The sequence below is a fragment of the Armigeres subalbatus genome, chromosome 3 (genome assembly GCF_024139115.2).
Source record: "Armigeres subalbatus isolate Guangzhou_Male chromosome 3, GZ_Asu_2, whole genome shotgun sequence".
Classification (NCBI taxonomy): domain Eukaryota; kingdom Metazoa; phylum Arthropoda; class Insecta; order Diptera; family Culicidae; genus Armigeres; species Armigeres subalbatus.
Genome location: NC_085141.1, coordinates 158682660 through 158754748, shown reverse-complemented (window position 1 = coordinate 158754748; position 72089 = coordinate 158682660). Strand labels below are relative to the sequence as shown.

General features: G+C 41.1%; 4 protein-coding genes across 5 annotated transcripts; 2 read left to right on the top strand and 2 right to left on the bottom strand.

Annotated features, from left to right (window-relative positions):
- Nucleotides 1–16977: 16977 nt before the first annotated feature.
- LOC134225988 (ubiquitin-conjugating enzyme E2 E1-like) lies at nucleotides 16978–17956 on the bottom strand. The gene has a single exon (XM_062706470.1). It carries the CDS (start codon nucleotides 17841–17843, stop codon nucleotides 17136–17138), a length of 708 nt encoding a protein of 235 aa, XP_062562454.1. The 5' UTR covers nucleotides 17844–17956; the 3' UTR covers nucleotides 16978–17135.
- A 5598-nt stretch (nucleotides 17957–23554) lies between these two features.
- Nucleotides 23555–30205, top strand: LOC134219364 (uncharacterized). 2 transcript variants are annotated; one of them, XM_062698084.1, is made up of 7 exons: nucleotides 23555–23634; nucleotides 23701–23825; nucleotides 23879–25286; nucleotides 28084–28419; nucleotides 28788–28944; nucleotides 29003–29247; nucleotides 29756–30205. In XM_062698084.1, the coding sequence occupies exons 3-7, from the start codon at nucleotides 24141–24143 to the stop codon at nucleotides 29807–29809; spliced, it is 1938 nt and encodes a 645-aa protein (XP_062554068.1). In that variant the 5' UTR covers nucleotides 23555–23634; nucleotides 23701–23825; nucleotides 23879–24140; the 3' UTR covers nucleotides 29810–30205. The 2 variants fall into 2 exon arrangements, with proteins under 2 accessions (XP_062554068.1, XP_062554067.1); XM_062698083.1 differs by having other exon boundaries at nucleotides 29003–29358.
- On the top strand, nucleotides 26178–27250 carry LOC134219365 (uncharacterized). The gene is made up of 2 exons (XM_062698085.1): nucleotides 26178–26511; nucleotides 26584–27250. The coding sequence occupies exons 1-2, from the start codon at nucleotides 26412–26414 to the stop codon at nucleotides 26922–26924; spliced, it is 441 nt and encodes a 146-aa protein (XP_062554069.1). The 5' UTR covers nucleotides 26178–26411; the 3' UTR covers nucleotides 26925–27250.
- Nucleotides 30206–58248: 28043 nt separating the features above from the next.
- LOC134222086 (uncharacterized) lies at nucleotides 58249–61204 on the bottom strand. Its single transcript, XM_062701234.1, has 2 exons — nucleotides 60708–61204; nucleotides 58249–60226 (listed from the first exon to the last, which is right to left on the bottom strand). The coding sequence occupies exons 1-2, from the start codon at nucleotides 61202–61204 to the stop codon at nucleotides 58249–58251; spliced, it is 2475 nt and encodes an 824-aa protein (XP_062557218.1).
- Nucleotides 61205–72089: the final 10885 nt, after the last annotated feature.

Genomic DNA, 72089 nt, shown 5'->3' with positions numbered 1-72089 from the left:
AACTAATACGAGATTGCAATAAAATGTTGCAATCTCTGGTTTTGTGTACCAATCTGTATAACCCTAGAAGAGGATGTGCTACCAACAGAGAGATACCAGAAATGTGAGGAAGACGGTGAAACTGGACTCTATGGTGAAGTGGCAGCCGGAGTGGGACTATGCGGATAATGGAAGGTGGCCCCATCGGCTCATCCCCAATGTGTCGACGTAGGTGAACACCGAGCATGATGGAGGGGTGAACTTTTACCTCACGCAGTACCTGTGCGAACACGGCTGTTTCCGCCAATATCTGCACCGGTGTGGCCATGCGTCATCGCCATTCTGTCCGGCGTGTATCAACGTAGAGGAAACTCCAGAGCACGTGTTATTCAATTACCCGAGGTTTGCGAAAGCACTTTGAGGAATGCCTGCCTCAAGGACGGACAACATCGCAGAGCAAATGTGTCACGATGAAGTTACGTGGAATGCGGTAAGCAGAGTCGTGACGCAAATACTGGCAGAGCTGCAGCGTAGATGGAGAGGAACCAACAAATAAGCGCTGGTTCGGAGGAAAGTCTAGTGCAGTAAGCAGTGTTTGGCCTCGAGTCGTCAGGTGCCAGCGAACCGAAATTCTTCTTCCAACCGGAATCGTCGGACCGACCTCGCCACTCGATCAGCCAACCTGTTGAAGAAAGAAGAAAAAAGACATGAACACCGTCTTCGACCAGAGGTCATACATACTGAACAATTAACACTTAACATGAGACAATAGACAGGGGGCAGCAGGGACTATGTCCAAGGGCTTGACGATCCCTCCCCAGGCCATCTGCGAGTTGTGGCGCCTGCCTAGGATGTGGTGGGGTTTGATAGTGTGCCCTGTTAAACCTCTATAAAAAGCTGCATGTATCCGCAAGTAGGCTCCGCCAAAGCGACCGTGTGCCGCTCAAAGCGCACAAGCCCAAGTCCTGGTGTTAGGTGGGACGCTAAACAGCCCTAACACGACGGCCCTCCGACGAGACAGGAGGTTTGCGCAGGCCCAATAAGCCGCCTTTAAAAACAACTATTACGAACGACATAGAAGATAATACGACTCGATACAATCGGCAACGACCTAGGCGACGAATAAAGGATCACGATTGGAAGCTTGGAACATGGAACTGCAAGTCGCTAGGCTTCGCAGGTTGCGACAGGATAATCTACGATGAATTACATCCCCGCAACTTCGATGTCGTAGCGCTGCAGGAAATCTGCTGGAAAGGACAGAAAGTGTGGAAAAGCGGGCATCGAGCAGCTACCTTCTACCAAAGCTGTGGCACCACCAACGAGCTGGGAACCGGCTTCATAGTGCTGGGAAAGATGCGCCAACGCGTGATTGGGTGGCAGCCAATCAACGCAAGGATGTGCAAGCTGAGGATAAAAGGCCGTTTCTTCAACTATAGCATCATCAACGTGCACTGCCCACACGAAGGGAGATCCGACGACGAGAAAGAAGCGTTCTATGCGCAGCTGGAGCAGACATACGATGGATGCCCACTGCGGGACGTCAAAATCGTCATCGGTGACATGAACGCTCAGGTAGGAAGGGTGGAAATGTATAGACCGGTCATCGGACCGGATAGTCTGCATACCGTATCGAACGACAACGGCCAACGATGCATAAACTTTGCCGCCTCCCGCGGAATGGTAGTCCGAAGCACTTTCTTCTCCGCAAGAATATCCACAAGGCCACATGGAAATCACCTAATCAAGTAACGGAAAACCAAATCGACCACGTTCTAATCGACGGTAAATTCTTCTCCGACATCACGAACGTTCGCACTTACCGCAGTGCGAATATTGAATCCGACCACTACCTCGTCGCAGTATGTCTGCGCTCAAAACTCTCGACGGTGATCAACACGCGTCGGAGTCGTCCGCCGCGGCTTAACATTGGGCGGCTACAAGACGGTAGACTAGCCCAAGACTACGCGCAGCAGCTGGAAGTGGCACTCCCAACGGAAGAGCAGCTAGGCGCAGCATCTCTTGAAGATGGCTGGAGAGATATTCGATCCGCCATTGGAAGCACCGCAACCGCTGCACTAGGCACGATGGCTCCGGATCAGCGAAACGACTGGTATGACGGCGAATGTGAGCAGTTAGTTGAGGAAAAGAATGCATCATGGGCGAGATTGCTGCAACACCGCACGAGGGCGAACGAGGCACGATACAAACGGGCGCGGAACAGACAAAACTCGATTTTCCGGAGGAAAAAGCGCCAGCAGGAAGATCGAGACCGTGAAGAGACGGAGGAACTGTACCGCGCTAATAACGCACGAAAGTTCTATGAGAAGTTGAACCGTTCACGTAAGGGCCACGTGCCACAGCACGATATGTGTAAGGACATAAACGGGAACCTTCTTACGAACGAGCGTGAGGTGATCCAAAGGTTGCGGCAGCACTACGAAGAGCACCTGAATGGCGATATGGCAGACAACGGTGGCGGTATGGTAATGAACCTAGGAGCACGCGCGCAGGACATGCGACTTCCGGCTCCGAATCTCCAGGAAATCCAGGAGGAGATCGGCCGGCTGAAAAAAAAACAAAGCCCCTGGAAATGACCAACTACCAGGAGAGCTGTTTAAACACGGTGGTGAAGCACTGGCTAGAGCGCTGCACTGGGTGATTACCAAGGTTTGGGAGGATGAGGTTCTGCCGCAGAAGTGGATGGAAGGTGTCGTGTGTCCCATCTACAAAAAGGGCGATAAGCTGGATTGTAGCAACTACCGCGCAATCACATTGCTGAACGCCGCCTACAAGGTACTCTCCCAAATTTTATGCCGTCGACTAACACCAATTGCAAGAGAGTTCGTGGGGCAGTACCAGGCGGGATTTATGGGTGAACGCTCTACCACAGACCAGGTGTTCGCCATACGTCAGGTATTGCAGAAATGCCGCGAATACAACGTGCCCACACATCATCTATTTATCGACTTCAAAGCCGCATATGATACAATCGATCGGGACCAGCTATGGCAGCTAATGCACGAAAACGGATTTCCGGATAAACTGATACGGTTGATCAAGGCGACGATGGATCGGGTGATGTGCGTAGTTCGAGTTTCAGGCGCATTCTTGAGTCCCTTCGAAACCCGTAGAGGGTTACGGCAAGGTGATGGTCTCTCGTGTCTGCTATTCAACATCGCTTTGGAGGGAGTAATACGAAGGGCAGGGATTGACACGAGTGGTACGATTTTCACAAAGTTCGTCCAGTTATTTGGTTTCGCCGACGACATTGATATCATGGCACGTAACTCTGAGAGGATGGAGGAAGCCTACATCAGACTGAAAAGCGAAGCTAAACGGATTGGACTAGTCATCAACACGTCGAAAACGAAGTACATGATAGGAAGAGGCTCAAGAGAGGTCAATGTAAGCCACCCACCACGAGTTTCTATCGGTGGTGACGAAATCGAGGTGGTTGAAGAATTCGTGTACTTGGGCTCACTGGTGACCGCCGATAACGATATCAGCAGAGAAATTCGGAGACGCATAGTGGCTAGAAATCGTACGTACTTTGGACTCCGCAAGACGCTACGATCGAATAGAGTTCGCCGCCGTACCAAACTGACTATCTACAAAACGCTTATAAGACCGGTAGTTCTCTACGGACACGAGACCTGGACGATGCTCGTGGAGGACCAACGCGCACTGGGAGTTTTCGAAAGGAAAGTGTTGCGTACCATCTATGGTGGAGTGCAGATGGCGGACGGTACGTGGAGGAGGCGAATGATCAACGAGTTGCATCAGCTGTTGGGAGAACCATCCATCGTTCACACCGCGAAAATCGGAAGACTGCGGTGGGCCGGGCACGTCGCCAGAATGTCGGACAGTAATCCGGTGAAAATGGTTCTCGACAACGATCCGACGGGAACAAGAAGGCGAGGTGCACAGCGGGCAAGGTGGATCGATCAGGTGCAGGACGACTTGCGGACCCTCCGCAGACTGCGTGGTTGGCGAAGTGCAGCCATGGACCGAGCTGAATGGAGAAGTCTTTTATGTGCAGCACAGGCCACTCCGGCCTTAGTCTGATGATAAATAAATAAAAATCAAATCTCGAAATACCTCTGTTTTATTAGACTCATCATTCGCATAATATAATTCAAGTATTGGACAACAAGGCGCCGGGAAATATAACTTAATCATAGACTGATTACATACCTCATTTTCCGTGACAATAGGTCTATGGGGTAATATTGAGTCATCAAGGAATATCTGCAGATCGGATAACAATAGCGCCCAAAGAAGAATCGTATTTTTAGGCTTATTTTGCTCTTAAAGCTATGTCCATTTAGAATCCGGAATCATTCCCAGTCATACGCTCGAACCAGCCGGATCTTTTTGCCTGTGCTCTGCAAAGTAATTTTCCCAAGTGTTTTTCCGCTGTTATACGGTTTTACACCGGGTTTTTTTCACGCGCGTATACCTCCCGACCGGGAAGCACCGTGTCCTGGCCGAGTCCTCGACACGGCTGTATAGATCCTGCTCCAAATCCAGGACAAGATTTGGCATCGTGGTTGGATTTCGGCATCAATACAAACCAACAACAACAACCTTGCTGTGGGCCACGCTTTGTTCGACGGTCCCATTGAGTCAGCAGAGAGCAAAGGCGAACCGCATTGACGCTACAACGGTGAAGCCGAGTAGAAGCCGTACCTACAGTGCAGTTGATAGCCGCCTGCCGTAGCAAAGGAATAGGTAAAACGAGCACATTTTTTGGTAACTATTCTGCTGCTGTCTGTCGTAGGGGCTACCCGACAATAGTTGTACAGTCACTTTATTTTGTTGTTTTCGCTTCTGCATCATTTCCACTTTCGGTTTGGATAAAATTCTTCTTTGTTTTTTCTCGTATTATTATTAGTATTAGAATTTAATATCGTAAATTCAAACCATCAATATTTTTTTTCTTTTTTTTCGCTATTTTTTTTATTAATATTTTTTTATTCTGTTATTTTTTTTCTCGACATATTACCTTTTTCGCTGTTACTCTTTTGCATTTATATCCTTTTTTTTCTTTTTCGTTATTATTAATTTCAAATCATTTTCTTCTTTCACATTACATTTAATAGAAGATTCATTCTTCTGAGTGAAATATTGTTTCCACCCATAACACGACCGTATGGAAGAAAATGACACAGGCGGGGGAGATACCCAATTTGTGATCTCCGACAATGAGTCCATAGATTCTCCATCCTATGAGAATTTGATCGAACATCTTTTCACATCATCGGAGACCAATCTAGATCAACAAACAGCATCTCCGCTATCCTCAGTGGTGCAGCGAAACGGTATCCAACCTAATATTGTCCCAAAACTCTCAACTGGCACCCCTACAACTGTTTTCCCTGAACTCATGGATACCAGTTCCACTATGACACGAAATGAAAGCACCTTCTCTCTCTACTTCTGTTACCCCCGCCTGAAAGCATACCCATACGGATCGAGAAGCCCCTTTCTAGTTCTTCGGCCCAAAGGCAAAACGCTGAACAAATTGCAAATCGCAGAAGACCTGGCAAAGTCGTTTCGGGGCATAGAAGAGGTGAATGCACCGAGCCGTAATAAGTTGCGGATCACAGTTAGTGATCGGGAACAGGCAAATAAGATTGCTGCCTGCGAGCTCTTTTTGAGGGAATACCACGTATACATTCCGAGTCGAGAAGTCGAAGTAGCCGGAGTGGTTACCGAGCCGTATCTGTCCTGTGCTGACATCAAGTCTCTTGGCGCTGGTGGGTTCAAGAATAGGGCCGTCCCAGCTGTCCAAGTGATTGATGTAAGACAAATGAACCGCGTGTCATCTGATGGCACTAAAAAAACATCAGATTCGTATCGAGTAACCTTCTCCGGATCGGCTTTGCCGGACTATCTCGTGATCGGGAAACTTCGATTACCTGTGCGACTCTATGTACCGAGTGTAATGCACTGCACCAAATGCCAGCAGATTGGACACACCGAAACTTACTGCTGCAACAAACCGCGCTGCAGTAAGTGCGGTGAACAACATCAAGAGGGTCCCTGCAGCACGGAGCAGAAATGTACCTGCTGCGGTGAAGCTCCACATGATCTGTCCACCTGCCCTCGGTTCATAGAGCGGGGAAAACATCAGCTGCGATCCATTCAACAGCGATCACGGCGATCTTATGCAGAAATGCTGAAAAAATCGCCGCGCCAGCTGTACCATCAACCCAACCTATTGTTAACGACAATCTCTACTCTTCCCTGCCCCTCGATGATCAAGGTTCTGACTCTGGGGACGGTGAGGATTACACTGTGATTGAAACAGGTACAAAGAGGAAGAGAATGAGAACTAAACCTCAAACACATAAAACTACTCTAAAAGTCCCAGTCAATCAACATGGAATCCTATCTTCCCCTGGAAAATCAGTAAGTGGTGAAAAACCCCGAAAATTTCATCATTGGGGTTCAAGTTTGTGGCTGGCGAATTTCCATCACTTCCAGGAACATCTAAAACCCCAGCTGTTCCAGTTTTTCGCCCAGAAAGTTCACAGCAGCAAAAAGTCAGCGAGTACCTCAGCACAAGCAAGTTGAGGTCTCAGATAAAATGACTATCTCTGGGATTGTGGACTTCATCTTCAATACTTAAGAAATCTCTCCGCAGTGAGAAACATCATCAATATGATAATCTCACTGGTGAAACCTTTATTGAAGCAACTAATGTCAAAATGGCTCTGTTCTTGATTCGATCTTATCCCTTGATGGCTAATTTAACCAACGAGGTCGGGGATAAGATCGTAGTCCTACAGTGGAACTGTAGAAGCATCATCAAAAATTTACCTGCGTTTGAATATTTAGTTCACACTTCGTGTTGTGATGCATTTGCTCTCAGTGAAACATGGCTTACTTCAGATAAAAACCTTACTTTCCACGATTTCAATATTATTCGCCGAGATCGGGGCGATGGATATGGAGGGGTGCTCTTGGGGATCAACAAGCTCCACTCCTTTTATAGAATTGATCTTCCCCGATGATAGGCACTGAAGTAGTCGCTTGCCATGTCACCATACGAGGTAAAAGCTTAAGCATAGCCTCTGTGTACATACCGCCGAATGCTTCTGTTCGACACAGAGACCTTACGGCTATTTGCTCAGCAATGCCTGAGCCACGGTTGATCCTAGGAGATTTTAACTCACACGGTACAGCCTGGGGGGAACTTACCGATGACAACCGTTCATCTTTGATTTATGACATGTGTGACTACTTCAATTTGACATATTTGAATAATGGGGAAGCAACACGTATAGCATCTTCAGGACTCGAAAGTAGAATTGACCTCTCAATCTGTTCGATTTCACTAACATTGGATTGTACGTGGAAAGTGATTCAGGATCCCCATGGTAATGATCACTTGCCTATCGAAATCTCAATTACCAATGGATCGCGTCAGACCCATCAGATTTGCAATGCATACGACCTCACAAAGCACATTGACTGGGGAAAATATGCAGAAGCGATCATCGATGGTGAACAATTAGTCGAGGTACTTCCTCCGTTGGAAGAATACCGATATATCGCCGGTTTGATTCATAACAGCGCGCTACATGCGCAGCGTAGACCTATACCGGGATCGCAAGCGCGTCGACGTCCTCCATCTCCTCTCTGGTGGGATGCCGAGTGTACTAGAGTATATCGTGAAAAATCCGACGCGTTCAAGGATTATCGGAAGCGGGGTTCGCGGGATAATTATGATAGGTATATCTCTCTTGAACGAAAATTCAAGAGCCTCGTAAATGCCAAGAAACGAGGGTACTGGCGTCATTTTGTTGATGGCCTTTCGCGAGAAACGTCGATGACAACTCTCTGGACCGTCGGTAGAAGAATGCGAAACGCGTCGGCGGTTAACGAAGATAGAGAAAGCTCATCCAGGTGGATAATTGCATTCGCCAAAAAGGTGTGCCCGGATTCCGTTCCTATACAAGGATTCGTGCGTGACGTAACACGCGGTCGAAGCGAAATGGATAGTCCGTTTTTGATGGTCGAGTTCTCGCTTGCTCTCCTTTCTTGTAACAATTCTGCCCCTGGAATGGATGGTATTAAGTTCAACCTACTTAGAAACCTCCCAGACGTCGCGAAGAGGCGATTGTTGAACTTATACAATCGATTCCTGGAAAGCAACATCGTTCCAGATGAATGGAGACAGGTAAGAGTGATCGCCATAAAGAAACCGGAGAAACCTGTGTCGGATCACAATTCGTACCGGCCAATCGCGATGTTGTCGTGTATACGGAAGCTGTTTGAGAAGATGATTCTTAATCGGCTCGACAAATGGGTTGAATCGAACGGCTTTCTATCAGATACTCAATTTGGATTCCGCAGAGGCAAGGGAACGAACGACTGTCTTGCGCTGCTTACTACAGAGATCCAACTGACCTATTCTCAAAAAGCGCAAATGGGTTCAGTTTTCTTGGACATTAAGGGGGCTTTTGACTCAGTTTGCGTTGACGTCCTTTCAGACAAACTCCACGAGTGTGGACTTTCACCAATATTGAACAACTATTTGTATAACTTGTTGTCTGAGAAACATATGAGCTTTTCTCATGGAAACTCGACAATTACAAGAATTAGTTACATGGATCTCCCCCAGGGCTCATGCTTAAGCCCTCTTCTTTATAATTTTTACGTTAGAGATATTGATGGATGTCTCATGGAAAATTGCACGCTTAGACAGCTTGCGGATGACGCTGTTGTCTCCTTTACAGAAACAAGGGTGGGAAATTCGCAAGGACCATTGCAAGATACTTTACACAATTTGTCTACTTGGGCTATTCGGCTAGGTATCGAATTCTCCCCGAAGAAAACTGAGTTGATTGTCTTTTCTAATAAGCATAAGCCAGCAGAACTAGAGCTTCACCGTGAGGGTAAGAAAGTCGCTCAAGGCCATTCACGTAAATATTTAGAGGTCTGGTTCGACTCGAAAGGCACGTGGGGCAAGCACCTTAAACATCTGTATCAGAAATGCCAACAACGAATCAACTTCATGCGGACTGTAACCGGAACATGGTGGGGAGCCCACCCGGAAGATCTGATAAAGCTTTATCGTACAACGATTCTGTCGGTTATCGAATATGGTAGTTTTTGTTTCCAATCCGTCGCGCAAACGCACCTGTTAAAACTCCAACGTATCCAGTATCGTTGTCTCCGTATCGCGTTGGGTTGTATGAACTCGACTCATACAATGAGTCTAGAGGTACTGGCGGGAGTACTTCCTTTATCAGATCGTTTCGTGGAATTGTCGTTTAGGTTCCTCATCCGGTGTGAGGTTTTAAACCCATTGGTTATTGAGAATTTTGAGAAGCTAATCGAACGAAACTTCCAATCAAAATTTATGACAGTGTACTACTCCTACATGAGCCTGGAGATTGGTCCTTCTTTGAATGTTCCCAATCGTGGTTGCTTCCTGGACTCCTCCAGTTCTACTAGATCCTTGGAATATCAGATCCACACCGATCGGAGTGCATACCACCAATTTTTGCAAGCAAGTACGGCCATGTTAGTTGTGATAAAAGGTTTTTCACCGACGGGTCAAAATCAAATGAATCCACTGGTTTCGGTGTCTTTAACAATCTTCATAGCGCCGCTCATAAACTTCAAAACCCTTGTTCCGTATATATCGCAGAATTAGCGGCTATACACTATGCATTAGAGCGAATCGCCTCTCTTCCCTCTGATAAATATTTCATTTTTACGGATAGTCTCAGTTCTTTAGAGGCTATCCGTTCAATGAGGCCGGTGCAGCACTCACCGTATTTCCTGAGTGAAATACGAACCATATTGAGTGCTCTCTCGAATCGCTTTTACACTATCACCTTAGTATGGGTCCCTTCACATTGCTCGATTCCGGGTAACGAGAAAGCGGACTCACTTGCCAAGGTGGGCGCTATGGAAGGCGATATTTATGAGCGCAAAATCGCCTTTAACGAATTTTTCACAATTGCTCGTCATCACGCTTTGGTCAGTTGGCAACGAAAATGGGATGAAGGAGATTTGGGTAGATGGTTACATTCTATTCTCCCACATGTTTCGAAGAAACCTTGGTTCAAGGGATTGGCAATTAGTCGAGACTTTATCAAGGTAATGTGTCGCCTAATGTCCAATCACTACTCTTTAAACGCACACTCCTATCGAATAGGCCTCGCCGACAGCAATCGATGCGACTGCGGTGCAGGTTACCAAGACATCAACCACGTTGTCTGGAGCTGTCCTAAATACGATGTTGCCAGGTCCGATTTATGTGCATCCCTCCGGGCCCGAGGGAAACCAGAAAAGGAAGACCTCAGAGATGTGTTGGGTAAGCTTGACCTAGACTACATGGTCCTTGTGTATAATTTCTTAAAACAAATCAATGTCTTTGTCTGAACCCCTGTCTCTTGTAAGGCCATGTCCACCTTGTTCCCACCCGCTTCGCTCGAAAAATCGTTTGTTTGTATCATTACAGTTTATCCCTGTCTACACCTCGTCAATCAGCAATGAATGTGCCACAACATCGCCACCTAGGCCCCATCCCATCCATATTTTTTTTTTCTTGTACTCCTTAACCTCGACCAAGCCGCGAGTCTTTCGGCTCCCCAAGACTAATATTATACATTAAGACGACAATCATGATTGTAAAATCAATAAAATAACGGCTCCGTAATGCCTGCTGGCGCTTGAGCCTTAAAATAAAAAAAAAAAAAAAAGAATCCGGAATCATTTATTGTATTGCAGCGGCACGGAAAGTGACCGCTGCAAGAATTCTTTTACAGCGGTTTGTCTACCTAGGCGCCCACTTGCTGTGGTATAAATTTCACGAAGCTTCGTGCAGCGTGTCAAAAATTATTCCAGATGGAAGTCGAAAGGAGAGAAAAAAGTCTGCACACCCACGTTGATAATCCTGCTCATCGACGATGGAACCTACGTCAAAATGGATTTCGGACAGCTTCCTAGCCAAAAATTCTACACGGTGATGGCACAAGGAGTAGTTCCTGCGAAGTTTAAGATTTTTGGACAAACTTACAAAAAAACTGATGATTTTGGCAAGGGATATGCAGCTGTGGAACAAAGACCTAAGTGTTTGTGACGAATAAGACGATGGTCTCGAAGCTGTACAAGGAGGAATGTCTCAAAAACCGCGGTCGACCTTCCATAAAGCTCATAAAGCTCCCGTGAAGTTTTGGCCAGATTTGGCGAGGTTCCACTACAGCCGGGAGGTCATCCAGTGGTATCGCGATAATAACGAAAATTTCATCGATAAAAACATAAATCCACGCAACTCCCCACAGCTCCGACATCGAGACATTTTGGGCAGTAATGAAGCGGAAGCTTGAGAAAAGTGGAAAAAGTGGAAAAACAGCTCGAGACGCGACTCAGATGACCAAAATGTGGAACAAATGCGCCAAGGAAGTTGACTGCGGAGGTGTGCAACTTTTGATGAGAGGAATAAAGAAGAAGGTGCGAATTTCACTAGAAACAAGAAGAAATTATTTGTATCAATATTTTTTCCTTAAAGTACAGTGAATTACTCTTGTTTTGATGTATTAACCTTCTTTGTACGTCAACCCGTTACCGAGATACAGATGATTTTATTATTCCGGATTCTAAATGGACATATATTCAATCCGTTCTCTAGTGTTGTTTTTTCGTGATCCATTCTCACCCCTGTAAACATGTAGCTTCTCACCTATGGAACTAGCATTTCATTTCTTGTCATAACTGCACCATACGCATTTATTTTAAATCGCCATTATAAACAACTTTATAAAATAAGTGAAATATAAATGTAGGTCAATATTTACAGTAGCTAGTAGAGTTAATACTAACATTCTTATACTCTATATATGTTTCACTCGACCCACCAAAGAAACTAAATAAAATATGATATGTGGTGATGATTTTAAATATATAAAATTTTGCTCAACCATCGTTTATGAGTGACCCCTAAACAAAAATTTCATACACAAATATCAAAATGAATGTTGTTAAACATTTTCAATTATGTTGTAACATCATTTAGAATTGTTCTGATGTTCGATTCCATAATGACTTGATGTGTCGGTTTTACCCTCACGTGGTGTCGATCTTACCCGCACCCCAGCTGGTTGGGCTGGATGATGGACCGTTCGCGTTTTCATCATAAATCAAATTCTACCAATAAATATTGACCTGAGAAGTCATGGACTAATGCATGAAGAGCCAAAGTATGCTTGTATGATATTTCTAGACCGGAAAATTGCTTCATAGATTGGGGAACTTTAAAGTTGCTTAAGGTGTTGGTATTACCCACTTTTCCCCTACGGCTTTCGCAGGTGCACCCCGGTTGACGTATATCACAAATAGGACTTCTGTATTCGCACGCGCTGGAACATAATGTTATAGGCTAGATGTACCAGTTGTGGCTATAGCACCAGTTGTCGCACTAGTGCTTTATATGCCAAATGGCCAATCAAATCACCGCAAACCAAGTTCATATCGATAAAGCATATTCATATGATACGATAAAACCTTTGATCTCCTCCAAAACAAGCAAAGCATAATTGTAAAAATTGATTTTGCTTTATTTTTGACGTCCTTTGCACCAGTTGTCGCGCTAGTGGTCCCTATTTGGCCAGTCCCATAAGAAAACAATGGGATTTGCCAAATAAGGAACAAAAATTAAGAATAGTGCCACAACTGGTGCATGCGATCCTATTATGGATTAATCAATTTTGATGATTATAAAAAAAATTATTGTAATTTTCACAGCTGTTTTAAGGAGCAGGAAGTAAAACCTTTCGCTTGATATATTAAGTCCACCCACATGCCTTTTACTTATTTTTTAAAAAATAGTTGTTCTTATGTATGGCGACAATTGGTACACCCACCCTACTGCTGTTTTCATAATATGATCATTTTTGGGCAAGGACGAAGGACGTAGCCTTCACATTCGAACATGTTGGTTGAGTGACGGAGTAGCTGACGTTAGACATAGACAAAGCACTGAAAAGAATAAATTTAGGCTGTTACGTTCTTTCCAGATGTTGGTCTAGAAATAATTACATACAGCTAAGTAGTTCAACGTCACTTTTGCTCTCAACCCGATTTGCCTGGCCCTTTGAGTTTTTTGGTGTTTGTTTCCATGTTAAACTGGTCCCCTCTCCGAGCAGTTAACTCCACTTGTTATAGTCACCTGTTATGATCCCATGGGTGCCTTTTAAAACAGTTAGGTCTATGCCGGATCGGCGTAAATTAGGAATGGTGTATCTGAACCTGCTACCCACCACTATAGGTGACAGGTTTTAAGCGTTAACGTAGGCCTGCCAGATTGTTTGCCATTGTAGGCAGTCGAACCATTAGCCTGCTTGCCATTTCAAAAAGAGGTCAGTCTTGTTTACTCAGGAAACAGAATAGCTCGACTGTCAGCCCATATGCGCCTAATCCTATCCATGAACCGAGAATCATCAAATGTCGTTTGTCGTGACCAGTATACCATAATCAGGATCTTACTGGTATTAATCCGGATGAGCCCGTTGGCACTCCTACTTGGTTTGTGCGCTTTGAGTGGCCCACTGTCGCTTTCATATGGCCTGCTTGCGGACACATGCAGCTTTTCATATAGTTTCAACAGAGCCCACTATCAAATCCCACCACATTCTAGGCAGAACCTCCAACAGCACAGAAAAAGTACGTTTTTCATTCATACCGAAAGTGAAAAATAAGGACAAATCTATTCGAATTCAATCAACTTATTAAACATTCTACATAAAATTGAGAAATAATCATTTGAGTAGTTGAAATTCATCAAAATTGAAAAATTAAAAACACATCCAATTTGCATATAAGGATGGCATCAGTTAGTAACAGTGCTTTGCAAGTTTGTTATAAAGTAGGTCGTCGAAACAAAACAATCCCAGGCATCGTTCCTCGGAAAGCAGCATTCGATAGCACATCCCACATTTCAATGGAAAATGGCACGATAAAACACGCTTTTTCGACGCGTGTAGGTACTGGACTTGATTGGGGGAAAAAATATCAGCAATCCTTGGAAGCTCATCAATTAGTGCAGGAGCGAACAAAAAGTGTCCCCAAGCAATTGTGAAATTACCTTGGTTTCTATCGTTAATCGTTGTTGATTTTCTACCTACAACTGGAGGCTCGAGGCTGCCGAATAATTGGTTCCGTGAAAACTCTTTTTGTTGTATCAATCAAGTTTAATTGTGTTATGAAATGAAGAAGAAATAGTTCATGTATCAAACATGAAATGAATTTACCCAGGCCAATACGTTAGTAGAAACAATATGAAGAATCCTTTACTATTTACATTGGAATTCGAAGATTCAAAAGGATAATCTTGAGGCACACATGTGGAAAAATCAAAAGGGCTCTATTAACTGCTAGAAAACCCTTTGCAAACAATCATACAAAAATGATGCCCTTTACCATGATGATTATTAAAACATTTGAAGTAAATCAAAATGTGCTTATTACGTAAGGGATTTTCCTTTTTTTTTAACTAATTTTATTTGCTAATTATCTAATACATGCATTCATCTCTTAGACTAGGTGTTCCGTGTTTTTATAACACTATCATCCTTATTTGTTATGTTACGCTTTTAGATATTATTAATACATTTCAATTGCCTCTGGCAGTTAAGATATTTCCTCTGGTTGAATTGAACCATGTAGGAATTACTTAAACTAAACTTAACCTAATTTATACTAAGTGTACAAGGAGTTAATCGTTGCAATAGAAGATTGCAACGATTTTTGTCTAAAATTGGAAATTATTTTGTTGGACATTTGTTGCAATGTCTCAATATTAGAAATTCTATGAAGTTCATTGGTACTATACCACGGAGGCAACTTCAGAATCATTTTCAAAATTTTATTTTGAATCCTCTGAAGTTCCTTCTTTCTGGTATTGCAGCAACTAGTCCATATTGGCACAGCATACAACATGGCTGGTCTAAAAATTTGTTTGTAAATCAAAAGTTTGTTCTTAAGACAAAGTTTTGATTTTCTGTTTATAAGTGGATAAAGACACTTAATATATTTGTTACATTTGGCTTGAATGCCTTCAATGTGACTTTTAAAAGTTAATTTTTGATCTAGCAGAAGTCCTAAATATTTAGCTTCGCTAGACCAATTAATTGGAACCCCATTCATAGTGACAATATGTCTGCTAGAAGGTTTCAAATAAGAAGCTCTCGGCTTATGTGGGAAAATTATAAGCTGAGTTTTGGAAGCATTCGGGGAAATTTTCCATTTTCGCAAGTAAGTGGAGAAAATATCCAAACTTTTTGCAATCTACTACAAATGACACGAAGGCTTCGCCCTTTGGCTGAGAGACCTGTGTCATCTGCGAACAAAGACTTTTGACACCCTGGTGGTAAATCAGGTAAGTCAGAAGTAAAAATGTTATACAATATGGGCCCCAGTATGCTGCCTTGGGGGACACCAGCCCTTACAGGTAATCTATCAGATTTAGAATTCTGATAGTTTACCTGCAGTGAGCGATCTGATAAATAATTTTGGATCAGTTTAATGATGTACAGAGGAAAATTAAAATTCATCAATTTTACAATCAAACCTTCATGCCAAACACTGTCAAATGCTTTCTCTATATCAAGAAGAGCAACTCCAGTCGAATATCCTTCAGATTTGTTGAGCCGAATTAAATTCGTTACTCTTAATAACTGATGGGTGGTTGAATGCCCATGGCGAAAACCAAATTGCTCATCAGCAAAAATAGAATTGTCAATAATATGAACCATCATTCTATTTAAAATAATCTTTTCAGACAGTTTGCTTATTGAAGAAAGCAAACTGATTGGGCGATAACTAGAAGCCTCAGCTGGATTTTTGTCCGGCTTCAAAATAGGAACAACTTTGGCGTTTTTCCATTTATCTGGGAAGTATGCTAATTGAAAACATTTGTTAAATATATTAACCAAAAAGGATAAAGAGCTCTCAGGAAGTTTTTTGATAAGTATGTAGAAAATACCATCATCACCCGGGGCTTTCATATTTTTAAATTTTCTAGTAATAGATCTCACTTCATCCAAATTAGTTCCCAACGAAGGGTCAAAACATTCTCTTGATTGAGAATGTCTTCGAAGCTCCGTGTAACCTGATCCTCAATTGGACTAGTGAGACCTAGACTAAAATTATGGGCACTCTCGAACTGCTGAGCAAGTTTTTGAGCCTTTTCGCCATTTGTTAATAGAATTTTATTTCCCTCTTTAAGCGCTGGAATTGGCTTTTGAGGTTTTTAAGAATTATTGTTAATTTCAAAAGGGTTTCGAACTGGGATCCAACTTCGAGACATTATTCTCAAAGTTGGTATTTCTCAGAATAGCGAAACGTTTTTTAATTTCATTTTGCAAATCTCGCCAAATAACTTTCAACGCGGGATCGCGAGTTCTTTGGTATTGCCTTCTTCTCACATTTTTAGACGGATCAGTAGCTGAAGATCGTCGTCAATAATAATGGAGTTGAATTTAACTTCACATTTCGGAATTGCAATGCCTCTGGCATCGACAATTAAATTTGTCAAAGATACGAGAGCATTATCAATATCACTTTTGGTATCGAGAGGAATATTAACATCAAAATTCCTATCAATATAAGTTTTATATAAATCCCAATCAGCTCTATGATAATTAAAAGTAGAGCTGATTGGATTATATATGGCTTCTTGTGAGATTTCAAATGTCACAGGAAGGTGATCAGAGTCAAAGTCAGCATGAGTTACCAATTGGCCACACAGCTGACTTGAATCCGTTAAAACTAAATCAATTGTAGAAGGATTTCGACTGGAAGAAAAACAAGTTGGTCCATTGGGATATTGAATAGTATAATATCCCGCAGAACAATCTTCAAATAAAATTTTACCATTGGAATTGCTTTGAGCATTATTCCATGAACGGTGTTTGGCATTGAAGTCACCAATTACGAAGAATTTTGATTTGTTGCGAGTCAGAATTTGAAGATCACTTTTTTTTTTTTTTTTTTTTTATTGAGTTGTTGCTATTTTTTATTACTCTTGTTTCAATTTAGTTTATTAGTTTTAGTATGTTTTCCTTCGTTATGGTTAGAATTATAAATATTAGTGATTTTCACATAAAAATATACAGAACGTCAAATTTAGGAAATCACGTTGCATATCTCTTAGTCCACAGGCGAGCAATTCGGTCATGCTCTTCCCGATTTTGCAGATATTGTGTGGCAATACTTCCAACCAATGGATCAGCTGGATTGCAGTCTGTTAGTAGAGAACAAATGGAAAGCAGCACTTTCGAGATGGTGAGCGCAGGTGACCAATTGTCCTTGAGGATGTCGAGGCAGATAACACCTTGGCTGTTGATATTGCAGTGATATATCCTCGTTCTGAATGTGACCTTGGGCGGTTTGAACGGATATTCTGGTGAGAAGTGAATATCCAGGAAGAACACACCTCCCTCGTAGACGGATCCTGGAGGGCCCAAAATGGTAGAAACCCATTCGTACAAGTTATCGCCTTTCGGGCCAGCACTGCAATTCGGAGGCGGATCAAGTGTGATTTCGGCCAACTCCTTTTGGATGCGTTTGGCCGACGTTCCTAGTGCCTTGGAAATTTTCGGGTTGGACTTGGTTTCCTTCGTCTCGGGCTTGGGCACTGCCGGTGTTTCGGGTGTGGTGTTTCCACTGCCATTGCCGTTTCCGTTGCCATTGCGACGTCCACCACCGGAACCAGTACTGCTGCTACCACTGCCGCCGTTGCCAGCAGCGCTGCTGCCTCCTGCGTTACCGGCCGAACCGCCGCCACCGCCACCTGGAGCCGTTGTACCGGCAGTGCTACTAGATCCGGCACTGGTCGACATTTTTGCCCACAAGCTGCAGAATTGCACTCAACTTCCGATCTTATTTATTTTCAAAAATCTACACACTGATTAATCATAAAAAAAATCACTTCAAAAGCCGCTTACACTCGTTTTGCTACTGAATCGACTACTCAATTTGAAGATCAGCTTTCAACAAATTCTTTTGCTGCCCATTGCATTGAAAAGGCAAGTATGCTGCAATGAAGGAAAATTGTCCAAAATTTGTTTCAACAGAAACTCCCAAGGTTTCAAAAACTTTGGTTTCGAACGAAGAAAATAATTTATGTTTGATACGTCTATTAATGACGATGGCGACCCCACCACAGGCGCTGTCAAGACGATCATTTCTGTAGATAAAATAATTTGGATCTCTTTTAATGGAAAGTCCTGGTTTTCAATAAGTTTCTGTTATAATGGCAATATGCACATTATGAACTGTTAGGAAGTTGAATAATTCATCTTCCTTACCCTTTAGAGAGCGGGCATTCCAATTTAGAACTTTCACACAATTATTTGGATCCATTGAAACGGAGTCCGATAACAATTTTTTGTGTGTACTTTATACCAACCTGAACAGCTTCAGGAATGGTATTTGCTTTGAACATTGCATCAATCATGAGATGCAATTGTTCAGTTAAAAAATCAAAAGTCATGCTACTTGAATCGGCAACATGACCGTTATTTTCCGTTGGGACATGGGTATAAACCTCATTTTGAGAAGAGAAATTTTGTCTACCAGCAGCGATGTTTGCATACGTAGGTACATTGGAAAAATTGGAATTTACTGAAGTGCTTGCTACCCGTTGACGAGCGGCAAAATTTGTTTGTGAATTGTGGTGGGTATGAATTGCTCGACCGGTAACCGGTTTCGAAATTTGAGCGTTTGAAAAATGTCTACCCGTCGAATCTGGGATCCGATTGGAATTTCCCGTCATCAATTTTGCACGGGAATTCAAAACTTTTTTGCGTGAAGGGCATTCCCAGAAATTGGATTTATGATTGCCCCCACAATTAGCACATTTAAATTTATTGGAATCTTCTCTCACAGGACATGCGTCCTTGGCGTGAGAGGTTCCACCACAAATCATGCATTTAGCATCCATGTGACAATGCTTGGTTCCATGACCCCACTTTTGGCACTTACGGCACTGGGTGGGGCTTTGGAAATTTCCCCCAGGCCTGCGGAAATGTTCCCATGTAACACGGACATGGGACATAATACAGGCCTTTTCCAAACTTTTCATATTATTTAGTTCATTTTTGTTGAAATGAACTAAATAAAATTCTTGAGAAATGCCCCTCTGGGAAGTACCAGAGTGGGATTTCTTTTTCATCTTAATTACTTGGACTGGTGAAAATCCAAGTAATTGAGAAATTTCAATTTTAATCTCATCCAGTGATTTATCATCACTGGGGAGACCTTTCAAGACGACTTTGAACAATCGCTCAGTTTTGTCGTCGTATGTGACGAATGTATGGCGCTTCTCAGTTAAATACTGAAGAAGACGTTTGCGATCGTCAAAGGATCCCGGCAAAACGCGGGAGTCACCCTTCCTAGCAATCTGAAATGAAACCTTGATCCCCTGAAGGTTACTCAAAATCTCATCCCGGAAGCCAGAAAACTCGGCAACAGATACCACAATTGGCGGAATCCTTTGCTTTTTCGCATGAATCGAATCACCTGGGCTAGAGGTATATTCGATTTGCTCAATTTCATCATTAATCAAATCGAACTGATTGCTCAGTTCGACTGGAGAAGAATTATTTCCGATATTAGAGTTAGAAGGAATATCTGAATTCTCCAGCTTCCTTCTATTTTTTCCGCGCTTTGGCAGGACGGTCTTGAAACCTTGTTTCTTTGAAGGAAGTGGAGAATTCAGAGACTCCCCTTCCTCTTGTTTTTATTAATGCTCATGGCTGAGCGTGGAGACGTGACCTTCTAAGAAGTTTTTTTCCCAGAACGGTGTCCCTGCAGGATTACCACCGCTTGCCGGAATTTTACTTCCGCAAACGAGGTCAACGTAAAACGAAGGCACGGGTCCTTGCAATCGTAACGGGATCAGTGGGTACAAATAGCGCTAAGAAGCACCGTTGAAATTAAAATAGCTTCGGGTAGTATTAAAAACTCCGCAAAGAGAGAAAGAACCGCACAGCACGAAAGCACGATGCGGTCTGAAGGGATTTTCCTAGTTTTCGATCTTTTCTTTTCCAATAGGTAGTGTGATTATTTTACTATCTCTCGCACATACTTAAAGCGCTTACCTTTAACCGATTTGCTCGCAACAAGTTTTGACGGGAAATAGTATCGCTTATTTTTCAGCCACATACCCTTAACTGATTTGCTTGAAACAAGGTGTGTCCCGATGAAAATGTTTCTCAACAATGGTCCGACGTAGAGTCCTATAGTCACTGTAGTCCGACGGATACAAGAAGGCGAAGTGCGCAGCGAGCAAGGTAGTTCAATAAGGTGGAAGACGATTTGAAACATTCCAGTGTTGCGCGACACCATGAGGAGCCCACTTTCAGCGAGAAATTAGGTCTACATTCGAAAAATTAGCTTCGGGGACATATGATTAAACAGGTGTAAAATTATCCTTATACGGACATCTTCAAGTACCCATTAATGGGTACTTTCGTACCCATTTCGAAGAAAAGCGGCATAACTCATTTAATGAGTAAACTCGATTTACCCATTAATGAGTACGCTAACGAAACTTGAGAAAAAGGGTAATTTTTACTCTTAGTTTTCATTGATAAAATGGGTAAAAATATCCCAATAAATTGTTTTTGTTTGTTTGAGGTTATGTATCAAATGCAATAAAAACTAATGAATATATTTACAAAACAAACCAAACAGACCATTTATTTCTCATAATGAATTAAACATACATAATGCTTCTGCATCTTCTGCATACTTTTGCGCATACAAACTATTGCGTTTTCGCTAATATCCGGTGTTTTCCGTACCGGTAAAATCCATTCCCGAGTCCATTCCTCTGGCGATGCAGCAAGTAGAGAACCATCAGGGAGCAGCTATCACACGGTGTCTCACCACTTCTCACCCTGCAGCCGGCATTAAGACATGATGAAGGGAACGGCTCAAAAGTCGGGCTGAATAAGGCCATCATCATTTGGAATCTCATCCAGCGTCTTACTGTGGTTTCCGGAACAAAAAAACGATTGAAAAGTCAGTGGAGATGCACATTTCGGAACAATTGAAATTCAAACACGCGTAATATTATTCAAATAAACTTACCTTGTATTGTTTTTTTCTGAGAATGCAAGTGAAAATAAATATTATTTTCTTTTCAAAATACAGCGCGTCGAAACGGAGCGAAAATGGTGTTATCATATGATTCTGAAATGCAACGTATAATTTACCCATTATTGTCAGCAATCAAGAAACTTCAAGATGAGGTTTAAATACCCATTATTTGTATTTGAAAAAATACCCATTATTTGACATTTCAGTACTGAAATGAATAATGGGTACATGAGACCCAATTAATGGGTATTCTCAAGCTTCCGTGTACTAAATTTCCTTTCTGATAGAATATTAGAGTTCTACAAGATTGTTTTCATGTCATTGGACACAAACTGCTGGACCTCATAAATGAATCACTGAGAACCGATTAAAGCCGACAAGTTTCGTCCCATCAACATGTTGCACACATTAGAAAAAATATTAGAACCCTTTGTCAAAGGCCAGTTGATTACATATTTGAATAGTAATCTCATTCAGATCAAAGCGAAGTTCATTCGGATGCCTGATATACAGCGCCGTAGCGTGTGGTTGGCCAGGTTGGCCCCCGCCAAAGGCGCCAGACCTTAGGGGGCGCCGAAAGCCAGAACTGTGGGAAATGATAGAAAATCTCATCAAGTTTTTTTATGCGCTTGGATACCACTTGAATTGAACAGGAAATACAATTGAGAAGAAGAATGGAACAAGTTTCTGGGGAAGAAGCCCCAGATGAGGACGCAATTTGCACTATTTCAAGACAAAATTTTCAAAACGACGTATCTGCTTTTGTAAACAAAGATTCAAACGACGATTTGACGAATATGATAGCTCTCCCACGCAAACCAACACCATCAATAGGTAGGTCAAGGATTCCGCTACCTGTTGGTGGTATTGGTTTGCGTGGGAGAGCTATCAGATTCGTCAAATCGTCGTTTGAATCTTTGTTTACAAAAGCAGATAAGTCGTTTTGAAAATTTTGTCTTGATTTCTAATCAATCACGGAGTAGCAACCATTGATATGTACAGTCTGTCTAAGCTAAGCTAGGAAGCCCCAGATGCAAAGACGAAACACAGAGTAGACTGTAAAAAACCGCGTAATTTTTGTTCGATGCTGATGTTCACATAATTGCCATTCTTGACGAAGTTTCACTTGTGTAATGGAACGAACAAACCAAGACAAAATTTTCAAAACGACTTATCTGCTTTTGTAAACAAAGATTCAAACGACGATTCGACGAATCTGATAGTTCTCCCGCAAGCCAACACCACCAACAGGTAGGATAAGGTTTCCGCTACCTGTTGATGGTGTTGGTTTGCGTGGAAGAGCTATCAGATTCGTCAAATCGTCGTTTGAATCTTTGTTTACAAAAGCAGATAAGTCGTTTTGAAAATTTTGTCTTGAAACATTTTCTTGGGAGACAGTACCGAGAGGAAGAAATATGAAAGGGAAACGACAGACATTATACTGGAAAACAAGAGAAAGATATTCGTGATGGGGTATGGCAGACTAGATGATGGGCGGACTATGATTACATTCTTACATCAGAAACTCTCAAAAAATGGTTATCAAGGGACATGTAATAAAGATCAAGACCCACCAACACTTCGCTAATCCCAACAAACAATTTCAGCTAATTTTCCCAAGACTATTTTTAGCTGAATAAGCGCTTCACCCCAAGAAATTATGACGTTTGAGTGGGTCGCATAATGAACGCAAAATGAACTTTTGTTCGAGAAGACGACCCGCTCAAATGTCAAAATCCATCGGGTGAGTGAATTTGATGAACTCCTGCACAGGTCTATACAGCAACCAAATTAAGAGCCGAAAATAGTGACCGATACGGAAACGAGTGACGAAACTAAAATGACAGCGTTGCGCGGGTGATTAAAATGCTCGCGATCGATAATGATGCTATTAGGAGGCTTTGGTTGTATTCTTCGGACCCGGAGATATTCCTTTAGCGCAGATCTGGGGCCACAAGGTTCCTTGCACGCCCTCACGACATAAAAAATATCCTGAAATTCCTCGCTGCAAACAGATTGCCTTCACAAACACAATTGATACGTTTGCGTGCATTTTGACAGTTCTCTCATGGGAAAACTGTCAAAACGCACGCAAACGTATCCATTGTGTTTGACCCTTCACTCTGAAAAGATGTGCATTTAGTGTGTAGGTAGCGATTGGACAGTATACGACACATGGTTCGAATGAATTCTCGTCCCTTATTCAATTTTTAAACCACACGTAAAAAAAGTAATTATTTTATTTATTCAATTTCATTCATAGCTTTTATAACGTACAAATACATACAATTAATAAACCAACATATAATCTTTAATTCGTCTTTACATAAAATGCACATTGTATTTTATTTTCTCATGAAAAGTATAAGTTTCGCCTTATGGCAAAAATATATTAGGTTCTTCTTATACATTTCACTAGATTGGAAAATGACATAGAAATCAACATGGCGCTCGAAGGCAATTCTTTAAAATCGGTCGTTCTAGAAGATTTGCAATTGTCAGCAGAAGCGTTACGGATTTTGATAGGTATTTATAATAAAATATTCCTCCTGTGCTTGTATTTTCATGAAATTGTTTTATTTTAATTAACAGGTAGTGGCATCGATTTGGGGAAGCTCTCAACCATATGCAAGGACGAGCTAGAAATTTTCTTCGATCCGCAGCAGTGGAACCTCGACGAAATTTTTTTTCGGATTACGCGTTGGAGACAAGAAAAAGTGAGGTTAGAATAGCTATGTGTTGAAAAGTACTGATTTGATATTTTTTTCAGGGTTTACAGCTCCTAGGGTTTGAGGAGGTCGTTCTTGATGAGGGAACGTCGGTGTCTTCATTGATTGAAGAATCCGTTAGCCAGGAAAACATTGAAGAGACGTCCGCTAGTAGCTCGGATTTCGTTGAGTCAGCTGCATTATATACTCACGAAGCGAAAACGGAAGCAAACACTGATTGTGATGAATACAATCCTGTAGTTCGTCAACCACTGAAAGAAGTTTGGACTACCTCTAAGCCATCGTCTCCTGCTAAAAAACTACATGCTTGTCAGGCCGGATCTTTCCTATCCAACCGAGGAAAAAAACAGCAGTGAACCACACGGTCACATTTCTGCCGATAATCAACGCAATTCATCATTCGTTGAATCGCCGAAAGAAGCTCATGCTGGTCCTACAAAATCCATTGCGACGACTGCAAAACGATATTCTAATTTGATACTATCAGGGGAAAATTTTAACGGCCAGTGTACAACCAAAGCGCTATCGCTCGACTCAATCAATCAACGTGGGTTAGCATTTGTTGGAGCTTCCAAAAAAGATCAAATTCTTCCAGGTCCATCCACTCCGGCGGAAGTATCACCCAGAACCTTCGTTGGATCACCGGGAATAGTTTCAACTGCGACTGGTTCAACCGCCCAGAGCGAAATCCGGTATTCAGATCAGCAACATTTTGGAAAATTCTTGAAACAGCCCGGTATATATCGGAAAGCAATCAAAACAGAAGTACTTTATCCCATCGCATCCGGCACTGCAGGTCGGCCGACAGAAGATTGTATTCTTGGAAAATCATCTACGCCGGTCGAAAAACAACACCCTAGTAAGCAAGTTCTGAAACTTCAAACTGCTGTTAGAACACCCGCTCCCGTTCAAAATTTACATTCCGGTGGTGTGAAACTATCGGATGTGATTCCGAAGCATTCAATTGTCGGTCAAGACATAGTCAAAATATCACTTGACCCCCAGTCTTTTGACAGTCAATGTAGCTCTTCATTAGTTGATTCTGGAGTATCAGCTCAAAATCAACATCATAGTGAGCAACAATCTGAAAAGCCATTGAAGCAACGCGTTACGGGACAAGAGACAGAATCACAGGTTCCCTTTTCAACTGAATCGCGTAAATCGTTAGCCGTTGGATCTTCGAAAGAAGCTTGGACTAGCACTGATCTGCTCTATCCAACTCAAAATGATTATTTCAGTCCACAACATTTGGAGGAACTGCTCAAGCAAACAATCATTGGCCAGCATTTAATGAAAAGAGCAGCAGTCGGCCCTCTCTCGGCAGACAGTCAACGTGAACTGGCGCAAATCGTCATAGATCACCACTGTAATGCTGGAAAACGCGGTAAAGAGGAGTATTTGAAGGATTACGCAAAATCCATCGTTGCGCTATTCAAGTACGAAAAAATTGTAAGTAATTTTTTAATTAACTCTATGATATTTTGCTATAGCTATATATATATATAGGGGAACTGTTCCGTTTTCATCTCACTGAACATGCATATATTCATCTCATCGCGAAACAAAGAAATACGGCACCAATTTTGTCGCTTTTTTTTGCTAACATGCGTGCTCACTGTTAAAAAAATCGCAAAATAAGAAACAAATCAAATGCCTTTTCATTGCTTTGTTTTTCGTGGCTATGAGATGAAGTCCAGGAGCAGTAACCCTACTACACAAGTATAGATTAACATGAAACGTGTTGAATGAAAGATGAATTATTGCCGCATTCTTCAAATTTTATCCAAAGCCAATCAATGGAAATTGAAACGAATTCGATACGTCAAAGTAAATCTAGTTGAACAATTAGATTTCATTTGGTTGTAGCAACCCTCTTATCGTATGTGTAAATGTGACATAAAATAAAAAAAATCAATGGTTACTAACCATGACTCTTCTCTGTTTCATACATTCAACTAGATATACTGTTGAATAATTTAATCATTTTTCTAACAAATACTCGATAATTCTTTGAACTCAAATCTTAAGCAAATAATGCTGTGAAAATTAGTGTACCTGATGCCTAATACCTAAGACCTAATGTTAAGAATAGAATGCAGAATGCCGAAGTCAAGATAAAAAATAAAAGATTGACTCACGAGTTTGACAGTGATAGCTTCAAAAGAGCGAAAAAATGAAACAACTTCTTCTTCTGCTCTCTCTCAAATTCTATAGATGAGATGTATAATAATATAAATATAAATTTTACTTTTTATCATAAATATGACCTTGTATATTTTTGAATAACGCCCATAGTTCGAGAGTAAGCTCTGCCACTGCTCATCAAACCGTTCAAAACAGATCAAAACAAAAAAGTGAGCCAGTTTTCGTTTTCCATCGTGCGCGGTGCTATTTTCCCGATTTCCCGCTGTAAAAGTGCCTCTATAGATAAATATGCGTATTCTGTCGGTGGTTGAATCACGAGTTTACTTCAACAGACCGGAATTTAAGGAATAATTGCTGCCAGAATCATCTAGTTGAATAAAGGCATCAGTGGTTATCGTTTGGAAATATAGGCATGTTTAAAGGAACTGCATGCGCAAATCCGGATTGCAAAAGGCTGTTCTAATAGCAACTAATAGCAACCTGAGACTCTACGCACCAGAGATTTCTATTGGTGTTGGACAAATTGATGGTAGATATAAATATCAACATTTTCTCTATGGAATACTAATTCTCATGCTTATTTGGCTTATTTTTTTATCAGGAATGAGAATCTGCGAATATGCGAGGCGAACAGCAATCATGCTATCATCTCAACAGTTTCTTGTGCCACTTGACGATAAAACGATGACGACAATTCCGGCATCGTGCCTGCTAATGGACACAATGGCTGATACACCAAAGAAACCAGTCGCCAAGATCGCCACCCCAGCCGCAGCTGGATCGAAGAGCGTGAAAAGTAGCAATCCAAGGAAGTTATTCTGGCGCGTACTCAATAGCCAAATGGAGAACGAGTCGCCAAGACGCCAAGGATGCTTTGGCTTACCAGAAGAAGAGCTATGGTCGCCTATGGGCAAAGGCCGTCTTTACCGGATACAAGCATGACATGCAAAACCAGAACGAAAACCATGCCATCTTGGAAGGATGCCAAAACCGCAAGAACGCTCTGTCATCGGCAAACGGTGCGTCTATGTGAGCCGCCCAAAAGAAGACCAACATCCGCGCTATCTGGGGCAAGATTACTCGCTTGCACGGTGACATCGGCAGCGTGAGAGCTCACTTCAAGACCAACCTGCCTGGACACGCCATGAGACACTTGGTCGGGTCATGCTGTACCCATCCCCAATTTAAGATAAGTCGAACTTACTGTGTAAATTTGCAAAAATAAAATGATAAGATTATTTTCTTAATCAAAGTAAATTCCCATGGAAACCTGAATCTAACCGGAGTACTTTTTCTGAATCGAAACCAGTTTTATGCGATTTAAAATCTAACTTCACAAAAATGAACTCTAAAATATCTTGAATAAAATTGCAATTTCAAAAATTACTTTTATTTAATCGGACCATTCGGGCAGCTTTCCCAATTCCCGTCCGCAACGCTTATTACTCGGGTGCAGAACAACCTAATTACTTGATATTAAGTATACGGTTAAATAGATTTCTAGTGATGGATAAAACAACAAGTCAAATGGTTGGAAAACGGTCGAGGAAGGGGGAAGGTGGGGCATTGCTCAAGCGGGGCGAAATGTATGGTGTACCTGTTATTTTCCGGTAAAAAATGTTTTTGAAATAAAATTAATTTACATCCCTTTTCTCCAGTTCAAAACTTGTAATCATTAAAAAGTTAGCAACTTTCGAAACAACGGTCAACCTACTTTTGGAAAATAAGGTGCTTTACGAAAAAGAACCAAGGGGCTATTAATAACAATACAATTTCCATTTGTTCATATTACCTTTTTGCTCGGCAGATCTACAATTTATTTTAAGAGATGCGAACTTCTAGCCACAAGCCTAGTTGGCGTTCTAACTATCCTTGAATCATTTTTTTTTTCAAATATTTTTTAATAGTATGTCTTTACTTGTAATAAGACGAGTTAGTACTATCTAATTTAATCCCACCGCTATACCGATCCATATTTCGACCACAAAAATAAGGTCATCTAGTGTATTGTACGTGACACGCGTAGGGTCAAGTACGAGAGACTGAAGACGCAAGCCAAGTTATGCAGAATGATATATTCATACGCTTTAAATATTTGCAGGAGACCTATTTCATCCCACGTGCAGGTGGAAGAAGAAATCCAGGAGGAAAATTGTTTAACAAGCTAGTCAACGTCAGGCAAAAAAACGCTAAAAGAAAATTACGCGAAGAAGCTCATTTGCACAGTAAGAAAATAATACCAGATCCGGATGATTCTGACGAATCCAAATCTAATGCAATTGAGTGGCTGGAGCATAACAAACTGCCTTGGACAACGGCGTTGGATAAATGGGAACACTCATACTCTTTAAGGAAAAGGCAACTAAAGAACAAATCCTTCGTCGATGAGCTATTCAACCGGTATCAAGTCTATCAGGATGTGCATGGGTATCAAGCGGTGAGTCATGTTAAATATGTTATTAGTATGCTACTTTGGTTTGAAGTCTGATTGTTCTTGCATTATGACAAATGCATAAACAGGTGTCAGGTATTTATGGCAGGCTATTGCGGTATTCAGCAAGCGATATTTATTAGTTTTTCAAAACTTAATTTAAAATAGCCCTGTGTATCAAAAATGAAATTTTGGATTTAGACTTACTTTTCAAATGCAGTAGATTGTAGACGAGCAATCATCGCAATACTTCTAAAAATAAATTGTATTATTTATAATCCCTTGCAGGGATGAGCCAGCCTAGGGCTGTAAATCTCTTTAATAAAGATAAAACAACAGAAAAAAAAAATTTATGCATGAATAATCTTTTCCAGATCGACATAGACTTCCGTTTGATGTATGGTGTCACTGATGGTGTTAAGAAATGGAATAATGTGTTGCCCAAACTAGTTCAGTACGTTGATCGGCCGTACAAGGACGACATATCAAAAGGCATTCTAGAATGTTTGAAGGCCGCGGATACTGATATAAGTGAGTAAATTTAATCATTCAGAACGATAGTATTAATGAATTTATTCAATTTTTCTAGACTCTAAACACTGTTCGATACTGATGTTGCTTAACAACGTGTTGAAGCCAACGAAGGTAACAAGAATTTTCAAGCCATCAGTTCTAGCTGCGCAAGAAGAAGTGATTCTATTCGCAGCTACAGATGACCTAGCATCTGCAACGTTGGACAAGTTTATAGACGAGTACACCAAGCATGGATTTCAACCGGTTCCGAAACTAATAGCGATTGGTGAGAACCTGACCACTCTGGAAGGAGAGTTTCAAGTACGCTACAAGAATTTTACATACCGGTTCAACACCTTGATCAGAGCCCTCGATGTTCTAATCAAATGCAGTGCCGTTTTCGGATTGGAACATTCCCGTATATCGAGGCTGGTCTGGATTTTCATTTCGACCTATTTCTACGATATTCCAGTTGAGGAGCAATACGAATGCATTAACAATTTGAAGGATTATCTGTCTTGATAAACATGTTTGCTTGCTTCATTCAATCTTGCGAAGAAGTGTTTACGTTTAGTACTAACTATATCAAGCATCTTACGACTAGACATAAAATACCTGTGTGTTACCGTTATGTTTGTACCTATCCAAACTGCATACAAAAAACTTCTAACTGGTATATATTCAAACGTCATTGTCTACGGCATGATACTAGTACGGTACCAGATGCACGTTCTAAAACTATAAATGTTCTAACAAAACATCCAAATACTGATTTGTTCGATAACGATTTAGATAACACGCCAAATGACAATTCACATTCCGATTGCAGTTCAATTCAACCGACATCTTCACGAACCATAACGTCGTCACTTCTGTCCGATAACCTGGATTCTATCAATCATGCAGCCGTTGCTTTCACATTAGAACTACACAACGAAACCAATATTCATAGAAATGATGTTCTGACCATTCAAAAAAAAGCAAGCCAATTGAATACTAACATTGTTCAAAAGCTCGAAAAGGTTCTAGACACAGTTTTAACCGGAGATGAAGATGCGCAAACTAAATTCGAGCTTAGCAAGTATATAGACCGACTCAAACAACCTTTCGATTTCATCGATTCAGATTACAAATTCTTTAAATATATCGAAAATCTTGGAATATTTCGTTTACCTAAATCTATTGCTATTGAAAACCCAAGAGAAAAAAGTAAATCTTCACAATGCCAGGATGATGAAAATACAAAATGTCACATTGTATTAATGGATATAGAACATCAGCTAAATAGTAGTTTGTGCAACTAGTTGCAAAAAGATGATTTTTTCAGCACGAGTTGTACGTTTATCCAACGAGGCTTGCCGAGTTGGATAAATACTACGAGTGCTGAAAAAATCGAGTTTTGCAACGAGTTGCACACGCTATTTTTTGCAATGACGAAAAATGGGCTTTAATATGATAAATCTTAACCAAAATTGTACAATAGAATTTACTCCACATGATCATTCATGCCAATAAATTATGTTGCGGCAGAGAACAATAAGATTCCATCTTATCTTGCCAAATTGCATAGCTTGAAAAGCTATGGAGCGATGGATGCAATTGCCTTTGGAAAATTGTGATGTTATGTCCAACAAACCATTTCATTTATTACGAGACGCTTAGAGTACACTATTTAAACACTCACCCAAACTAATTCAGCTAAATGTTGTCATGTAACTACTGTCCCAATGTAGGTTTTTCATTATAGCACTCAAATGAGTGCTATAATGAATATTATGCAACCCATTTGAGTTGCATAATGGTCATTAAAGCACCCATTCTGTTGGTATGGAAAAGTAGGCCGTTTTATCACTCAAATGACAACTGTAAACCAGGTTTTATGATCAGGAATTGCAAAAAACTTATTTGGAATGCGATGGAATATTGCAAAAAATTGTTGCCAATACCAATTCTCTCGAGAAACAACCATCAATAAGTAATATTGTCAATGCTAGCATTTGGAAAACCGTCAAACAAAGATATCCAGGCGAAATCTTGATCCCTATTTCGTTATATTCCGACGAGTTTGAAGTGAACGACTGTTTAAGCTCTCATAATAAGAAACATGTTATTTGTGGGATTTACTATTCGATAGGTACCTACCGTTCCAGACGAATACCGCTCAAAGTTATGTAATATTTTCGTGGCTGCTATGATTAAAAAAGTAGAGATGAGTGAAATTGGAACCAGCAAGTTATTTAACGAGATCATTCAGATATTCAAATCTCTTGAGGAGAAAGGGACTGAGTTTGAATTGGCAGGTGAAACAATAAGAATTAGGTTTGTGTTAACGTTAGTGCAGGGTGACAATCTTGGCGTTCACCAAATGCATCAATTTATGACCTTCAATGCCAATTTTTACTGCAGGTTTTGCTCGCGATCACGTGATCAATGTCAAAATGATACGGAAGAACTTCCTCAATATATTCGAGCTGTAGAAACTTACAACATAGATATAAACACAAATCGACCATCAGAAACAGGAGTAAGAGGACCATCAATTTTTAATCAACTACCCTCATTTCACGTCGTTGAGAATTTGTACGCTGATGCAATGCATGACTTTTTTAGTGGTGGAATTTGTACATTGGGATTAACGGCGGTTTTAAATTATTGCATTTATCAGAAGCACTTTATTTCTCTCAAGCAATTCAATTCTCAGAAATCTAGATTGCTTTGAGAATAGGTCGTATGTGCAAAAGAGAGGCTCTCTTAGTTCACGTTCTCTTTCGCTTGTACATAAGCTAATTTTGCATATTTTGCCACATTTTCACTTCAGAACGCTAGACAAAGCTATAATCTTTAGATATCTGCCAAGAAATCTGAAGTAAACTTTATTATAGATCTGTAATAATCGAAAGAGAATGGAGGCAAAGAGAGACTCTCTTTTGCACATACGACCTATTCTCAAAGCACTCTAGAAATGTATGATTAGTAAAGTAGCATTAGACACTTCTCTTTGCAGAATGCCAGATTTGACTGAAAGCTTTGTACCTCAAACAAAAACTAAATCTGTTGTGATTAGGGGCCATCCACAAAGTACGTCACGCTCCTAGGGGGGAGGGGGGGTTCCAAACAACGTGACGACTCATACAAAAAAATTAGAGGTTAATACAAAAAGTGTGACAAAGGGGGGAGGGGGGGTCGAAAATCGCCAATTTTTGCGTGACGTACTTTATGGATCTTCCCTTAGAGCAACTGCAAGTGAATTAAAATCTTTTGTCCATTATTTTACATTTATCTTGGGCTCATCCGTTCCAGAAAACGATCCAGTTTGGCAGTTCTGTAAAATTCTAGTTCAAATTACTGACAAAATTTTGATGCCATCATTTAATGACAAGGACTTGGATGAATTACGGTACTTATGCATGGAACATCATAAGCTATATCTATCTTTGTTTAACCTTCATCTGAAACCAAAGCAACATTTCCTATGCCATTATACTTCAGTAATAAATACCAGAGTCTATTATATATAAAGTTGCGCAAAGAGTGAAGCCAAATCTACCTATTGAACTGTCAAACCGTCTACCTATCGAGCAAAGTAAACAAATGCTTGTTGGTGAGGCGGAAGTATTGTTATCGCCTAATCATTATTATGGCGAATTAAAACGCATGAATTGAAATGTATTAGATTTGATCTAGAAACAGCTTCAAAAAACATCAATACATTCCCCAATAAAGTAGCAACAAGAAACTCACGTGTTTGCACTCTGTGGGTGACTAGGGTATCGATTTAAAAAGCTTTAGAAGGGAACGCTCCCGTGAAGTCACTTGAAGGGTTGAACAAAAGTGAAAGTTGGAAACAGAATAACAAGAGCATCATTCAGCATAAGTATAAGAAGATCCTCTTTGCGTAACTCTATATAATAGACTCTGATAAATACTAGCGGAAGCGTGAGTTCATTAATGAATTATCGATACGAAGCAAAACATAAATCATTCAAGGAGTACGCAGGTGTTATTGCATCTAGGAAAAACATATGCTTTACTTTATGCGTGAAAGCTGCTCTGCAATTTAGCCACGATCTTTTTCATAAAACGTTTTTCAGTAGTTGTTTGGAAGGTTCTTTCAATAAGAGTGATTTAGAATCTAAGGATTACATGAAATATCTACCACGTCCGTATGCAATTCAACTAAATCAAAACGTCCAAGATACAACACAGCTCAAGTACAAAGGTACAGTATTTAAGACCGGTGCATACTTCACTATTACCGAACATGTTAATGTTGATTTGTGGGAAATAATTGATATACTTTTTTCAAGTGGAATCGTATTTCTAGTAGGTTTAAAATGGACAGTAGGGGAATATAACGAACATTTTCTAGCTAATGAAATCATTGGTAAGAGCGATGTGTATAAGATTCATAAAATTGATAGCATTGATGGTCCTCCTGTGAAACCACACAATATAAATAATAAGTGGTATTTCCGTAAAAAAACAGATTAATCCACCTAGCGGTGATGATGCCTTTCTCGTGCGGTAAAAAATAGTATTTTGGCCATAACTACCAAGCCTATTGTCCGATTTCAATAGGAAACAATGGGGCAGTATACTGCATCGAATGCAGTCTGTTGTGAGGGAATCCTTTCAGGGTAAGTGCATTAAAAATGAGCTAGACTTTTTTACGCGCTTTTCTATGAGAAAAAGTGTTTTGGCCATAACTACCAAACCCATTGTCCGATCCGTCCAATTTTCAATAGGAAACAATGGAGTAAGATACTGCGTCGAATGCAGCCTGTTGTGAGGGAATCCGTTTAGGGTAAGTGCATTAAAAGTGAGCTAGACTTTTTTACGCGCTTTTTTATGAGAAAAAGTATTTTGGCCATAACTTCTAAGCCCATAGTCCGATCCGGTCAATTTTCAATAGGAAACAATATGGCAGTATACTGCGTCGAATGCAAGTAAATTGGGTGTAAATTGGTTGAGGGTAAGTGCAGAAAAAGTGAGCTAAACTTTTTGCTCTTTTGGTGCGCACATACACACACATACACACACACACACACACGCACACACACACAGACATCACCTCAATTCGTCGAGCTGAGTCGATTGGTATATAACACTATGGGTCTCCGAGCCTTCTATAAAAAGTTTGTTTTTGGAGTGAACATATAGCCTTTACGTATACTTAGTATACGAGAAAGGCAAAACATGATTTCAATTCAATGGATATTTAGATGAGTAAGTCACTATGTATTTTAAAATAAAATATTGTATTTGATACATAAGAACGAATGAAAAATAAAAATTTATATTTATACGATCAAAAAACATCAATATGCGTGTTTGAAATACAATCTTGATGCTGTAATAAAAGAAAACTGAATATTGATTTAGTTTTCCTTTATTAAAGCATTTAGATTATCTTCAAATTAAGAAAACCTATAAACTTAAAAAAATAATCCGATATGATGAAATTTATATGAAAATTTTATATTGTTATTACAATTATTCTAATAGTATTTACTACGCACCGTAATTTGTTTCATTTGAAGCCCCAATATTGAATATTTGCGTATGACATGAAATGTATAAGTTTCATGTTATGATTATGTTTAGCTGCTTCTTATAACCTTCATTCCAATAATGCATATGACCCATATAGATAACGCAATGGCCAAAATGTATGTGTTTTGCCAAATATATTCATTATGAAGATTTTTTTTCGTGCATGGACGCTTCGACATTAACGGGTGAATAAAATACAGCCAAATATCCAACTCCCCTTTTTTTAGTTCTGTCGGTTTTGTTTCAAGATTCCTGAGGCTAATTCAAGGTTTTCCTGACGAACTAATAGAAAAAACATCATCGAAGGTTATCTTCTGGTCGTAAACGTCATCGTACAAGCGCCCACCTTATCCAAAGGGTTCGCTTTCTCATTTCCCGGGATCAAGCAATGAGAATGGGTCCCTTCTGATTTGGCCAATTGATTTTAAAAGTATCCCAGCTCTTATCATTCTGTTTGTTTTGAACATGCCAAGAAAGTAAGGGGCGCCTAATAAAGGTTTCGCCAAGGGCGCTGGGAGTCCACGCTACGACTCTGCTGATATAATATGTCTTTATTAACGAAATTTTTAGCTCTAGGCTGACTCATCTCGATTGACATAACATGGAATTCAATAAATTTTCAATTATCACTCAGTAAATCTCTGTTAACCTTTTTCGATAGGTCCTTATTCTTGCAGTGGTTTGGTGAAGTTTTTGCCTGGTGCTATTCATTATATTTTTGACTGAACCCAGTTCAGGGCTAAAAAACTCTAAAATAAAGACAAAAAAAATCGACTGCCGGTGATCAACACACTCAAATTATTTCACCGATATTGACTGTGCAAATCTCTGTTAAGGTGATTATACAATCAAGCCATGTGGTGAATTTTAAATTCACCACACGATTTTCTACTCCTATTGTCAAAAGTTCAAATCTAGCGTAATAATGTTCGTACAATGCTGAAATTAAAGTCGATTGTTAAGCATGAGTAAGCAAACGATCTACGGTTGATTCATACACATGGGCATTGAGGTTTTCTCAATTCGTGCTCTTGAAAAATCACTAGAAAAAACACGTGGTTTCCAAGATGGCCGATTTGTGGCTTTGTTGTATAACCACCTTAATGTTCTTAAGCTGAAATATCGACTCAATTGGCGTATAATAATAAATTTTTAATTTAATAAAAAAAAAATCAGTGGGATATCAGCAAAAATTAATGGACCGAGTACTCGGCTGTATTTTTGACAGTTTAACATGATGTTTAGAAAATTCAAAAACCCCCTGCCGTAGAAGGGCGTGGATTGTGCCATATTTGGGAAACAATGGGACAGAATTTTCCGAATGCAACTTGTTCCATGCGAATCGGATGAGTGCCTGAAAAATTATTGCCTGATTTTCTCAAAATTGCACGCGGCGAACCCTTCATGAAAGGTACCGCCGCGCTTTCTGCACCCCGTTTACTTGATTCTTATATGGGTGAATAGCATTGCGGTGCATCGTTTGGCGTGGCCGTAGCTTTCGACAGTCATTCGCCGCGTGAAGTTTTGTGCATGTACCCATTTGGGAACATCACAAATGCCTCGCAGTGTATCATATGTTGCAAAATCACAGTGCAGGTAACGCAGCTAAACCTGAACCACTGTGATGCAGCCCAGCAACTGCTGTGTCAGACAGTTGCTGAATGGGGGACGGATATCGCCATCATAGCGGATGCTTACCGGGTATCTGCCAGGAACGGTAATTGGGTCACCGATGGGTCTAAAATGGCACCGATATGGACAACGGGGAAATACCCAGTCCAAGATTTGGTTTCTTCGACACACGAGGGCTTCGTCATTGCCAAAGTCAACGGGATCTTCTTCTGCAGCTGCTATGCGCCTCCTCGATGGTCGATCGAGCAGTTCGGTCATATGGATTGTTTGACGGCTAACTTGATGGGGCGTAGGCCGGTGGTGATAGCGGGGGACTTCAACGCTTGGGTCGTGGAATGGGGAAGCCGATCCACTAATCAACGGGGGCAGATCCTGCTGGAATCACTGGCCATGTTGGATGTGGACTTGGCTAATGTCGGTACCGAAAGTACCTACAGCTGGAACGGGACCGAGTCGATTATCGACGTTACGTTCTGGAGCCCTGGCCAAACGAGTAGTTCGAACTGGAGGGTAGATGATGGCTACAGTCACAGCGACCACCTGGCGGTTATACAACCAGCATTCAGCGGACGGAAGAAGAGGCGAGGCCTAGCCCTTGCATGTGGAAGACATCGTACTTCGACGACAAGGTGTTTAAGGAAGCGCTCCGCCGTGAGCACAATACTCTCAGTCTGAGCGGCGAGCAGCTGGTAACAGTACTCTCGCGTGCATGCGATGCCACCATGCCTAGGAAAGTCCACCCTAGGAATGGGAGGCCACCAGCTTACTGGTGAACTCAAGCAATTGCGAACCTGCGCCGCGCCTGCCTACGAGCACGGAGGCAGATGCAGCGAGAACACACAGAAGAGGAGCGTGTTGAACGACGGGTGGCGTTCGTGGCTGCTAAAGCCGCTCTGAAGACTGAGATTAGATCAAGCAAAAAAGCCTGCTTCGAGGGCCTCCCAAGCAGCACAAATTGTTTAACTACTGAACATTTCACTGTGTTGCAACTATTCGGAAAGAAACAATCTTTGCGTATGTTCCATCAAACATAACTCTCTTGCAATCTTAAAAACGCAAGAGGTGGAGCCTACGGAAACATCCTTCGATTGCAGTAAAATTGCAATAATGTTGCAAAATACTACAGCGGAAAAAAATAAAATAAAAATATAAAACTGGATTCGATTTATGGATCTTGTGATTGATAGTCTTTCACCCCACCACAGCACCATTCAACACTTCGAAGGGACTGCATGTTGACTCACCATAAAAACCATACGATTATGATGTTTTGTACTCGGATTTCCTGTCACTTGATTGCATCATCACAGGAAAGAAATGTGAGTTGTCAAAACGTTGAACGATGTTAAATTAAACATGAAGACACATTCAACTTATCTACAACTTAAATTAAACAAACAATTAAATTCAGGGATTGAACTTATCATTTCATTATCATTTAGTATTCAGTCAATAACTCATTCCAGAGGCGGAGTTCCGAAAAGTGTTGTATGGCGGACTTCTAGCGCTGATTCCCCTCTACAACTTTGTCTAAGGGTACATTGCTCTATGTCTAATATTCACAGCGTGAAACGCTAGGATCACTCAATATACTAAATGATAATAAGTGTTATTATCATTTAGTATATTAAATGATACTAGCGTTTCCTGCGGTGAATATTAGACATAGAGCAATGCACCCTTAGACAAAGTTGTAGAGGGGAATCAGCGCTAGAAGTCCGCCATACAACACTTTTTGGAATTCCGCTTCTGGAATGAGTTATTGGCTGAATACTAAATGATAATGAAATGATAAGTTCAATCCCTGATTAAATTTAGAAAGACGCATTGAAGTTACATGGTAAAAAACTCGAAGGTGCAGCCCAATCGGGTTGTACGCAAAGGTGACGTAGGACTACGTAGCTATTCGAAATTGATGGTATTTTCCATAATAATTTGTGTCGTTTTATTAACATTGAGCAACTGCTCAGAGGCCAACTGAATCAAAAAGTCGAATAGTTGTTCCCAGTTGGATGGACTTTGAGTCTCTAACCATGGAATTAACATGACTCATCGGCCGCTGAAGCCACTCGACTGGCTTTCAGTCGGGGACATCACAATCCTTACTATCCCACGAACGCTTACATCGCGGGCGAAAACCAAACTTCTTCTTCTTCTTATTGGCATTACACTGTTATGTGACCAGATTTAGTCACAATCAAGTTGCTGCAACCATTTTTGTTTGACTTGTGCTGCTCGGGAAGCACTTCCACAGTTATTAACTGCGAGGTTTCTAAGCCAAGTTACCATTTTTGAATTCGTATATCATGAGGCTAACACGATGATACTTTTATGTCCAGGGAAATCGAGACAATTTCCAATCCGAAAATTGCCTAGACCGGCACCGGGAATCGAACCCAGCATGGTCTTGCTTTGTAGCCGCACGGCTAAGGAGGCCCCCGGCGGAAACCAAACGTTGCAAATAAATATATTTGTGTTTGGTTTCACGCCACTTCTAATTCTGCTTATTTCTCCTTTATTTCGTCCATTTTCGAGGATGGTGGCCTCCAAAAAGTCTTTATACAAAAGAAGGTTGAACCGACAATCCGATATGAACTTTCTTCAAAGTGCAAAACTCAATCGTAAATAGCAAATTTGATAGCGCGAGGGGGAGATGATGCAATTAATTTGAACGGAATCACTAACAGCAACCAAGCTACCACGCTAAACCCGATGCCGCAGAAACAATTCATTTTCGGAATTAACTCTTTCTTTCCATAAAATTCTGGTCCTGAGAAGAACCAATTTTCTTTTCCCAATGCGTCTTTCCAATAACTAACTGCATCCAAACGCTTGTTAGCACCTTGCGTTGAAATTGTGCGACCGCTACTTGATGATTTTCGCTAAGCCTCCACCATTTGGAATAAATTTTCAGCATTGCCACTGCTACCCACGCTTTCGTGCTGCTGTGTCCGCTGCATCAAATTTTGTCGAACCGCTCATTCCGCTCTTTCCGCGGAATCCCGATCAAAATGGGTCGCACGCCGGAAAGCAGCTTTCTTGTATTCAATAAATTAATCCCGTTAGTGGGATTTGTAATCTCTCTAATCCCCATCGGGATCTGTGATCTGATACATGTATGGGTGTAAATAAAATGTTCACGCATAACGATTGGAATTTCTTCATCAGATATAAGAAAGCTGCTTTTCTGCGCGCGCAAGAATCTGAATTTGGTTATGAGATTTTGGTTATCTAAGATGCGTATTGTTGCGAGGAATAACAACAGAAATTTGACTCAAGACGAACCTTCATATTACAAAACATTATCTCTTGGCATATGTCTGTCCGAGCGACGTTCACCGATGGGTGGTTGCTGTAGATAGTTTCCACTGAGGTGGCGTCTTCATTGATTTTATACAAAAGCCACCATTTTATACAAAAGAAGCTTGATCCGACTATCCGAAATAATCTTTCTTCGAAGTACAAAACTCAATCGTAAATAGCGAATTTGATAGCTCGTCAGAGGGAGATGATGCAGTAAATTTGAATGGATGGGATCACTAACAGCAACCAAGCTATCACGCCAAACCCGATGCCACCGAAACAGTCCATTAACGCAATTAACTCTTTCTTTCCATAAAATGTTGGTCCTGGGAAGAACCAATTTTTCTTTTCCCAATTTTCCAACTAACTGACACCACAATTTGTAATAAATTTTCAGTATCGGCACTGGCGATGCAGGATCGCCACAGTGCTATTTTTATGGTCAACGCTTTCTTCATATGAAATGCTGGTTCGTTGAGGTTGAATGCAGCAACACATCGAGCACCACCACCAATGCGATGGATTTCTTTTGAAAATGTTAAAAGCGCCTCCGTGATGATGTGTCCGTTTTTCTTTTTTTTCAAATTCTTTATTATTTTTTTATCAATTGTTTTCTTATAAACTAATGGACATTTTGAGAGACACAGCCCTTGGGCTTTACAGCTCTTGTCTGATTGTTTTGTATGTAATGTCAGTTTATTTGGGTGTGTATGCAACAATTTTAACATTTTGTTCATCGTGCGAGAATTGTTTTTGAATTAGTTAATTTGATAACCTACCTACTTATTACTACTGTCCTAAGGACTGCCTGTTACGGAAGAGAGGCATTACAAAATTCAGACTAAAAAGCAGTTTCGATAACAAAAAGACCCAGCGCATAGATCTGGTCAATCCGTGACTTGCAGCTTTGTAGTTTCACCACCATTTGATGGAATATTGGCACCAGTTGCTCCGGTGTGTAAAGAGGACTCTCTTCGGAAAAAAGTTTTTTGTCTTGCTGTTGGCGAAATCCTGGTGGAGGAATAGGCCACTGATTACCTATTGAGCCTTCTTCAGTTTGGATGCTTGTTGGTGTTGCTGTCGTTGCTGTTTTGTGGGGAATAGCTCTGGCCAATTTTGAGCATTTAGCGCCGGCGGTTGTTGTCTTCTCGTCTGGTTTTTCGCACTCGCTTTCTTCCGAAGTTCAATGAATTCTGCCCGCTTCGGACAGTCCCTCGAAGAGGCCCGATGATTACAACCGCAGTTTTCACATTGGAGATCTTCTTGCGTTATTGGGGTGATTGATGCCATGATGTTGTGGTTGAATGCGCGATCTTCGTGTCCTTCGCCACAAGTGTTGCACCGATGGGCCGTGTGGCAGTTTTTTGTGTTATTAGCGCCTTCGTGATGATGTGTCCGCTCCGCTGCGATCGCTTTGATGCGTCTGCTCTGCGTGAAACCTTGCTCAAACTGAGGATTAGATCTAAACCCGCAAGTGATTAATTTTTGATGTCTGTGCTAGTGATGCATGTACGTGATTGGTTGGTTGACCTATTTCAAATCTGTTAATCAATTATCGATAATAAATAGTTAAAACCAGTATTAAATATATAATAAATAGTTAAAACCAGTACAAAGAAGCGTTGACTCATCCTTGATCGAATGGTCCAAAAAATTGAAAATCCATCGAGAAACGGCTTAGATATTAAAGTTTAAAGTCTATCATATTTTCGTGACGTTCCTTGATTTTCGCAATCGTAAAGTGTACCCCAATATAGAAAACACAGACGTAGTTCTACGTCAAAAATAAAGGAAGTTGGCAGGAATCTGATCTGGGCCCAGGTCAAGGCTAAAGCGAGCAGCCGCCCAGGATGGTGATCTTTTACGTTGGCCATATGTACCCCTAGGTGTGCTCACATGCGTGATATTGACTTTTGGCATTAAAAGTGTCCCTCAGTTGAACGTCGGAGCACATCTATTTAGGTAATTGTTTAAATTATCATATTAGCGTCATTTTTTACAGTAGTTTATTAGTTTATGAAATCTGAATAAATACTCACTGATTGATATTCGATCAGAAATTGACAGAACAAAGTAGGCCGATGGACTTTACCAAAAACATTCGATTATTTAAGGCTCTGGAAGCACTGATCAATGAATTACCTACATTGAGCGTGCTTACAGCGGCACACTAGAAGTTAACTTTTGGAAAGCAGTATGGCGAAATGCATCTAAGGTTCAATATCTCGAAAAAAAGCATCTTGATCGAACAAATATTTGGTAGGCGTAGTAGCGGACACCTTCCTACATAACTGGTACCAAATAGTTTTTCGTGAAAAGTTCTTACTGTTGAGAAAACCTGCGTTAGATGTCATACAAACTTCAGGTGGTTAACTTAACGAAAGGGGCAAAAAATGTCTGACAGATCTATTATTCGGTATTAAAATTAATGAGTCGAAATTTATCTGCTCTGACGTCAACTATACAATCATGGGCAGTTTACAGTTTACGTCAACTATACAATCATGGGCATATTAATAAAAGAGCAGCACACGGATACATTATTAGATGTAGGGTAAGACGGTATAATGCGCCCCACCTGGCCAAAACGCCCCACTTTGATTTCTAGAAAACTATACCTAACTAAGGGTAAAAATCAGTTGGAACCTATAAATATTTGTAAAAATATCATACTATGTGAATTTGGAAGTATTTTTCTATTACACAATAAAAATAATAGCAAAATACAAAAAGTTACAGTTTTGATGTAACTTTTCATGTTTGTTTGCTCAACATTCTGGAGCATTTCTAGCATACTGTCCAGAGATCGAAGTGCACCGTGCTTGCAGTTGGACGTGTTTTTATTTTTGTCCCGTCACTTTTTTCTTTTGTATTCGCCAATTTCGATTTTCATTTTTCTAGAATTCAATGTTTAATCAGACATGATTACCATTTAACAAGTGCTATGTTTCAAGTGAATGTGAGGCGTTATAACACTAAATACGTATACTGCAATTGCGAAGTTGGAACTATACAGGTTTTGTATTATCGTGCTAATGGAAAAAGGTGTTCTGTATTTAAGTTCGAGCAGTCCAGATTTCGGAAATCAATTCGGTGAGTTTGTTCCATGATATGATTAACGAAATGACACAAAAATCGTCCGAAATGCGTTCCCCGTCACGGGATTAAGAGCCGGTTCCTTTGCGACAGATTTGATTGCACAGTCGGTGCGTCGGTGAAGAGGGCTAGTGAAAACATTATATTAAAATAACTTTGCAGAGGTGTACTAGAGCCGGTTGGTCCCAATACCGGACGTTTCTCTTAAATGACACTTCTGGGATCCACACATATATTATATTTAAGAAATAACAAGTCTATTACAAAGCTCTTGTCCTGCGTAGACCGTCTCTGTTCAAGATTTGAAATAGATATAATGGTCAACATTTTGAGGGTTCACTCATTTCCAACAGATTTGAATAACCTGTAAGTTTTTTTTTCACATTATTTGAGTCATATTCCATCATATTGAAAATGGAAGAATGAGTCGCGAATGGGTTACTTTAGTAGGGTTTGGGGCAAGATGAACACTCTAAGAATAATATTTAATACCTTCTCAGTCAGCCTGATTTCCTATACACCCGATTCCGTGTTATTTCGAGAAACCGTGTAAAAAGCCGTGCAAAAAGTATCCGTGTAAAAAAAGTCTTCGTTAATATGGGGGATGCGTTCCGTTAAAAAAAAAATCCGTGCTATTTCGAGAATCCGTGTAAAAAAAGCCGTGAAAAACAGCCGTGTAAAAAATCCGTGTGAAAATAATCCGTTTAAAGGGAGAATAGGGTGTATTACAATACAGTAGCACAAATTAAATAATGCACACTTCATCTTATTCACATAGATTTTGCTGTTATAAAATAGATTATAGGTTATCAGGGACTGTCTAATTAACGGGTGCTGAAATGCATTTTTTAAATTGTTTATTAAAAAACTATTTCACAGTTTGCATAAAGTTTGTAACCAGTCGCTTTGCGATGTCCACTCTTCTATTAAGGAATCCCAACCCCAATTAATGTATATGAGGAAAAGCCAATAAAATACCTTAGCTAGCTAGTAGGGACTGCTTATAAACTATGCATAAGTGTCTAAAATAATAAATAAATAAATAATAATTAAACTTAGCCATGCAATATAGCTAAAACATGCAATATACTCTATATATAGCTAGATAGAGAGACGGTACAACGGTGAAATTGAATTAAAGTACATAACACAAAACAGAATTTGTTAGTGGTACAACACGACACATCCACAATACACCCCTCTACGCTGCCGAGATTGGTAACCGATGGATTTGAGCAACAGAACATTCCAGGAGCTCCGACGAATAAAAGGGCTTTTCACCGGTTCCGTCTTGGGTTGGAAAGCTCGACTCGGTCACTTGCTGATGATCCACGTTAGAGGCAAAAGCAAACTCCCGAAGAAAATCAAGTTTTTATAAGTGCTAGGAAGTGTCTAGATTCCTCAAAAGCTACAGTGGCAGCAATAGTCAACTAGATACTTTGAGTATCGTTAACCGAGTTGTTACGGTTATCTGGTTTAGTTTTGGTTTTTCAGCGCCACGGTGAATACAGTTCGACAGTATCAGTGCGGGCAGCATCATCAACGAAGGAACCCCCCCCCCCCTGTGCGGGAAAGCCATAGCTTCAGGCGGAAGCAAGAGAAATCGCCAGGCTCCGGACGGGATCCTTATCGAAAGTACCACGGTGGTGATCACAGAAGTGAATTCCAGGCCAGGTGGCCGACTGTACGACGAAGTCCACCCATATCCGACAGAAAAGCTCTGAAAGTGATTTCCAGGCCAGGCGGCCGACTACGATCCGACAAAGGCAATCCATACCCAGGTGGCCGGAACGTCGGAACCAAGGTACCAGGCGGCGTCATCAGGGCCCAACACTGACACCACACACAAACGTGAGTAATGTTAATGGTAGGACATAGATAGGGCGATAGGGACGTTAGGGAACATTCCGAATAAAAACCGTCGTTTAATCGTATTATTGGTTTTTCCTCTTTTGTTGAACCTCGGTGGAAAGAGCCGACCCTGAGTAGGCTGGGAGTCTTTGTGATTGAGCGGGCGTAACAAACGTAAGTTACATTCTGGCGACCAATAGAAAATAGTTCCTATTTTGAGGTTAGCGAGGGAGGAAAACGATAGCGATAATCGTTTACGCCGGTGATACTGGTAATTGATTCCAATAGACCGGTAGCTGAAAATCAACGCACATCAATTTGCACAAAAATTTGTTCGCGTTTAGGATTTTTTTTCAATAATTTACTTCTGGTAAATGTACTTGTGAACGCGTGGTTACAAGGTGGACCAATTCTAGGCAATATAAACCAATTTTCTGCATTTTTACCGTTCTCGTAGAGCAAATCGCACAAAAAAATCGCAAACGACGCGAGTATTTCTTTCTAGGTTATCAAATTTGATGGGAATTGCACTTCGTGATTAGAACAGAATTTATTTATCACTCATTGTTTCGCGAATTACACTGCACGATGGATCATTTCATTTCCCAATATTTTGGGATGAACGTTGCTCATCTTCTTGATGAGGAGCTCGCGCACGAGTTGCAAATCCGTAAAATCGAGGATCATGGTGAACCGCGTTCCGTTCTCGAACGGAAGTGTAGGACCGAGCTGAAAAAAGAAGGTATAGAAAAAAATTCGGAAATCGTTTATGAGCGCCCATGGAAAACTATCGTTGAAGAGTTGGAAGACTGCGACAAAAATGTTCAAGAAATCAAACAAGTGTTAGACAGTAGGACGTACAAAAAAGAACCAGATCAGAAATACAAATCTAGACTGCTCCATTATCTTTTCGGTTACTACGAGTGAAAGCTCACACGGTTGAAGAGTCCGAGACAAATTCAATTTCAGAGTTAGCAGGAGAATGTGTTAGGTTGTTGAACAGTTTTTATTCAATTGCCTCTCCGTTCCCTGAAATACGCAGGGCGGAGATCGCTAGGGTGAACGATAGTGTACAAAAGCTACGGTATGCGTTTCCCGAAAATGATAATCCAAAATCCTCACCCCCCAATCAGCAATCGGATCCCGAGAAGCAATTGGGAGAAAATGGAGATGGTGGGGAAAATTACATACAACTTGCAGGTCTGTTTAATTTAGAGAATCGGAACGAAGAAGATAAATTGTCAGAAGCGGCTGGCGGTGGTGACCCCACTGATGAGGTCCAAATTCTGAGAACCGAGAATTATCAGCTCAAGTCTATGCTTGATCAGTTGCTAACTAGAATGGAATCCATAGAAACTCGTCTGCCTGGGCTGACCAAATCACACCAGCTGTCAAAGAACAGTACACAAGTGGGAGATACAGATGATTTAGTTGAACTAGAGAACTCAGGTCCAGTTGACGTAGTCAAACCTAAGTTCTCTTACAAAGGATTCATGGACTGGTTAGTCAAGGATCAAAATTTATTGCAGGCGGCTCCATTGTTAAAGGAACCTATTTTGCCAAGAACAGATAATCCGATACTCACTCGACAACCAAACAACACAGGTAGCTCGTCTTCTCGCATCGCAACGATGCATGATAATACTGGCAAACGGTTGCCCATCCATAAGTGGAAAATTCATTATGATGGTGCAGACTACGGCCGACGATTAATTGAATTTTTACGCGAGGTAGAATTCACTGCCCGTTCGGAGGGATTTTCAACACAAGAGTTGTACAACTCTGCGTACCACTTACTAACTGGCAAAGCGCGATCATGGTACATGGAGGTCAATGCTTGCAATGAGCTCCGTACCTGGGATAATCTCGTGAGTGAGCTGAAACGAGAGTTTCTACCACCTGATATTGATTATCAACATGAGAGACAAGCACATCTACGCAAGCAAGGTACGAGAGAGCGTTTTCAGGATTACTACCTGGAAATGACTCGTATCTTCCGAAACATGACAGTTGCTCTCGATGACACGAAAAGTTTCAAATACTTTTCCGTAATCTTCGGTCAGAGTACAAGAGTGCCATGTTGGCGGGGAATATAAACACCATTCCGAAAATGAGAGAGTTCGGAAAGAACTTCGATTCGATCAACTGGCAGTGGTACAGCCGGAATGATAAGGAACCTGTTAGAGCATATCGGCCGGCAGAGAGGCAAGTTAATGAGATAGGAGATAGAAAGAATCCACTTTCGGATAACAATCGATCGTGGAATAGAGGGGAGAACTATAGGAAAGAGTATACAAATTCCAATCGACAACAGTATCACAAGAACCCACAAAACTATACGTCGAAATCTGGTCAGTATCACTCGCATTCCAAAGCTCCCGAACAAAAGCAAGATCAGTCTAAAAAGTTAGACGATCAAAAGCCAGGACCCAGCAAAATCATTAGTCCTATGGAAAAGATTTTAAAAGCGTATGTGCCGATTAAGAAAGGGACATGTTTTAATTGCCATAATTTTGGCCATAATGCTACACAATGCAGCCAGGAAAAACAGGACTTCTGCGAAGTCTGTGGTTTCCCCGGCTTCCTGCAAAAGGAGTGTCCCTATTGTGTCACAAAAAACGCAAACAAGACTGCTCATTGAGGCAGAGTAGTCTTCGTTTTCAGCCTTCAAGTCCTCAAAATGATGAAATCAATTCAATTAATTCTATTCTGACACAGCTTGGTTATCACTCCATGGCTTGCAATCCCTTGTGCGAGGAGGTTAACACAATCTTCCTCCACCCACATGGCGACAACCAGCCATTTGTGAGAATCGAACTGTTAGGCATAAAAGTAATTGCTCTTCTAGACAGTGGAACTAATAGAAATATTCTTGGCAAAGGATCAGAACGTCTAGTAACGAATCTGAATCTAAACTATTCACAATCGGATTTGACTTTGACAACTGCTGGGGTAATCCAGTATATGTTCTGGGAGAAGTCTCAATACCAGTTTTGTTCAATGGGACCACGAAAATCGTATCCTTTGTTGTTGCACCTTCTCTGAAGCGCAAATGTTATTTGGGGATGTCTTTCTGGGACCAGTTTGGCATTGTTCCTTCACTGATGGATTCGTTTATTGAAACGATCGACGACTCAGTTGAGTTACCTGAAAATGAGATCTCTCTGACTCTAGAGCAACAAATCGAACTAGAAGAAGTTAAGACTCTATTTCTAGTCCCCGAGCCTGGAAATATTGGCTGTACCGATCTGCTCACCCATACAATCGAGATAAGGGACGAATTTCGTGAGCAACCTCCGATTCGTAAAAACCCATACCCATGGAGCCCTGAAGTACAGCGAAAATCCACACAGCGCTTGACAATATGATCAAAGACGATATTGTAGAACGATCTCGCTCAGATTGGTCACAGCCAGTGGTACCAGTCGCAAAACGAGGTACCGAAGCTGTTCGTCTCTGTTTAGATGCGAGGAAGTTGAATGAGCGCACCAAGCGTGACGCGTACCCACTTCCCCACCAAACACGAATTCTTAGCCGATTAGAATCATCTAGATACCTTACGACTATTGATTTAAGTCAAGCGTTCCTTCAAATTCCACTGTGCCCATCGTCTCGCCAATATACAGCCTTTTCAATTCCCGGACGAGGTCTTTATCAATTTAAGCGATTGCCGTTCGGGCTCGCAAACAGCCCGGCGACACTTAGCAAATTAATGGATCGAGTGTTGGGATTCGGAGAACTGGAGCCCAACATATTTGTCTATTTGGACGATATTGTTGTGGCGTCCAAAACCTTCAAAGAGCATATTGCTCATTTAAAGGAACTAGCAAAAAGATTAAGGGTAGCCAATTTGCGCATAAACATTACGAAATCAAAGTTTTGCGTACCGGAATTGCCTTATTTAGGTTATATCTTGTCAAAAGACGGTTTGAGGCCCAATCCGGATCGCGTGCATGCGATCGTTGCGTATGAGGTGCCCAAATCGGTCCGTGCACTACGCAGATTCCTCGGTATGTCTAATTATTACCGACGGTTCATTGACCAATTCAGTGCACTCACGGTGCCTTTGACTAATTTACTCAAGGGTAAACCAAAAGGTAGAATGGAACCAAGAGGCCGACCAAGCGTTCCGTGCAATTAAAGAAAAATTAATCAGCGCACCCGTAATGGCCAACCCTAATTTCGATCTTCCCTTTACTGTCCAGACTGATGCGAGCGATCATGCTATCGCTGGCGTGTTGACGCAAATACAGGATGGACATGAAAAAGTAATCGCGTTCCACTCGGAAAAGCTTACAGGCGCGGAACTTAATTACCACGCCGCGGAAAAGGAGGGATTGGCGGCCCTAAGATGCATCGATAAATTTCGATGCTACATCGAAGGAAAGCAATTCACTCTAGTGACTGATTCGTCAGCACTCACGTTCATAATGCGCTCTAAATGGCGAACATCATCCCGTTTATCGCGATGGAGTATTGAGTTACAACAATATGATGTTATACTCAAGCATCGCAAGGGACGAGAAAATGTAGTGCCCGACGCGCTGTCGAGGTCGGTTGAACTAGCAGAAGTAGATGTGAGAGACGATTGGTACTCGCGATTATTCAAATCGGTAGAGCAAGACCCCGAAAAATTCATCGACTTCAAGATAGAGGGCAATGAACTTTACAAATTCGTTAGTTCACAGTCCGATGTACTGGACTATGCCTTCGACTGGAAGCTATGCGTTCCAGAATCGATGCGCCCAACAATATTAGCGAAAGAACACGACGGTTCCTTTCATGTAGGTTTTGAAAAAACGGTTGACAAAATCAAAAAGCGCTATTACTGGCCGCGCATGTCGGCCGAGATCAAACGCTATGTTGCAAACTGCGACACATGCAAGCGAATTAAACATTCGACAACGTCCGTTGTTCCAGAAATGGGCAACCAGCGTGTCACAACCCGGCCGTTTCAAATTCTCACGTTAGACTATATTCAGTCTCTTCCACGGAGCACTCGAGGCAACGCACATTTACTTGTCCTTATGGATGTGTTTTCGAAATATTGCCTCCTTGTTCCGGTGCGTAAGATTTCTTCCGGTAGCGTCTGCGAGATTCTGGAACAGTTGTGGTTTCGACGGTTATCTGTGCCACAGTATATAATCTCCGACAACGCAACAACATTCCACTCTAAGGAGTTCCAAGCAATGATGGCCAAATATGGAATTCACCATTGGGCTAGCGCTAGACACCGTAGTCAGGCAAACCCTACCGAACGACTGAACCGTACCATAAATTCTATGATACGGAGCTATGTTCGAGATAATCAAAAAGTATGGGATACGAAAATCTCCGAAGTGGAGTTCGTCCTAAATAACACTGTACATGCGACAACCAAATTCACACCGTTTAAGGTCATCTTCGGACATGAAATTGTTACGAAGGGATCTGAGCATAGGCACTCAGATCAGACAGAGTTATCAGACGAGGAGAGAATGAAGAGAATGGAGATTGTAAGTAAATCGATCTTTGATAAGGTGGTGAGTAACCTTCAGAGAGGTCACGAGAGAACGAAGGTGAGATATGACCTTAGACACAAACGATACTCGCCGACTTTTGATATCGGCCAGAGGGTGTTCAAACGAACGTTTCGTCAGTCTTCAGCTGGCGATCACTTCAACGCCAAGCTCGGGGAAGTGTATGAGCCATGCGTAATTATGGCCAAGAAAGGTACTTGTTCGTACGAGGTCGCTGACCTCAGCGGCAAAAGCCTCGGCGTGTTCTCAGCAGGAGATTTAAAAGCCTAGGGCTTGCAATTTGTTTAGAATTAAATATTCGTTTATTGTTGGTCAATGTGGAATAAATATGAAATTATTGTGGTTATCGTGAATAAGTTGTTTGACGATCATAATAGTTGATTTTTGTGTGCTAATTCCAACTCATCAACAAATAGTACGATGGAGATGTCCCGGGATATACGAAAGTGAGTGCGAAGATTTATGTGTGTAATATGTTGGATCCTAAACTATAGAAATTAATTAACGTATGACGTAATTTACTATGCAACTTGCACGCCAGATCATCAACAGAAATTTGATCAGGGCAAGTCAATTGCTCAAGCTACGCGAATCGATCAGAGCTCTAATTCCAGTTAATATTTAGGCAAGCATAATCTATAATTGATTGACCTTCATGAAGGTCAGATTTACCACTCTGATACCGAACTCTTACAATAGCCAAATTCCCATCACATTTGATTTGAAGTCGATTAGAAACTACAAACAATGACAATGATGTGTTTACTCATGAATGATCACGGGCCCATTATTCAAATTAAATTGATATCAATCATCATTGTCGCCGCGGTAAATCGAATGTAGCGTCTAAGCGACCCCAAATTAGTTTGCGATGATTTATTTGTACTCTGAATGTGCAATATAATCTATGAATTAGTTATTTCTGAACCTTATAAATTGGAAAATTAGAGTAACTAAAATAACGAATTTATTCTGGTATTAAACCAGTCTGTGTTTAGTTAAATTTTGGTTCACTATTTGATCATTGATCACAATTACATTGTTGGTTTACGTCTATTAGTTAAAGTAGTCACAATGTGAAACTACGTTTTTGTCAATTTGATATACATTGATGTTCACTGTGGTCCAATATTGGTACAGGTGCGGTATGGCGAAAGTTGTGTGTAGTCTTCCTAAAATTATTAATTTCATTAATAATTTTTACCCGAGCGGTGCGGTAGTGTAACCAGTCGCTTTGCGATGTCCACTCTTCTATTAAGGAATCCCAACCCCAATTAATGTATATGAGGAAAAGCCAATAAAATACCTTAGCTAGCTAGTAGGGACTGCTTATAAACTATGCATAAGTGTCTAAAATAATAAATAAATAAATAATAATTAAACTTAGCCATGCAATATAGCTAAAACATGCAATATACTCTATATATAGCTAGATAGAGAGACGGTACAACGGTGAAATTGAATTAAAGTACATAACACAAAACAGAATTTGTTAGTGGTACAACACGACACATCCACAATACACCCCTCTACGCTGCCGAGATTGGTAACCGATGGATTTGAGCAACAGAACATTCCAGGAGCTCCGACGAATAAAAGGGCTTTTCACCGGTTCCGTCTTGGGTTGGAAAGCTCGACTCGGTCACTTGCTGATGATCCACGTTAGAGGCAAAAGCAAACTCCCGAAGAAAATCAAGTTTTTATAAGTGCTAGGAAGTGTCTAGATTCCTCAAAAGCTACAGTGGCAGCAATAGTCAACTAGATACTTTGAGTATCGTTAACCGAGTTGTTACGGTTATCTGGTTTGGAGCTGCTCAGCGCCACGGTGAATACAGTTCGACAGTATCAGTGCGGGCAGCACCATCAACGAAGGAACCCCCCCCCCCTGTGCGGGAAAGCCATAGCTTCAGGCGGAAGCAAGAGAAATCGCCAGGCTCCGGACGGGATCCTTATCGAAAGTACCACGGTGGTGATCACAGAAGTGAATTCCAGGCCAGGTGGCCGACTGTACGACGAAGTCCACCCATATCCGACAGAAAAGCTCTGAAAGTGATTTCCAGGCCAGGCGGCCGACTACGATCCGCCAAAGGCAATCCATACCCAGGTGGCCGGAACGTCGGAACCAAGGTACCAGGCGGCGTCATCAGGGCCCAACACTGACACCACACACAAACGTGAGTAATGTTAATGGTAGGACATAGATAGGGCGATAGGGACGTTAGGGAACATTCCGAATAAAAACCGTCGTTTAATCGTATTATTGGTTTTTCCTCTTTTGTTGAACCTCGGTGGAAAGAGCCGACCCTGAGTAGGCTGGGAGTCTTTGTGATTGAGCGGGCGTAACAAACGTAAGTTACAAGTTACTGATCTTAGAATTCTACAAATCCATATATTAACTGATACACAACAAAGAATCAGATCAGTTGATTCCTATATAGAAACAATTTAAAGCAACTTCGATGCTAGCTTTCTTAATTAGGATTCTATAAACAATTTTCACTATTAAACCTATATATCAAATTGTTCAGTGAGAGAAGTAGAACATGCAATGTCAAATATACGGTAGGCTAATAATTCTGAACATAGAGTGTACTGGCGTCTTACTACTTTTTTGTGCTGTCGGCGTTTTCTTTTTATAATTAAACACTACACAAAGAACTTTCTTTTTAACTTATATTAAGTTTGTTTTTTCTTCGGGTTTTTTTACATCCACTGTCAACGTTATTCGTCACAAAACTGATCTTACATCCCTACAAAGCTGTTGAAGCCTGAAGCAGACCACACTATTCGCTCTCCGCTCAGTTGAAGTCTTTCGTCTCTCACTCAAAATCCATCATTTCGCTCAAAGTCCATCACACCGCCATCAAATTCGTTGCACGCTAATGTTGTTTTAAATAGTTAATTACCCGATCAAATTACAACAAATTCCATTTTTATTTCAGCAACCGTCATCATTAAAACATATTTTTTTAAATTTACTATTTTTCATTCCTACACGTGCTACAAAAAAAAACGTGTATACGTTTTCATACCGTGGTTTATATGTTGAAAATATTGCAGGCTAGTTTTTTTTTTTTCTTTTCTTTTCAACAATCATTGTAATAGTAGGAACTTTTTTCACGCAAATCGATTCCACGATCACCATAATGTTTTTTTCTTGAAATTAATAAATATAGAACGATCATGCGAAATATTTTGTTCTGTTTTGTGTGGGTGAATAAATTAATTAGCAAATGAAAAATTAGTGCGAGTTTGATTGTGTTTCCTCTGAATGCAGAACGATCGCGCGATCATAGAGATATTTGGCTCTGCGTTGTGCGGGTAATTAAATTAATTAGCAAATCAAAATTTAATGCGTGTTCTACCGTATTTCTATTAGTACGCAGAGCGATCGCGCGATCATCGAAATAATTTGTTCTGCTAAGTGCGGTTGATAAGTTGGATAAATTAGTGCGCGCTCTATTGTGGTTTAGTTTAAGGTGATTATAGAATGAAGCCCGTGGTGAATTTCAAATTCACCACTCGTTTATCTACATACATTTCCAAAAGCCCAAATCTGGCGTAATAGTTTTCGTACAATGCCGAAACTCAAATGATGATTGTTTAGCATAACTAAGCAAACGATCTACCATTATTTCAGCCCCATACGCGTTATGGTTCTTTCATCTCGTGCTCTTGAAAACAATATTGGAAAAGCACGTGGTTTTACAAAATGGCCGATTTCTGGCTTTATTGTATAACCACCTTAAACGCCATCAAACTACACGCTACACACGGCAAACCGTTTACCAAAACGAACCCTGCTACACTTCCTATCCCATATATCCAAGATCCCAGTGATTTCTCGTGGAAGTGCAGATGACTCGTCGGCTTCCACCAAAGCGAGTATCACGTCAACATTTTCCTACCTATTCCCTAATTGACCTGCATTCGGACACGGCCGGCGCTGGTATTGCTTGATTTTGGGTCACCTGTTTTTACACATTGAGGATGATGTTAGTCCCAAACTTCATCTGTTGGTTCTCTGTGTAATTACAGCTGACCTGGCAATAACGGAGTAGCAACCGTGGGCGGTTAATCATGCTCATGCATGCATGCTCATGCTCATTTCTAGCATACTGTCCAGAAAATTTTCACTGGAACACTCAGTTGGGCAATAAAATAACTTTTCTCAGTGGTTAATATGATATAAAATTGCTTCCATCTTAAAAAATGTAACGATTTTCGAAAACATGTTTCACTGGCCAAAACGCCCCAGTGTAGGCAGGAAGGTATGCCCTTACCAACTGTACACAAGCGCAGCGAGCCTGCAGCAGTTGCTTCCAAATTGCATGGACAATATTGAAATGTAATTCACACCTGCTTAAATGGACTTATGTTGGTTTTTTAATGTCAAGCACATAAGGATTTGTAACCTTTTTATTATGGGATTGATAAAATACTAATGAAGGGCTATGAAACGTGTTTGATTACGGTGGGGCGTATTGCCCAGGCACTTTTTGAAATCCAGTTTTTCGCGACTTTTCAAAAAAGCTTTATTACGTGTTTTCAGTAATATTTTTATATGACTACTCACAGGTAATGCATTTGCGACTTGTTCAATTACCAAATAACACAAGGTTTGCATAAATTACGTTGAAAAGTAAAAAGTTTTCATTGGTATTGCCTTAGGGGGGGCATATTATACCGTCTTACCCTAATTTTATATTTGTTTAGTTTATTTTTACTCGCCAAATGGAAATTATCCAATTGTATCCCTTATGGTAACAGATCGTGGAGTTAAATCCAAATTTAATTATGAAATTACGATTTTAAGCTATCTTTTCAATATTAAATCAAAAGTGCTCTACGGGTTGAAAAGCTGTATTTATGTTCGGTACCTTTAGATACACTTTGTACTTTTATAATTTGACTGTGAATGATTGGATTCAATAATATTATTCTTAATGAAAGACCTGAGACAATAATCGAGCTTCAAAACAAATTTAAATTAAAGACATACTAAATTTGAATTATGCCATTCCCAATATTTGTCGTTTTCTTTGTATGTTTACATCTGTTTTCATCATTTACCGACTGACTTTTCCCAAATTAATCGTATGTCTCGCTCGGTTTCGATTATCTATCGTATATAAGATACGATGCCGGTGAAACCTACAAATTGAAGCATCTATTTTGCCCAGCAGCATTGAATTGTTAAATAACAATGTTCTTACCTCTCACTTGTTCGCCATTTTGGCCCAAACATGGTTTAATTTCAAAACATTGAATGTTTAAGTAGCGGATATTTATTATTATAAATATAATCATTGAAAAACAACATTAAAATAAATTAATCATGTTTATAATAAGAAATTTTATAGAAAAATATTCGCTGTACGCTCATTTTTGTCACATGTAATAGGCGCATTTTAAAATTATGTTCAAATAAATAAACTTTAGAGAAAGAATTTCAACAATTTTATGTACGCATACCTTGAAGGAAGGGATGAATATTGAAATGCATTAAAAACAACCAAGCCAACCATTTAATTTTCTTTGGAAATTTCGAATGTAGTCAACTAATCCATACTGTACGCTCAATTTTGAGAGTGACTGTATAAGGATGGCATCAGTCAGTAACAGTGCTTAACAAGGTTGTTACAAAGTAGGAAGGCAACGTCGAAGCAAAACAATCCCAGGCATCGTTCCTTGGAAAGCAGTAGGGTAAGACGGTATAATGCGCCCCACCTGGCCAAAACGCCCCACTTGGATTTCTAGAAAACTATAACTAACTAAGGGTCAAAATCAGTTGGTACCTATAAATACTTGTAAAACCATCATCCTATGTGAATATGGGAGTATTTTTGTATTACGTAATAAAAATAATAGAAAAATACTAAAAGTTATAGTTTTGATGTAACTTTCAATGTTTGTTTGCTCAACATTCTGGAGCGACGCTAGCATACTGTCCACAAAACTTGCACTGGAACACTCAGTTGGGCAAACAAATATCCTTTCTCGGTGGTTAATATGATATAATATTGCTTCCATCTTAAAAAATGTAATGTTTTTCAAAAATATGTTTCACTGGTCAAAACGCCCCAGTGTAGGCAGGACGATATGCCCTTACCAACTGGACACAAGCGCGGCGAGCTTGCAGCAGTTGCTACCAAATTATATGGAAACTATTGAAATGTAATTCCAACCTGCCTCAATGGACTTACGTTGGTTTTTTAATGTCAAGCACATAAGGATTTGTAAACTTTTTATTATGGGATTGATAAAATACTAATGAAGGTCTATAAAACGTCTTTGGTTAAGGTGGGGCGTATTGCCCAGGCACTATTTGAAATCCATTTTTTCACGACTTTTCAAAAAAGCTTTATTTCATGTCATCTGTAATATTTTTATATGACTACTCACGGGCCATACATTTGCGACTTCCTGGAGTACCAAATAACACAAAGTTTGCATAAATTGCGTTGAAAAGTAAAAAGTTATCAAAGAGTTGCCTTAGGGGGGGCATATTATACCGTCTTACCCTATCCGATAGCACATCCCACATTTCAATGAAAAATGGCACGATAAAACATACTTTTTTGACGCGTGTACTGGACTTGATTGGGGGAAAAATATCAGCAATCCTTGGAAGCTCATCAATTAGTGCAGGAGCGAACAAAAAGTGTCCCCAAGCAATTGTGAAATTACCTTGGTTTCTATCGTTAATCGTTGTTGATTTTCTACCTACAACTAGAGGCTCGAGGCTGCCGAATAATTGGCATCGTGAATATTCTTCTTATTTTTTTAATCGAATGTTAATTGCTGTCAATTCTATCGCATATAGCAGCGAAAGAGAATAAAGTTCCTTACAAGATTACTGTTTACAAAAAGAAGCAATACTCCTTTAAAATGTTTTTAATCATCCTCAGAACTATTCTTACTATTCACGTAGTCAACCCGCTGTTTAAGTTGAACTTGTGTACTATTGAGCGGTTAAGGCACAATCTTCAGATACTCTTGATTACACAATATAAATGATAGCGAGTTCTGCATCCTTATTGGTTTTACACTCATGGGTTAAAAATTACATGACCGTGTAAAATTACAGTTTTATTGGTGGAAAATTAAATGCATGTTGATGAATTTCTATATCAATTACTGAATGAGTATTGATTCGTGTAATTTCAAATCTTTTTCTATTTATGTGCATCAATTTCGATGTAAATTTCAATCAAATAGGGTAACGGTACCAATAGTGGAGGTATTAGTAGATCCACGAAAGAAAATATTTTTTAAAAATTGATAATTATGGGAAATTTACAGCTTTTATATCTTAGTCAATAGAAAAACTAATAAATTTGCTAACAAAAATGAAATAGATGTCATTTAACATCAACAATTACCAAATATTGCTTGCACCACTATGGGTACACTGTTCCTTTAGTGGAGGTAAAAATTAATTTTGGTTCCCATAGTGGTGCTATCCATTGGTTTCTTATGAGACTCGCCACTATTGGTACAGTTGCACCACTATAGGTGCAAGGGAGTCAATTTTGTTAAGGAAAATCATTGTTTTCAATAGTTTTCCAAGCAAAATATTAGGATAAGTTGCATTTAACAGGATATTTAAAGCACGACGCATCAACTGAAACCATCGTAAAGTGTATAAATATGATCAATTTCGTTAAAACCCCACTACCTCCACTATTGGTGCTACCTCCACTAAGGGTACGGTTACCCTAACAAATTCGATCACTGTATTATTACGACTCGGTCTGTTAACATGTCGTTCAAATTTAGTCTTTTTTTTCTTTGTAATTTATATGAAAAGCAGGGAATGACTTTACCCAGACCTGTTGGAAGAATAGTCGCGACGTTCGCCCGAATTGTCGAATTCAATAATACTTTATTGAGAGAATTATAAATTCCTGTAGAAACAGAGATTTAGTTGTTCAGTGTGATCTCAAAAGTGGAAAGAAAAATAAGAGCTTACATTTAGTAATTCGCTAATCTTCTACATACAGGATCCAACTGTTTTGAGCACTCCAACGTTCACGTTTCTAGATGTTAAAAGGCATGTTCTTAATTGGTCATTTTATAACTATATGGGTGCTTCATACCGGGTTTCAAGGATTTTAACCAGTTTACTATTTTACATAGCAGTTATTACTAGTTCCTACGTCGAAATGTGGATTGGCTAGCACTTGAAGAGAAGGCAAACTATTATAGGACTCATTCTAGGCACAGACTTAATTTTTACCTTAGAATAGTACTGGAATGATATGATCACTTGAAGAAATATAACTACTATCAATAATAATTACTATTAGGTTTAGTTTAGGTAATAATTCTAGATATAGTTCACTTGCACGCTATCGGCTTCGGGTTAGATAATCGTTTTCTCCTTATCATCATGCATGACACGGACGTTGTTATTTACTCGTCTTTGACGTAGATGACGGACGTTGTCATTTACTGGTAGCACAACGATGGGAACATTGGTAGTGTACGGTGCACAATGGGCTCGCTGATCGACGGGCGCACTAACAGTCCCCCCCGAATGCGTAGAAGGTTCCCCTGAGGCGTATTGTTCCCTTACGCCAACGTCGAGAACAGCGAGCTTGACGGCTGGGCGCTCGTAGATACCGTGACTCGTTTGCACAGTGGCACTACGCACCTGACCGTTCGAGCCTGGTTTGATGGCTATAACACGTCCTAATGGCCAGCTGTTGCGAGGAGCCTTAGGATCTACGATGATGACTACGTCGCCCACTTGCAATGGTTTCTCCTTGGTGAGCCACTTTGTGCGTCGGGTGATGACAGGCAAGTAATCCCTCAGCCAGCTTTGCCAGAATTCGTTAGCCATCACTTGAGATTGCCTGTAGCTGTTTCGGAGTACAGAAGGAGTGTCGTTGTATGGCACCCATGATTTAAGGCCATTTGATGACCCAAGTAGAAAATGGTTGGGTGTCAACACCAGTGATTCATCGCCGTCGGTGGGAATTTCAGTCAGTGGTCTCGAATTGATTATGTTTTCGATTTCCAAAAGAGTGCTATTGAGCACCTCGTCAGTGGGAAGCCTACCCCACTTAAGCTTAGACAAGTTGACCTTCACGCTGCGAATCAGACGTTCCCAAGCTCCGCCCATGTGCGGGGAGGCAGGTGGTATGAAGCTCCACTCGGTATTGGATGTGGTGAATTCATTCATGAGCTGTTCCTGGTCGATATTCTGCATAGCTTCTCGTAGCTCTTTACTTGCACCCTGAAAGTTGGTGCCACGGTCGCTGAAGATAACTGCAGGAATTCCTCTGCGAGCCATGATGTTTCGTATTGCTAGGATGCATGAATCAGTTGTCAGTGTGTGGGCTAGCTCTAGGTGAATGGCGCGTATTGTGAGGCAAGTTGCCAAAACTCCCCATCGTTTTTCGGAGTGTCTTCCTACAGTGACCGTCATAGGACCAAAGTAGTCAATACCCATAAAGGTAAAGGGGCGTGCGTGTGCGGCGAGGCGTTGCGGAGGGAGGTCACTCATCATCGGAGGTCGAGGAGAGGCTTGGTCGTTTTTACACTTTTGGCAATCCTTACAGACTTCTCTAAAGGCTGCCTTGAGTTTCGAGATTTGGTAGCGTTGACGCACTTCGTTAATTGTTGTTTGATGGTTCTGGTGGTTGAACCGTTTGTGGAAGTCGAGGAGAATAAGTTTAGTAATTGGGTGCGTTCGAGGGAGGACGATTGGTCGAGCTGCATCGCTGGTGATGTATTTGCAGGCTTGCGTTCTACCTTGAACTCTGATGACGTTTGCTTCATCCAGAAAGATGCATTGACGAAAAAGCGGACTACTTCTTGGAATACACTTGAATGGGTTCTCAGAGTTCTGGTCCTTGGAAAGAATGGCAATTTCATCGGCAAAGGCAGCCTTCTGGGCTTCGCGGTGCAAGAGGTTCTCGGCATTACTCAGCTCCCGACACTGCAGTGGACCAGTGATGCGATTCTTCTTTCCTATGGAGAAATTCAGGTTGCGCACGTAGCGAAAAACGTATGCGGTAGAGCGAAGTAATTTCCGCCAATTCGAGAAGCGATGAGCATCGATTATGCTTGTATTTAGCTTCACATGCAGCAACAGATGTGGACGAAGTTCTTCGGTAGTGTTTCCGATGCGATGTTTCGCTGCAGGCCAATATTCAGCAAACTTCCATAAAAATTCTGGACCGTTGAACCAGCGAACTGAAACTGATAGATCAGTATTTGGGCTCCACTTCGTTCCCTCATCCGCCACGTTCTGCTTGCTTGGAATCCAGTGCCATAGCCATTCCCGAATATCTGATGATTCCAGGATCTCGCTGACCCGGAATGCAACGAACTGCCTGTAACGGCGTTGGTCGGACACATACCATCCTTGGAATCAGTCAGCTATCTGCAAATAGTATCTGCTAAGCGAACACCAATGATGGCAGTCTGAAGCTCGGATCCTGGTATGGAAAAAAACTTAAGTGGCTAAACTCTTGTCTTGGACCCCAACAATGTACACTCAATGCTCAACCCTTCTTGATACCTGAGGTACGATACTGCGGCGAATCCCGCTTCGCTCACATCTCAAAGATGTGTAGCTGAATGTCGTTGTCTTCAGATACGGATGTTATAGAGCAATTATCGAGGAATTTGGAATTCTGTTATCCCAGGGAGGGCTGCACACCAGATTGACCACTTCTCAAAGTGTTTGTCGTTTATAGTATCGTCCCATCCGATCGAAGAGCATCATATTTCCTGAAGAAGCGTCTTTAAAACCATCAAAAAGTGGCCGATAAGGCCATGGGGATCGAAAACCATCATCAACGTTCGCAATACTTCTCGCTTTGTGGGCTGACGGCTTCCCGATAGAAGAACCTCGTCCAATCGAGTGGATATTTTGAATGTGAAGTGGTCTGAAGACGTGTTCCACCACTTCCAAGGATCTTTTCTGCCGAGTTGTCGTTGCAGAAGTTTTTCTCTGCTGTTGAAGGTTTGTTCAGCTGCTCAAGTACTTCGGGATAATTAGATGTCCAGTTCCTAATTTCAAATCCAGCCAACGCATGTATTTTTCTCACGTCTTTTTTCAGTGCGATAGCTTCTTCCTCATGTTCCACACTTAGAAGCGTATCGTCGGCATAGTGTCGCTTGACGATTGCTTCAACAGCGGCCAGGTGGTCCTGTTGGAACTTACTTGCGTGCAGATTTTGTACGAGCTGTGCCGTGCTTGGTGAGCAGCAGGCTCCGAAGGTCATGACCTGCACAATGTACGTGCTAGGCTTAACGTCCGTTACGGTCTCTTTCCAAAAAAAAGCGCTGGCAGTGTTGGTCAGCATCTCAAATTTGGATCTGGTGATACATTTCCCGTATGTCACCGCAAACTGCGATCCTGTATTCTCGGAACTGTATCAGCACTGTCAGTAATGAGGTAAGAAGATCAGGACCCTTAAGCAAAACGGTATTCAGAGAAACGCCATGGGCAGTGGCCGCAGCGTCCCAAACGAGCCTAGTTTTACCTGGTTTGTTTGGGTTAACTACCGGAAACATTGGTAGATACCATACTCGTAGATGTTCTGCTCGTATCTCCTCGTCGGTCAGCTTCCGGATATATCCTTTTTCAATGTGGTCTTCAATTTTCGTTCTCACCGCGTTAGCTAGTTGCTGATCGTTCTTCATTCTCCGGTCCAGGCATTCCCATCTTCTAAGCGCCATTACTCTGCTATCTGGAAGCCTAACGTTTTCGTACTTCCAAAGGAGTGCGGATTCATACCGTCCATTTCGATACTTAGTTGAGGATTCCAGAAGCGTCTGTGCCCTTTGGTCCTCTTGCGATTGAGGAAGTTTATCCGGGATGACAATTCCAATGCTGTCTAGAGAAAAGAAGTTCTTCACTGCTTGATGTAGGTCTTCCCCTGCGTACTGATTGCACTGACATACTTGAAGAGAATGGAAATTTACGGAATGTGTATTTGCTTCGACGGGTGCACAACTGCCGTAGACTGTCCAACCGAGCCGTGTTTTCACGGCTATCGGTTCGTGTGGCCGGCCTTCTTGACTTTTCAACGGATGGCCAAGGTTGAGATTGTCAAGACCTAATAGAATCCGTGGATATGCATTCTCGTATGATTCTATCGGTAAACCGGCGAGATGCCGGTATGCTTCTGCGATGTCGGCGTACTTTAATGTCTGTGGGGTATCTGCAATCTCTCAACTGTCTGTACAGCAGATAACTGGTACTTCCTTGATTGTTTTTGTTGCAGGAAATCTGTAAACTCACCCTCTGCGAAGAGTTATCCAAGCACTGTGAACCTCTGGTCCACTTCAAGCAAAGCGTTGTTTTTTGGGCCTTTCACACCTAGTTCGTCTGCCAGATTCTGTTCCATTATGGAAAGTTCGGACCCATCATCGATGAATGCGTAGGTCCTCACTGTCTTAACTGGTCCGTACAGAATCACTGGTAGGATTCGAAAGAGAAGTTTGGATTGACTTTGGTGGATATTGCAGCACTGTTGGGTTGCTTCTGTAGTACCAGAGTTTGTTGTCGATGTTTTTGGTGCGATGGCTTGTTGTCTCTCAGTACCATGAAGAAGAGAGTGGTGTAGGTATGTGCAACCGTTTATGCCGCACGTCTTCTGCTGTCTACATGACCCGTTGTGTTTTCGCAGACATTTTCTACATAATTTGCATTCACGAACAGTTGCCCATTTCGATTCGTAGCTGAATTCCAAAAATCGTTTGCACTTCACGACGTTCTGACAACCACCTTTACATACCGGGCATTGTTTCTCCGAAACGTTGGTACTTGTTTGCTTCGCCTTCGATAATTCCACAGGGATCTTGCTATTGCCGGAATCGCCATCTGCATGTACGTTTAGAAAACCATCCTTCCTATTGGAACGTGGCTTCCAGTCTCCAGTGGCTGATGCCATTACTGCACTTGCATCCTCCGCTGTTGAATACATCCATGCGCTGAAATCTAACAGGTTTGGATTCGGTGTGTTCCTAGAGTATTTTGCCCAGTCAAGCTTCAATGATGACGGCAGTCTCTCGACCAGTTCGTAACGTAGCGAAGCGTTGTAGACAAAATCATTTACTTCGCAAGCTTGGATTGTTGCAACCAAGTTCTCCACAGTAAGGGCGAAGTTTACCACCGTCTCTAGACGATCGATATTCGGTGATGGTAATGCCCGCACTTTTTTCACGACTGCTTGGACAATTGCTTCCGGCCTCCCGTATAGCATCTTCAACGTAGACAGTACCCCTGCGACATTTGACGGATGAAGCAGACGGCATCTAACAGCTTCTAGCGCTCTTCCTTTCAGGCATTTACGAAGACGCAACATGTTTTCTTCGTTTGAAAATCCACACATTTGTGTCGAACTATTGAACACCGAATAGAAGAGAGGCCAATCTTCCGGATTTCCGCTGAATTCGGGGAGCTCCTTTGGTACTGCTTGTCGTGCTGCTAGCTGGCTTCGGTTTAGGATACAAATTATCTCATTACCGACAGAATGCTCAGGCTGAGCGATCGGTACGTTATGATGCTGGTGCATTGGGGTTGATCGTTGCCCTGGGATGAACTGGTTTGTTTGTACCAGTGTTTCCCTTCTTGGGTGCAGGAGTAGCGACCGGGGCGCTGGATAACTATTCAGCACTGGAGGGTTCACGAACTGAAAGCTTTGTCCCGCCGGTGGTGGTAGCTCGCTTGGTTGATTGACGTCTTGTCCGAGATTTCGAGCGGAATGCTCTGCGGGCCTTCGGGAGATGCTCTCGACAGGTCCATTCATCTCATCAACCGCCAGACCGGAATCCTCGTCGATTCCGAGACGATCCGTATCAGCGATCCACTGTTCGATCTTCGATTGATGGTCGAGAATCGATTCACTATCACTCACTATTGTTGACGACTCACTTCCGAAGTTCAGAAGTGCCTCGTACTTCTTCTCCAGGAACTGCTTCTCAAGTTTCTTCTCCTCTTCAATCTTCAGCAACTGCAACTTCAGCCTCCTTCTCGCTTCACTTTGTCCACTTTTCTTACTGCTCCCCCCTCGGTGCGACCGGTTGAGACCACGATCCTTTGGAAGTTCTTCTGGACACTCCGGTACTTGTCCGGTTCCTTGGGGTGCCAACGAACGACGAACAATGGCTACACATTTGACACAACTCCAGCTCTCATTTTCGACCTCCTCCGTCACCTCTACACAATCACCGTGAAACCAATGTTTGCACCCATCACACTGAATCATATTCATATTATCGGGCTCATCACACAACTGACAATTTGACTGACGAACCGGACGCGCGTCTCGTGGTGGATTGCGTCTCAATGGACCAACAGTACTACCGGCTTTATTTCCGAGATTCTCCGATGGCTCTTTTGGGATTGCACCTGTTCCCGACAGACCTTGCTTATCTACATTTACCTGGGTGTTTATATTAGGACCTGCTGTATTGCCCATCGTGACCGCGACATCTGGGTGGTTACTCGTTAATGCTGTCCTCGCTCCGTTCCCGGATCCGACCTTGGAATGCTTCGACATTTTTCGATTCGGTTAAATGAATTTATAAAATGTTGGAAGAATAGTCGCGACGTTCGCCCGAATTGTCGAATTCAATAATACTTTATTGAGAGAATTATAAATTCCTGTAGAAACAGAGATTTAGTTGTTCAGTGTGATCTCAAAAGTGAAAAGAAAAATAAGAGCTTACATTTAGTAATTCGCTAATCTTCTACATACAGGATCCAACTATTTTGAGCACTCCAACGTTCACGTTTCTAGATGTTAAAAGGCATGTTCTTAATTGGTCATTTTATAACTATATGGGTGCTTCATACCGGGTTTCAAGGATTTTAACCAGTTTACTATTTTACATAGCAGTTATTACTAGTTCCTACGTCGAAATGTGGATTGGCTAGCACTTGAAGAGAAGGCAAACTATTATAGGACTCATTCTAGGCACAGACTTCATTTTTACCTTAGAATAGTACTGGAATGATATGATCACTTGTAGGAATATAACTACTATCAATAATAATTACTATTAGGTTTAGTTTAGGTAATAATTCTAGATATAGTTTACTTGCACGCTATAGGCTTCGGGTTAGATAATCGTTTTCTCCTTACACGCTAAAAATTAACTACTCAAAATTGAGTCGAATCCGACTCATTTTCATTAAAAACGGGACAACTCAAAATTTGAGTAATATATACTACTTCAATAAAATAATGATTTCGCGAAAGTTAAGCTTGGCCTTCCATCAATTTTTAATACGACAGATGCGAATCAAGTTTATCTATCTATCTAAGTGCATTTTACGACAAACAGACTCCTAGTTTAAGTGCAATCATCATTTTATTGAAGTAGTATCTTTTACTCAAATTTTGAGTTGTCCCGTTTTTAATGAAAATGAGTCGGATTCGACTCAATTTTGAGTAGTTCATTTTTAGCGTGTATCATCATGCATGACACGGACGTTGTTATTTACTCGTCTGTGACGTAGATGACGGACGTTGTCATTTACTGGTAGCACAACGATGGGAACATTGGTAGTGTACGGTGCACAATGGGCTCGCTGATCGACGGGCGCACTAACACAGACCAATACATCAGTAGAAACAATATGAAAAATCCTTTACTATTTCTTCTTCTTATTGACATTACATCACCACACTCGGTGCTTAGTGTTCATTAAGCACTTCCACAGTTATTAACTGCAAGATTTCAAAGCCAGGTTACCATTTTTGCATTCGTATATCATGAGGCTAGCACGATGATACTTTTATGCCCAGGGAAGTCGAGACAAATTCCAACCCCGTTTCTTCCTTTCGTAGATTCAAAACTCTTCGTTGAACATGTTATTTATCACTAAATAATCTGATTGCCGGGGAGTTTTGGATTTTCTCCCAAATTCAAGCCTGCACCGTTTTAATACTTATGTCATATTTATGATATGTAAATAGTATTGCTGACAAGAAAATGCTCGGGAATACAACCGACATTTCCAGGATGCCTTTCAATACTGGCTGTGCATGTGCTAAGACAAGACAAGTCAAGACAAGACAGTAATCTTGTAAGGAACTTTATTCTCCTTCGCTGCTATATGCGATAGAATTGACAGCAATTAACATTCGATTAAAAAAATAAGAAGAATATTCACGATGCCAATTATTCGGCAGCCTCGAGCCTCTAGTTGTAGGTAGAAAATCAACAACGATTAACGATAGAAACCAAGGTAATTTCACAATTGCTTGGGGACACTTTTTGTTCGCTCCTGCACTAATTGATGAGCTTCCAAGGATTGCTGATATTTTCCCCCCAATCAAGTCCAGTACACGCGTCAAAAAAGTATGTTTTATCGTGCCATTTTTCATTGAAATGTGGGATGTGCTATCGGATGCTGCTTTCCAAGGAACGATGCCTGGGATTGTTTTTCTTCGACGTTGCCTTCCTACTTTGTAACAGCCTTGTTAAGCACTGTTACTGACTGATGCCATTCTTATATGCAGTTTGTGAGGCTTTTTTTTAATTTGATGAATTTTGACGACTTAAACTGTTATTCCTCAATTTTAAGTATAGATTAAAGGTGCCAATAGTGAAGGTATTAGTAGATCCACAAAAGAAAATATTTTAAAAAATGTCGATAATTATGCAAAATTTACAGCCTTAATGTCTTAGCCGATAAATAAAATTAGCTATCAAAACTGCAAAATGGTGGGTTGACATCAAGGAAGGAGCGCCCAACAGAGCTCTGGTCCCCACAAGTTCCTATCTCACGCTTCCACGGGTCGTCCGATGACAAAAGACCGCCAGCTAAGGGTTGTGTACTTAGCTGGTAGTGCAACCTGGGCACTGTTGTCCTTCTGACATCAGCTAGAGTGAGAAGGTACGCCTCGAGCGTCTGTTCACCAGGAGGTGCGGCTCAAACAGCGTCTGCCTGGTACCCAGCGGCTGATTAACGAAATGCTGTATCGCGTAAGCTATACCTAAGGTGGCAGCCCCATCATCGCGATGTAGGTAACGCGACCCCGGTAAGGTAGCTTACTGAAGCCTCTCAAATACCACGAAAAATGGAGATAGAAGAAAAAGAGAACGTTATTTTTGGCAACCGACCCAGCAACGAAATAAGGACTATGATTGGAAACTCGGTACCTGGAATGTCAGGACCCTAAATGAACCTGGACGAGCGAACCTTCTGGCTCGTGAACTGCAGAAGGTTGGAGTGAATGTGGCTGCTATTCAAGAAGTCCGATGGCCTAGATCCGGAGAACGTGAATTCCGAGCCGTGGACCCCACGACCAACACTGCATTCAAGTATAACATCTATCACAGCGGCGGTGAAAAAGCAGAGCATGGAGTTGGTTTCGTAGTGATGGGCAAGCAGATGAAGCGAGTGATGCGGTGGAAACCCATTAGCGAACGAATCTGTGTGTTGAGGATACGGGGCAAATTCTTCAATTACAGCCTAATCAACGTTTACGCACCGACAAACGATAAATCTGACGACGTGAAGGACAGGTTTTATGAATGTCTTGATAAAGCCTATGGAGAGTTCCCAAAGCATGTGTGTGTGTGTGTGTGTGTGTGTGTGTGTGTGTGTGTGTGTGTGTTATTACAATCTAACTCCCACTGTCTGGCAGTGGCATTATGGATAGAATATTCGTGCAACCATTTTGATTTTATATAATTGCAAGAATCTTAGATCCGGGAGCTAGAAGGTGATAGCTCTATTGTAACTCCTATAGCCCATTTCAAGAACGCAAGCATTCCGAAGCTATAGTCGTGTACAATAAGCCCCGCGTGATTACACCCACATATCATAAGGATATCTGAAGTGCATTCACACTTCCAGGATCAAAATTCAATTCTTTGATCCTGGCGCGTATTTAGTAATAAAATCAATCAATGGAAATGCATTTAAGATTCAACATACATTACTTACCATTTTTCTAACATTATACTTACACTAAACATGTTTGCGCATTTACATTCCTTGATCATATTATTAGCAAGGGCATTGCCCGTGCTAACAATCGATCACTTTGTGCTTGCACAAACATGCAGGTTTCTGTTGCACTTTTCCACGGCCAGAACCGTGATACAAAATTTCAATCAAATACAACACTAAGAATGGAGATCCCGATCCGCATACACGATCACTCCTTATGAAAACAAATTCCCGGCTTTCCCAAGGGTGAAGACAGTAAGAAGAAAAAGAAAACCCACTAAAAAATCACTTAAATAAAGAGAGAAAAAAAAGAAAACCCGGAAAGTGTAAACAGGAAATTCCTCACCAAATTGTTCCGTTCTTGATGAATTTTAGCACCGCTGTTCAAGTCTTCTAGCTGGCGTTTCTCCTAGGAACATGACAAGGTTCTTTCTTTGCTGCAATTTGGTATCAGCACCATGCTCAGATAAAAATAAATTTTCTTCCTGCGTCTACTTCCGCTTCGCATGTTAATCCCAAAAATGCTGAAGGAGGAAAAATTGACAAGCAAAAAATCAAACACGTCTTTTCCTGTGCACAGCACACAACATGGAGAGTTCCCAAAGCATGACGTGAAAATTGTTATCGGAGACGCTAACGCTTAGGTCGGTAGAGAGGACTTTTTCCGTCCCATAATCGGTAGGGAGAGCCTTCACTCCGATACCAATGACAACGGCCTACGGCTAGTAAATTTTGCTGCTGCATGAGGGATGGCCATCAGTAGCACCTACTTTGCACGAAAGAACATCCGAAAGCACACCTGAAGACACCCAAATGGTGAAACTTGCAACCAGATAGACCATGTTCTGGTGGATGGGCGTCATTTCTCGGATGTTATCGATGTGCGGACATTCAGAGGTCCGAACATTGACTCTGATCACTACCTCGTTGTCAGTAAAATTCGATCACGGTTGTCAACTGTATCGAACGAAAGATCACAGCGAACGATGCGTTACAATATCCAGCGATTGTCGGCGGAAGGAGTATCGGCTGAGTACCGCCAGAAGCTCGACGAACGGATAAGTGCAATCAACGTTAGCGACAACATCAACGATCTATGGGAGTCGATCCATGGAGCAGTGAGCAGAACAGCACGAGAAGTAGTAGGCACTGCACAGAGGCGACCCAGGACGGGTTGGTTCGATGTGGAGTGTCAGAGAGTGACAGACGAGACGAACGTTGCCAGAAGCCGGATGTTGGTGTCGGGTACCCGATCGAATAGAGATCGGTACAAGGAAGCAAGAGCAGCCAAAAAACGAACCCACCGCAGAAAAAAGAGTACGAAGAACAAGTTATTAGTGAGGCGCAGGAAAAAATGGAGCAGAACGATATGCGGATGTTTTATGAGTCTGTCAATGGCGTGCGGAGAAAGACAGCGCCATCTCCCGTCATGTGCAACGACCAACAAGGGAATTTGCTGACAGATAAAACTGAAGTGGCTGCCAGGTGGAAGCAACACTTCGAGACTTTGTTGAATGGAGGAAGTGACGGTGCATCGGTGAACAGAATAAATATTAGCGACGATGGACATGTTGTGGAGTCACCTACACTAGATGAGGTAAAAAAAAGCTGTTAAAGAGCTGAAAAACAATAAGGCTGCGGGGAAGGACCAGCTCCCGGCCGAACTTCTCAAACATGGCAGTGAGCAGCTTTATGAAGTTCTGCACCATATTATGTCGAAAATATGGGAAGACGAGGAAATGCCTGCTAGCTGGTTGGACGGCCTCATTTGCCCTCTCTTTAAGAAAGGGCACAGACTGGAGTGCGCCAATTACCGAGGAATAACCCTCCTTAATTCGGCGTACAAAATTATGTCCCGTATTCTGTTCAACAGATTGAGACCGCTTGAAGAGTCCTTTGTCGGATTCCAAGCAGGTTTTCGTGAGGGCCGATCAACGACGGATCAAATGTTTACCCTGAGACAAATCCTTGATAAATTCCGGGAGTACAACTTGCAGACACATCATCTGTTTATTGATTTCAAGGCGGCGTACACAGCAAAAAATATATTAATATGCCGCGACGGAATTTCTTAAGACGTACCCAATAATTCTATGCAAAAACAGATTTGACGTATTTTTACGTAAAAATCGATGGGTTTGTACATCGCTCAACGTAAAACCTAATTGGCTAAATTATTTTTATGTCTGCGCTAAACCAGCATAAAATTGCCTCTTTACTTATGTATTTATTTACATTCATAATGCTGCACATCATTATAGCTCAGAAACAGACAAAATATTACATTGAATTGTGATATATTGCGCAAAATCTACACAGAAAAAAATAATGAAAAATAAACAGCACGTAAAACTTGACATGCGGGAATTTACGCTATTCTACGCTGAAATGGTCCTCTTCCTAACAAGATTGCTTACAACTTGTATGCAATATTGACGATTAACGTCAAATATTGTATACATTTAGGCTATATCCCGTGTGGAATTACGCTAATAATGGCGTTCCATTTATGTGCATGATTTTTAGCGTAAATTTCAGTGGATTTTTCTATCTGTGTATGTAATATTGAGGCATTCCACGGGGGCATGTCAGTCGATCCTGAGCGACCATTTCGAAAATATTTGAAACTCTGCACAGTTTTTCAATTTCATCTAAATCGTCATTTTTCGATATCAAATCTTCATATTGAGTCACGACTAACTTTTCAAAAGGGTGTATGTGAAAATGGTTCAAAAATATTTAAAAAGCTGCACAGCAAAAACGGAATGTTCGATTGTTATGATTTTTCAGCAAAGTTAGACAACTAAATGGTGATTCTTAAGAAAATGTGCACAGTAAAAAAAATTTTTTTGCCTTTAAAATATCATTTTTGTCACAAAAACTCAAATATCTCAAAACCCTATCTTTTTCGAACGTAATTTTTTAGGAAAACGGTCCATTATATTAGCTATCTACCCTAAAAATTTGGTGATGGCAAACTAATAAACAAAAAAGTTATGACATTTCAAACATTTCACAATTTTCACATTCAGTAAAAAAATTTTTTTCTGTGTAAGTTATTTCGAGAATTGCAGTTTGATGCAGATTTTATTGTTAAGGGACGTGATTTAAACAAGTTGTTTTCATGATATTTTGATTTAATTATTCATAGCATCTATAAGAAACTTAGACACGATCCAGTGTTGTGATCAAAAGTATTGATAGTGTCATAATTTTCATTGCACGTGACTGGCGAAAAATTCTTTTAATAGTGTTGAAACCTGTTGATAATAACGTTGATAGAAACATATCAGAAATGTTATTTTTAAGACAAAAGCTGCAAAATCAAAGATTTATATACACGTGTACGTCTATAGTTTACCTGCAAAAATATACCTCTTAGAGAATAGACTTTATGATCGGGAGGAAACGGGTATCTTCAACAACAACAAATGCATGATAGGTACATACCATGACAATGCTCACGAAAAAGCAAAAAAATTACTACTACTAAGGTTGTTAAAGATCTTATAGTAATTTTTTCTTCAGTCAAGCAAATGACACCAAACTAGTCAGTAAAAACTTAAAAGTGATTTTGTTTATTGAAATATTACGAACAACATGAGTAGCCGCTTTCTCAACTGTTGTAGGCCGTTTGATGGAAAAAGTGTTCAAAAGAGTTACGAAATCTCACCGAAAGCACCATAGATAAACTGAAAGCGACTGGTTATGCTCCAATGTCCACATTGAATACAAATTTACGCATTTGCACGTCCTGCCGTCTAAACGTTGACAAAAGAGCAATCTGTATATCATCGGTTGAGCAGAGCGCAGGAAGTTCGAAAACGACAGCAACTGAGGAATTGCCAGATGTATCGACAACAACTGAGGAATTACCAGAAGTGTTAAGTGCTGAGAGCCTTGCCACCGTACCATCAGCGAAATCTGTTTCAACAAATCAATCGGAAGATGAGTGTATCCAAAAGGTCAACATCGAACGCTTTAACGAGGGCATAGCTGGGATAAAAGTGACTCCGATTAAATGGAGTAAGATGGACTACGTTTATTACCCGGAGAAAAAATACCGTGAAATAAACGAAGCTGTACGAAGAAACCTCTTCAAATTAGGACCTGATGATGTGGAAAATACAGACTACGATGAGGTAATTATAAATATGAAGGAAAGGTTCTCGAATGCAGCCACGACAAGGAAAGAAAAATTATTGATTTTGTCGATGCTGCCAAGTTCGAGGTCTATTCAGGATGCCATTGATGAGTTCAAAACCAATAGAAAT

Coding starts and splice junctions, on each gene's coding strand:
- LOC134219365 (XM_062698085.1), top strand. CDS start 26,412: ATGCGCAAATCCGGATTGCAAAAGGCTGTTCTAATAGCAACTAATAGC. Junction 26,512..26,583: donor TGGTGTTGGACAAATTGATG/GTAGATATAAAT, acceptor TTTTTTTATCAG/GAATGAGAATCTGCGAATAT.
- LOC134222086 (XM_062701234.1), bottom strand. CDS start 61,204: ATGCTGACCAACACTGCCAGCGCTTTTTTTTGGAAAGAGACCGTAACG. Junction 60,227..60,707: donor GTCAGCCCACAAAGCGAGAA/GTATTGCGAACG, acceptor ACGCCGTTACAG/GCAGTTCGTTGCATTCCGGG.
- LOC134225988 (XM_062706470.1), bottom strand. CDS start 17,843: ATGTCGACCAGTGCCGGATCTAGTAGCACTGCCGGTACAACGGCTCCA.
- LOC134219364 (XM_062698083.1), top strand. CDS start 24,141: ATGCTTGTCAGGCCGGATCTTTCCTATCCAACCGAGGAAAAAAACAGC. Junction 28,420..28,787: donor ATGTGCATGGGTATCAAGCG/GTGAGTCATGTT, acceptor AATCTTTTCCAG/ATCGACATAGACTTCCGTTT. Junction 29,359..29,755: donor ATTCCCGTATATCGAGGCTG/GTCTGGATTTTC, acceptor TTCCGATTGCAG/TTCAATTCAACCGACATCTT.